Source organism: Poromitra crassiceps (assembly GCF_964638095.1).
Source record: "Poromitra crassiceps genome assembly, chromosome: 4".
NCBI classification, from domain to species: Eukaryota; Metazoa; Chordata; class Actinopteri; order Beryciformes; family Melamphaidae; genus Poromitra; species Poromitra crassiceps.
The window spans coordinates 46,248,831-46,320,919 of record NC_139626.1 but is presented as its reverse complement, the minus strand read 5'-3'; the positions used below and the strand labels follow the sequence as shown (position 1 = coordinate 46,320,919).

At 43.8% G+C, this 72,089-nt stretch overlaps 4 protein-coding genes across 4 annotated transcripts; 2 read left to right on the top strand and 2 right to left on the bottom strand.

Annotated features, from left to right (window-relative positions):
* Window positions 1-18,848: 18,848 nt before the first annotated feature.
* On the bottom strand, window positions 18,849-30,088 carry dnaja1 (DnaJ heat shock protein family (Hsp40) member A1). Its single transcript, XM_083635513.1, has 9 exons — window positions 29,977-30,088; window positions 29,346-29,496; window positions 27,690-27,879; window positions 26,664-26,768; window positions 25,449-25,676; window positions 25,207-25,321; window positions 24,608-24,723; window positions 23,808-23,908; window positions 18,849-22,604 (listed from the first exon to the last, which is right to left on the bottom strand). Exons 2-9 carry the CDS (start codon window positions 29,475-29,477, stop codon window positions 22,368-22,370), a joined length of 1,224 nt encoding a protein of 407 aa, XP_083491639.1. The 5' UTR covers window positions 29,478-29,496; window positions 29,977-30,088; the 3' UTR covers window positions 18,849-22,367.
* Window positions 30,089-30,148: 60 nt separating this feature from the next.
* Window positions 30,149-32,836, top strand: aptx (aprataxin). The gene is made up of 7 exons (XM_083635516.1): window positions 30,149-30,324; window positions 30,446-30,492; window positions 30,610-30,873; window positions 31,059-31,118; window positions 31,267-31,493; window positions 32,074-32,177; window positions 32,260-32,836. Exons 1-7 carry the CDS (start codon window positions 30,195-30,197, stop codon window positions 32,412-32,414), a joined length of 987 nt encoding a protein of 328 aa, XP_083491642.1. The 5' UTR covers window positions 30,149-30,194; the 3' UTR covers window positions 32,415-32,836.
* Window positions 32,837-39,639: 6,803 nt separating this feature from the next.
* Window positions 39,640-69,435, bottom strand: LOC310775361 (sodium/hydrogen exchanger 9B2-like). The gene is made up of 12 exons (XM_083635512.1): window positions 69,297-69,435; window positions 60,731-60,938; window positions 59,638-59,808; window positions 57,305-57,447; window positions 55,378-55,505; window positions 53,446-53,621; window positions 50,495-50,601; window positions 47,889-48,038; window positions 42,495-42,603; window positions 42,014-42,150; window positions 41,005-41,188; window positions 39,640-39,778 (listed from the first exon to the last, which is right to left on the bottom strand). The coding sequence occupies exons 1-12, from the start codon at window positions 69,417-69,419 to the stop codon at window positions 39,717-39,719; spliced, it is 1,698 nt and encodes a 565-aa protein (XP_083491638.1). The 5' UTR covers window positions 69,420-69,435; the 3' UTR covers window positions 39,640-39,716.
* On the top strand, window positions 44,683-46,431 carry LOC310774917 (kelch-like protein 10; the record flags this gene model as incomplete). Its single annotated transcript, XM_083635012.1, has 1 exon — window positions 44,683-46,431. The coding sequence occupies one exon, from the start codon at window positions 44,683-44,685 to the stop codon at window positions 46,429-46,431; it is 1,749 nt and encodes a 582-aa protein (XP_083491138.1).
* Window positions 69,436-72,089: the final 2,654 nt, after the last annotated feature.

Sequence of the window (72,089 nt, the reverse complement as noted above, 5' to 3'; positions counted from 1 at the left end):
TGAGTGTTAATGTCTTTTTTCTTACACTAATTGGCCTAATGGGGGCGCTGTAATTGAATGTTGAAATGTCAAACTTTGACACTTTGAAAAGCCATCATTCATGGAGGATGTTTAAATAGGCAAGACACACAATTTATTGACACTTTATCTTATGTGTTGTTGTTTTGTTTTCAGGCTCAGTGGCTAGGCAGTGCATCCCTACAGCTACAAACCCCAGAGTCTGAAGGCCGTGAACTCACACTCTGTGCTGTAGGCCTACAACACAACCTTTCAACTTCACACTCTGTGCTGTATACAACACAACCTTTCAACTTCACACTCTGTGCTGTACAACACAACCTTTCAACTTTGAGGAAACTCTTCCATTATTGTTTATTGTTTATTACAGGATCCCCATTAGCTGCTGCCTAGACGACCGCTAGTCTTCCTGGGGTCCAAGAACAATGCATGACAAGCAATAAGTAAAATACAAGAACACAAAGGAAAAGAACAGAGAGAAAAAATAAAAAGCAACTCTAAGCCAAGACGGACAAAAGGATATTCAGATTGCCCTCCAGCTGGCCAATGGCACAAATTCAAATATGGCCAGTACATCAGCACATCACACACACCTTACCCACACCCGCGACCATATCACCCCCGCCCTTCAGAACCTCCACTGGCTCCCTGTCACAGAACGAATCCAGTTCAAAGTCCTTCTCCTCACTCATAAAGCCCTGCACAACCAGGCCCCCTCCTACCTCACCGACCTGCTGCACCACCACACTCCTCCGTTCCTCTGATGCTAACCTCCTATATCCCCACCACTCAGGACCAAGCGCTGGACCTGGGGTGACAGAGCCTTCTCAATAGCTGCCCCCTCCCTCTGGAACTCACTCCCAAAACACATCCGTGACTGCACCACTCTGCCCCAGTTCAAATCCTTAGTCAAAACCCACCTATCCAAAACTGCTTTTAATGTTTGATTACTTATGTCATGTGTAATTTTATGCTATGAAATTCTTGTTATTTTTAAAGTGTTTTATTGTTTTAAACCTATGTACTGTAAAGTGTCTTTGAGTTTTTAGAAAAGCGCTCTATAAATTAAATGTATTATTATTATTATACTTTGGAAAACAAACATAGCAAGGAAAAGTGATGTATACTGGATACATACTGTGAATGATCAGGAAGGATCTATATTGTGAAGATGAATCAATGGATTGGATTGGGAACAGGAAGGGATTCTTTATCATGCGGCGTGTTTCTATGTTAATGATAAATTCACTGGTGTGTTTTAATATTTCTATGTGTCGTAAAGCTGCTGTGTATAAACGCTTGAAATAAAAAGGTAAAAATAATCAGTTTTTTTCCATTTTATGTAAAGTGACAAAGATGAATGCCCTCTACTAGTCAAATGGGGTTAATTCAAACCACCATAAAGTACCTAACACAGCAAAAAAGTACCACAAAATACCATAAACCTTAAAGCCCCATTCAGCAACTTTTCCAAGTTTTGCTATTGGAGAAACGGCGCCCTCTGGGTGCAATAGTATCGATATCGATATCGCCGTTCAAAGTCAACAAAACACAGCGCCAGAAAGCTCTATGTACATGTTACTCACCACGTGATCAAATAATAATCCATAGTTACGTGAAACGTCATTTTCGTAGCAAATCCGCATAGAGTTACTTCCTTGTTTCTAGGAACACAACGCTCCCGCTGTAGAGCGCATGCGCGCATCTTGCCTCCGGGACGCAGGCATCCAAACTGCTTAGTCCCAGGAGAGGCCTTTGGAGGGCGGTGTGTGACCAATAGAGGTGACATTCTCCCTGTTACAAGTCACTACCATCCTCAATGACTAAAAATCTGTTATATTAAGGTGAAAAAGTTACTGATTGGGGCTTTAAGTACTACACAAAGCCATCCATTGATCGATGTGCTGAAATTCAATGTAGAGTGTAAAACCAACCAGCAGGTGTCAGTGTCAGGATACGGGCCTTGTGTGTACTTGTGCGTGCGTGTGTGTGTGTGTGTGTGCGTGCGCACGCGAGTGCGTGGGTGCGTGGGAGGGATAGAGTGTACGTGGTGTCTACACAGCTCATCCACACCTGTGTCCATGTTGACCTTTGTGCTGGTGAAGTTGGTTTAGGTTTGTCTGGAGGTGTTCATAGGAACACAGCTATACACTTCTATATTTAGATTGGTCCTACTCATTCTGCACTTTGAGGCATGTTGTGTGGTATGTTGGGTTTAGAGACAGATACTTTATGGTCCTGCAACAAAGGTTAGATGAAGTTCCCACTAGCCTGGGACATGGAAACACTAGATCAGTGACAGACAGAAGACTGACACTTCACAGCACACACAGACATATCGTCATTGGGTTATGTATATCAAATTAATTCGAACTTGATTTTTGGAAAAAGTGATGGCCCTGCCTCTGACTGATGCTAAGTTTGTTTCCACCATCAGCCAACCACAGACCACGTGATCACCACCAACAGCTTCACATCTCTCTCCCCTCACTCTGACAACTTTCACACCTTTGTGATATGAACACACACTGCTTAACTGTCACATGTTACATGAGGAGACAGCAGACTATAAAAATGGCTAAAACAGATTAATTCTGCATTATGATAGAAATTAGTAAAGGGTTTCAAGTACTGATGTTCTGCAGCGACAATAGCACCTTGTATGTCATCGGTTGAGAGAGAGTTACTTTCACAGCTACGTAGATTCTTGATTGAGGTAATTTTTTTCTAAGAATAGAGAAAGGAAGTTTGCTATGCCAGAGCTGTGTGGTTTGTGCAAACCGCCCACCACACTGACCAAGATTGTATTCTGCCCAAAGGCAGCACTTCTTACCTGCTCCCCCTTCACTCTGTCAGTAGAGTGCTGTGGATTTTGACAAATGGGTTCCATGCTTGCTTGCCTGGATGGGATTTCATGAATGCAGCATTTGTGATCCAGCTGCCTCAAGTATTGTTCATCAGTCATCTTTGTGGAAGTTGAAGGATACTGCAGCCATGTTGTTGGCAGAAGCTGGATGTGTGTTTGTGGCTTTGCTCCTCTACCTCTCAGGTATGAAGTGATTGTGTTTATCTGATAACCCTTTAATGGTCACTAAATTAAGTGTTAGTTAATGTGTATTGCATTAAAGGCCGGCTTTACCGTGGGGAATATGAATATATATTAATTCTTAAAAAATCTTAAATTTCGAATCCGTTGAAATTTTTGAAATTGCTTGTTCACAGCCAGAGGAAAAAAAAAATGAAAAAAAAAAAAAAAATTGGGCCAGGTGACGCGTTTCGCGTCGAAACGCGTCACCTGGCCCATTTTTTTTTTTTTTTTTTTTTTTTTTTTTTTTCATTTTTTTTTCTCTGGCTGTGAACAAGCAATTTCAAAAATTTCAACGGATTCGAAATTTAAGATTTTTTAAGAATTAATATATATTCATATTCCCCACGGTAAAGCCGGCCTTTAATTAACCCTTGATTAACAGTTAATGTCTAGTAATAATGTACTAAAGGTGTTCATGTTAAATGGGTATTCTTGTATGCATTATTTCATAGTTTAGGATTATGTAATGGTTAGGGTGAGGGTGGTTAAGGTTAGACATTAACTATGTATTAACGAGCATTAACTAATGCTTATTAAACATTAACTAACCGCTAATTTAGTGACCCTTATTGTAAAGTGTTACCATACATATATTGGCCCATCATCTCCAGAGTCTCCACAGCTACACAAGCTCGATTCCTAGTTACACAAAATTCTGCACTGAACTCCGTCTAGTCCCCCTAAGCGCAGAGTTTGAATTCGATCCGACGGTTCTCAAGATAAACCACTTTTGGTGTTACTGGTAGGTGGCGGTATGCCACCCCACCCAGTATGCCACCTTCAGCGGTATGCTGAATTGCAGGAAATTTGGCACTGCACTCTATCACAGGGGTGGGCAATTATTTTTCATGGTGGGCCACATGAGAAACCCAGATTGTTGCCGAGGGCCGAACAAATATTGTCATGCCGTTACCCAGGGATGGGCAACTTTGATGATAGAGAGGGCCACAAAAAAATGTCCTCGCTACCAAAGCGCCAGATTTTGCTGGGGGCTGAATGGAGGCGGCGCAAAAAATGTGTGGCATTTGAAGGCAGGTTTAGAGGAATAACTAATTTTAAATTAACAGTTGTGATGTCATTATTCAGTCTTAACCACCAATATTTGATCCTTTTCTCACTCACTCCTATGTCACCCCCTGCTCTCCATGCAGGGGTTGAAATTAACTTTTTTGACCACCTGCCAATACGGCTGCTAGATTTTAAAATTACCAGCCAATTAGAATTTCCACTAGCCAAAATGTATTTCTTGAAATAAACCAGAATATGAGTGGGTTAATTTAAGCATACAGTAAGTATCAGTAAGTGGCCCGGGATTCTCAAAGACTGTGTTGAGGGTCACATGAACAAAAATGCACTCTTGAAGCTAAATAAATCCAAAACCAATGAGTTAGCCTAATTATTATTATTATTTATTTTTATTTTTATTTTACTTAAATGTAGAACAGTCATTTCTTACACATGAGATTAGTTTTAGCCTTTTAGCAGTAAAGAGTATTGAAAGATATTCTATATTCCAGACTGAAATGTTATAACAGAAGTGGAGTATTGGCCAGAATGACATGAACATTTGGACACTTATTCAGCGGGTATCTTGCATGTTGCGTTCAGGTGCACTGTAAAAATATATATATATATATATATTTTTTTGTTTTGTTTTTTGCAATTCCAGCACGGGCCACACAACGCGGTGGGGTGGAGTTGTCTGTGTGTGTGTGTGTGTGTGTGTGTGTGTGTGTGTGTGTGTGTGTGTGTGTGTGTGTGTGTGTGTGTGTGTGTGTGTGTGTGTGTGTGTGTGTGTGTGTGTGTGTGTGTGTGTGGGAAGGTGGCATGGTATTGGTCGGCCGGGACGGATGTCACGACTTTCCTGACACAAAGTCGTGACTTACACTGCCTGCCTGTCCACCTAGGCAATTTTATTATAGGATAATCTGAGGATTTTGCTATTAAAGTATCAACGTTGCCACTTTCTGTATTAGAATGAACTTTTCAAAGGCAGAATCATATCAATGATTCGTGTACCGTTAGAGATGTGATTTTAGAGGGAGAATTGTGTCCACATTTTTCATTTTTGATAATGTACGCTTCTGTTTCAGAATTTCTGGGTATGGGACAAGCAAACAGCATCTGTGCCTTGAAGGGCTCATCAGTGGATCTGTTCTGCTCACATCCCATTTCAAGCAAGAAATGGTATACTGTAGAATGGAATGACCAAAAGAGGAAGTATGTTCTGAAGGACATCTCTACAGACAGAAATCATGTGTATGATAAGTCTAAAGAGAGTAACTCCACTCTAACAATCAATGATCTAAGAGAGACTGATGCAAATACATACGGCTGCAGAGACGTTACTGACAACTCAGAAGAAATTTATCTCAGTGTTACAGGTACAGTGGTTCTTTGTTAGTGATTCATCAAATTATAATAATATCAGTATGAACATTTTAACAGTCATTTTCTACACATCATTCCAGACCTCCAGGTAAAGGTGTTTCCTGTCACAGTGACAGAGGGACAGAGAGTAACACTGATATGTAGCACCAGCTGTGATCTGACTGAAAAGCCTTCAGCCTACATCTGGTACAAGAATGGAGTGTTTCTCTATCAGGACTGGTCTCCCTGGTACCAACACCTGGTCAGCAGTGAGGAAGCAGTCAGCTACTCCTGTGCTGTCAAAGGCTACGAGCATCTCAGAGCCCCTCAAGTCTCAGTGGGTGAGTGCTGACATTTAGCCCCTCGTCATATTATATACCTCTAATAAATATATTTTACATTCTTAATAAATTAAATGTGAGAAATTATGTTAATCGATAAAAGACTGAGATTTATGTTCCTTGTATAGACTGCCAGTCAAGTGAAGTGGTGATAGTGTGTGGTCTTTTCATTTACTGTAAAAAGTAAAATCCTGCATGGAATGACTTTAAATATTGTGACTAATTATTGTGATGAAGTTCATTAATATTAGACTGCATGTCATTTATTTTCCTCCAGATTCTGTCACATCGACCTGCTTTAGTGTGACATATGCTGAAGGGAGGATGTGTTCTTCTGAGCAGCCCTGCTCCATCACATATCCCACAGGTTAAACATATTAGCTGTTATCCATCCTTTTCTCAATCACTGACAATTAGGTGACAAAAAAGTTACATTGGCTTCATTAATGTAAAATGACAATTAAATCAGCCTCTATTGGCAAACAGTAAGAACTGCTAATTACATAATTTTCCTTTTGTTACTGGCACAGTGACTTCAATCTGTTTTTTCTTTAATACGCATGCTTTGTTATTTCACATTAAACCGTATCAAATCTAGGAATTTCCATGTCATTCACTAACTGCTGAGTGTGTATTTATCATCTCCCAAAAGAAATACATGTTGATGTGAAGCCGGAAGGTGGACAGTTGCTCAGACTGACCTGTAACATCAGCTGTACTCTGACTGACCCCAAACCCACTTGGTTCAAGAATGGAAACATTATGTCGTCCAATCACAAAGTCTCAGTGTACGGCTCCTCTGGTGACAGCTACTCCTGTGCTGTGCCAGACCGTATAGATCTCCGCTCTCCAGCAGTGTGTGAGTATGAAGCAACTCATGGTACTATACTGTATAACTTAAGGTATGAAACATTTGTTTTGTTCGTCTACAATGTTTGAAATGCAGTAAGAAACAATGTGAATGGGGGCTACGGTGGTGCTGTGGTAAGCGCTGTCGCCTCACAGCTCAAAGGTACTGGGTTCGAGTCCCACCTGGGACGCTGTGAACGCTGAAGGAATGCGTGCCCGTCCGCATGTCCTCGAGTGCCCACCGCCGGGGTGGGGTCGTCAAAAGGGCCTTTCTGTGTGGAGTTTGCATGTTCTCCCCGTGCCTCCCGGGGGTTTCCTTCATATAGGAACCCCCTTCACCAAAAACATGCAATATCCTGGTTGCTAATGTGGTTCCTCCTCTGGTCGTTAAGGGCGCCTGTTCAGAGGGACGGGAACTTGGAATAGCGTGAACCTCCCACGTGCTATGTCCTACCGGTGAAGCTTCCCCTGTCAGGTGAAAAGAAGTGGCTGGCTAACTGCCCATGTCTCGGAGGAAGCATGGAGTCAGTTTTGGCTCTCCCCAGATCGGCATAGGGTGGAGCAGCAACCAGGATAAATAAATTAAATTAGCACTAAAGGGGGATAAAAATGGGATAAAAAAATCGGGGGGGGGGAACAAAAACAACAACAATGTGAATAACAACACGCAAACATTATATTAGTAATACACCATATTTATTAGATTCATATCATTGGTTAACTATTGCCTAACTAATTGTGCATACTCTTAATTTTTTATTTTGTGTTGAACTTGTTTACAATTCTGAAGATATTAGTTAATTATGATAATTTTCACTTTGTACAAACATAGACATAGTATACATGCATCACTATTTGATACTGGCTGCTCTGGGGACCTGTAGTCACCACCACCACATATTCATTATGATTGTATGTATGAATGTAGTCAAAGAATCATTATTTCAGCTTCAACATAGACTCAAGAAATGTTGTATCATTTGCTGTGCCATAGCCATACTGTACATTTTGAGCTTTCAGATTTTGAGTTTGACTGATTCTGAGTCAAAACACTTGATTGTTGAAAACAGGGTTCACAGGCCAACAAAAGTGTGAGATTCACAGCTCCTGAACTTTACTATCCACCTTATTTTTGGCGCCTTTTTTGCCTGATCTGCATGATGGGTGCTTCTTCCGGTGTGATCCTCCCAGCCTTGTTGCTGACAGCTTGACACCCGTCTGGGCGAACGGAGCAAATCACTAATCAGGTCCAGCTTGGCAGAAATCTCGTCGATAAATATCCCTTTAAGAGCGCAGTGCATTCATGGGTAATCGCCTGCTGTGGCTAATATTAACCATTTCGAGTAACACTGTTTCCATACGGATCACCAGCGTTAGTTTGTTGTTTATAACGTGGCTATATTCATAACGTTTTCTATCTCGGATGCGTTATTTCGAATCGCACATAGGTTACGCCTGGCGCAACCTATGTGGGTTTCAGGACGAAACGGACTCGAGCCACTAACGTCATCTTAAGAGCACAATATTCCTGGAATGCAAGTTTAACTAAACAGTTACATGTCCTCTGCATTCTACATAAAATTAAGATATTACGGGTTGTTTTATTTTGTATGTTACATACTTATTGACCAATTTATGTTCAATTCAGCCAGGGTACAAGAGACTGAGTGTAGGTGGCCATCTTTTCAAATCAAGTAGAATACATTAGGAAATGGCAAGCTGCAACAATGAGTCATGTTAAACCGGAACTTGTACGCACAATTATTTTTTACAGTGGGGCATTCAAAAATAAGGTGGATAGGACATGGACCATGAGCATGCGACAACAGAATTAGGAGGTCCTGGTGGCTCTATGGTTGAATACTAACAAATGGGGCTACTACTACCCCTAGGGGTATTTTGAAGGACTGCAGGGGGTTACTCGGAAATTTCAGGGAAAAAGGAAGAGAAGAAAGTTTCCTCCCTGCCACCCAGAATGACAAAAATCATAAGTGGAGCACAAAGCGACATGTAAAATTTCTTGCTAAATGAATTACAGAATCAATTAACCAATCCATTTCATGTTCATATTACTCTGGCAAATACATTATTTATAATAATTTCTTTTTTTTCCTTCCCCAAAATGTTTTGTGCTGGTGAAAACATGTCTGACAGGGGTACATTCATGAAAATAGTTTGAGAACCAGTGCGATACATACCATGTAGCCGACTGTAACTGTGACATCCTGGGTTCAAGCCTAGGGGCTTTGTCGCATCTCATCGCTCCAATCCTTCCTGTACACACACACCCACGCGCACGCATGCATGCACACACACACACACACACACACACACACACACACACACACACACACACACACACACACACACACACACACACACACACACACACACTTTTTTTTTCAATATTCGATTTTCAAATTTTGTGAACAATACACGAACAAGACAAACAGGCTCAGACACAGGAAAAGGAAAAAATATAAAAAAGGCATACATATTATTGTCATTCAATATTACAACATGGTGCTACCAGCCGCATAAGGTGCTCATGTGCTCGTAAGAGATATCGTGCATCCCACGCAAAGGGTCCATGAGAGACCAGCCATGCAGGCGAGTCACCCGTCGCTCCTAACCTCATTGATGTATAGGCTAGGTATAGGCTTGTGAGTTGGTCCTAAGGCTACGTTCACACAGCCATCCTTAGTGCTTGAATCTAATCTTTTTCCCCCTAAGTGACTCAGGTCAGTCTTTTTCATGACTGTGTGAACAGTACAAGTCACATTGAAAGTGACTTTTTTAAAGATGACCTGGGCTGCTTTCAAATGTGGAAAAACATCAGATTCGAATCTGATGTTTTGGAATGTGACTCCGGTGTGAACAGACATCTGGTCCATATCTGACTTAATGCGTCATTCCAGAGCAACATTCGTCACTATTCTGCACTGGCGGGAGGAGGGAGGACAAAGCAGGCAGATTGTGATTACAAACATGGAGAACAGCTGCGAGGGAGCTAATCAGTGGAGGGACAGTGAGGTTTTAGACCTTATAAGTATTAGCAAGAAGTAGCAGTATTGCTCCACAGAAAGCCATTATTAAAATTTTGGCTCTCTTTCTCCTCTTCCTCGCTATCATCTGCTCTCGTATTCGCTGGCTTCCACTGCACAATAACTTGTAAATTAAACCGTAAACAACAGATGAAACAACATCGTCAGCTACCACCATGTTTACTGCTGTCTTCTTCCAGGTTTATGTAGAACAGCAGTGTGCTGCGTGTGACGTTATTGTTGTTCTTCTGCGCATGCGGGTCACTTCATGTCCGTGATCTGTTCACACTGGAGTCTGATATGGGCCACTTTTAAACAGTGTGTGAACAGCCACACAAAAAATCTGATGTGAGCAACAAATGAGATTCAAGCACTAAGGTTTGCTGTGTGAACGTAGCCTAAGTCTCTCCATCCGTATAACAGATGTCATGTCCGTCGGCCACAATTGAAAAGAGGGTGAAGAGGGGGACTTCCATTCCTTCAGGATGAATTTCTTGGCAACAGTTGTCCCATGTCAGAGACTGTTGCACAGCTATAGGGAAGTTCAAAGAAGACTCTGAGCAGCCGAAGATGGCGAGTTCTGCCTCCGGCTGACGCTTTATTTTGTAGGCCTTAGCCAATCAAATAATTTGGCCCAGAATCCCGTTAGAGAAGGGCAGACCCAAAAGGCATGATATAGTGTGCCCTCTGTCACTTGACACCTGTCACACAGTGGTGAGACAGAATATGGGAAGATCTTGTGTAATTTATGCTTGGAATAGTGAATACAGTGAGCAACTTTAAATTGAATCAGCTGGTATCTGCTATTAACTGAGCAGAGTTGTACCACCAACAGACTCCTTTCCCACATGTCAGATAAATCAATACCAAGTTCCCCCTGCCATGCTTCTCTAATCCTCTCAGTAGAGGCCATGGTGCAGTTGTCAAACAGACAAACAAATCTAGAGATGAGATGCTTGGAGAGTGGAGGGCTCAACACACACACACACACACACACACACACACACACACACACACACACACACACTGTAAGTTGAATTCTTCTATCAAGAACTTTAAAGTCTTTTCATCTATATTTCAGGTATTGAGGGTAAGAACTGCTGGAGTCTGAATTATGTCAGCAGGAGAATCTGTGCCCTGGAAGGCTCTTCAGTGGACATTTCCTGTGATTACTCATATCCCAGTAACCAGCAGTCCAAGCCTCAATTTGAGTATACTATATGGAAACCTGACATGGTGTATCCTGAAAGTCTGATTGAAGATGCACGTCATCATGTGTATCATGAAAACATGAAGAACCAGCACATCCTGAGAATCACAAACCTGACAAAAAGTGACTCAGCAGAATACGCATTCAGATTCCTAATAGATGACCCAGAACGGCAATATCCTGGTTCTCCTGAAGTGGCTTTAATTGTGACAGGTAATCCTTCATTTTTGTTCTTCCACACAGAACCTGAGTATGTTTCTTCTTCACCATGCTGTAGCTAACCTGAATCCAGCTGCATCGTAAGATATGCTCTAGCAGCAATCAACTTCCTACACTGTCAGCTGTCAATTCCTCCTTCTGCTAAATATCTTTGACCAATCAGATCACTCCATGGGTTATGAAAACCAATCATCATGCTGCTGCCAGAAATGTAATTTGTTCTGCTGTCAGCTGTCATCTTCCACCCCAAGATAATGTCCTGATGGGGACTATTCATGAGAGCATTTCTTTAAATTTTAGACTCACCTGTAATTTCAATAATGAAATAAAAACTTCCTACACTAAGTCTGTCCTGACTGAAATATATGTGTTTTACATTGACTGATCAGTCTAACCCTCTCTCAGCCCTGACAGTGCAGGTGACTCCTTCTGCTGTGGTGACAGAGGGCCAGAGAGTAACACTGACCTGTAGCACCAGCTGTCCTCTGACTGACAACACCACCTACATCTGGTACCACAACAGACGAGCTCTGAGCCCACCAGAGAGCCAGCACAAACACCTGGTTCTAGACCCAGAGAGCCAGCACAAACACCTGGTTCTAGACCCAGCCAGCAGTCAGCATGCAGGAAACTACTCCTGTGCTGTCACAAGCCTCCAACACATCAACTCCCCTGAAGAGACTCTTACTGTGACTGTCAGAGGTGAGCATTTCTTTAACATATCTTGAAATCTCTTCTAAGTTTTTGCTTTTTGCGGTATCACATTATGCATAATGTTCTGCATTGTTAAGAATCCCAAACATATTACATCATTTACACAATATCTAGGCCGTCATTTTATTTGACATTTGAATTAAGCTAATATCAACCCAGACCCTCCAAAAAGACTCCTTCAGTGTGAGTGACTCCTTCTGGCGTAACAGTGTGTAGGTCAGTGACATTGGCTTGCAACAAAGATGCTATAGTAATACATGCTATAGTAATACAGTACATCTGGTTTAAGACGACTGGAAATCACGGGCTTAACCCTGTTATTACATTTGCTGAAGAGGAATGCAGGCAGGTAGATGCTCCACTGTTTGACTAATCTGAGAATTAATTGGGATAGATTTAGTATATCGGGATCGGGAGTGATTTGTCCGTCAGGTGATGCAAGCATCTACAGTCTTTCTGGAGTCCAGACATAAATCTATGATGGACAACTTTACTTGTTAATAATTTAACTACAAAACACTGTTTCCTCGTAATTCACATTGGATTTGATCACAGAGACATGGGCATGGACATCAGTAGCAGCTGCAGGAACCACTGCTGTTCTCCTGGCTGTCATACTCCTCTCTGTCTTCCTGTGGATTAGGTGAACAATACTGTGCTCTGTTTATACAAAACAATGGCATTCAATATCTTCTCTAAAATCCCTTAATTCATTTGTTCATTAATTTCACTATTCAGAACAAAGAGGGCCTTCACTCAACCCTCTGGACCTGGGACACCAGCCAACATCATGGTGCAGGTGAAGTACAGCATTTAAACAATTCCACGGCCAAATAAAAACATTCCTCTCTCGCCCCCTGGCTGCCTTGAGGTGGAATGACCTTCTCACAGTCAGAGCAGCAGCCTCCCTCTCCTCCAGCTCATCTATTCAGGAAGAGCTTCATGTTCCTCTGTCCTCTTTTCTGTCCCACCTAAATCATACCCTCCTTTCCTCGACCCCTCTCCTGTATCATCCTCCTCTAGCTGCACCTTTTCTCCCTTGCTCATATTTCTATTTATTTTTGTCTCCCCATCAGTTAAGCCACCCTGGTCCTGTGTATGGCAACATCTCCGCTGTGTGCCAGAGCCGCATCCCTGCAGCACAGAGCACATCAACAGAGCAGCTTAACCATCACCACTGCAACATCCACTTCTCTAACAACCAGGATGTTCCTCTCTACTGCAATGTCCAACCAGCTCAGCGACAGAGACACAGGGAGGTTCCTCTCTACTCCAACATCCAAACGGCTCAGCCCCAGAGACAGGGGGAGGTTCCTCTCTACATCACCGTCTTACCAGCTCAGCCCTAGAGACAGGAGGAGGTCCAGTCTGCTGCTGTCAGACCCAACAGTGATGCTGGGTGAGCGTCTCTTGTCATTACACCTGCACCTGCTGGGTAACTCTGCTTACCAGGAAGAGAATCAGGCTCATATTGTTCCCCCGTGCAATGAAGTCATGAGGAACAATATCTATCAGTTGTTTTAATCAAACTAGAAATCTGCTTTGCTCACACATTTCTAGGGTGGCGACTCTGGAGAGGATGTGCCATGGTCGCACCTTTTTGGGTGTGACCCAATCTGCGAATCCAGAGTCTATATCAGCACGCATATACTCTGGAACTCTGGAACGCCACGGCAGAGGGGCTGGGCACGAAGCTCCATCGTACAACGGTGTACCACCCACCGGCTAATGGATTGAGTGAGCGGTTTCATCGTTCCATGAAGGCCGCCCTTCGGGCCGGCCTCACAGGCAGTGGCTGGGTTGACCGGCTTCCGCGGGTCATGACCGCCGCCAAGGAGGATCTTCAGTCTTCATCTGCTGAGTTGGTCTTAGGGCCAGGCAATGCGGGTTCCGAGGGACTTAAAGGAGAATTTCGTTTTTTTTTAACCTGGAGCCCTCTCCACTCAATTATTATCTGAAAAAAGCGAGACCAACTCTCGTCAAGTCCCGCGAGACTTTCCTGCCGCTGGCCTGTGGACTGACTTGACGAGAGTAGGTCTCACTGACCCGACAGGAGGAAATGGGATGCCTGTAACTACCGCTGAAAAGAGCCCGGGGGAAAATAGCAGTCTGATGGTTCTTTAGGGAGCAGATTATGACGATATGGGTCAAAAACGGGAATAAAACTGTCTATTTACATGGATGAAAAGCACGCTGCCACGTGGCCCCCACGGAGCTCCATTCTAGGACTGGCTTGCACACTATTGATCTCAAAACAACGCCTAAGACGGACAAAAATGCTGCGGAGAACACTGGGTGAGTCGTCAGATAATAATTAATGTGAGGAGAGGGCTCCAGGTTAAAAAAAAACGAAATTCTCCTTTAATTCATTCCTAACGCCGCGAGTCCCTGGACCGCCAGTGGGCTGCACTTCTGGACGTGATCAAGGCCTTTGCCCCCCCGACCGTCCCTACTTCGAGGCACGATTTGCCTCAGGTCCACGTCAGCGGGTTTAACTCTTAACTCTCGTAACGGGACAAGCCCCGTCTTTTATTGTCACACGAACACCACAACACATGCATGCGGCCACAACACACTCATGCTGACGGTGGCCGGTGAAAAGTGTCCTCTGCATTTAACCCATCCAGGCATGTCCTTTCCTCCGGGGGGCAGGCCAGGAGCAGTGGTCGCTTTCTCGTACAGCGCCCGGGGACCAACTTCGGATGTTGTCGTCACTGGTCGGATGACGATGACGATCTGATCTTCTGCATGTTTTTAGTGGGGGGGTTATATACGGAGGAACCCCCTGTGGGGGCACTGGGAGAACATGCAAACTCCACACAGAGAGAAAGGCCCTTACGACGAGATACCCCACCTGGGCAGTAGGCACTGAAGATATGGGGGGGAACACAACCACAGCGCCCACAGTGTCCCAGGCGAGAATCGATCTCAGGACCTTCTGACTGTGAGGCGACAGCTCTACCACTGAGCCACCGTGCCCCGTGGGTTATGTTTTCATCCGCACATCAGCAGCCGCCGGGGTACTTCGTGGTGGGGAAATCAGAGCCTCAAGTCGGCCCGCCTCAAGTCGGCCCAGTTGGACTTGGACAAACCGGTGGAGGTGGCGCTGCCCCCAGGTCGTAGACGGCCTCCCAAACGGCCCTTTACCCCCCTTCAGCTCCTGGTCCCCCAGCTCCTCAGTTTGTAATCCATATGACGTTATTCCAGTTCAAATAAATAAGAGCAAATGCATCGTCCATAATTTCGAATTCAGATCAATATCAGCAGTGTTTACCAGGCTATGCTGCAGATCAATTGCTCTGAGCGCTCAAGTCGCCCTGCAAGTCGCCAGATGTGCTTTCAACTGTTCAGAGACACATCATCCGGGGACTTGCACTCAGCAAGTGACTGAGGTCTGCTACCCGATCTGACTGTTGTCACCCCATTCACTCAGTAGGCTTGACATCAGCCCCATTCCTATGGCTGATAACGACCTACTGGACCTGCTAGTAGGTCGGAATGGCTGTTATCAAACAACTTTATATTTAGGCAAATAAAACAATTTAGGGTTAGGTTTAGGATTAAATAACAAAAAGCATTCAAATATGATTTACACGTGAAATGTAAACCTATGGCTGATAACGAATCTCTGATAACGACCTTCTGTGCCTACTAGCAGCTAAGTAGGGCCCTACTTAAGGCCCTCAACCCTGCGAAGGCAACAGGACAGGACAAGATTCCCGCCAGATTCTTGAGGGATGCAGCGGAGACAATTGCTCCATGTATAACATTTATTCTAAACAAGTCCATTGAAAAGGGGCATTTTCCCACTGATCTTAAATCAGCCAGAGTTATTCCTATCTATAAAAAAGGAAATAAATTAGACCCGGGGAATTACCGTCCTGTCTCGATCCTCAGCACGGTGTCAAAGGTAATGGAAAGAATCATCTTTGAGCAAATAAATGAATACCTGTCAACAAACAACATCCTGTATGAGTATCAGTCGGGGTTCAGAATATCTCACTCCACAGACACATGTTTGCTGTACCTGACAGACCAAATCAGAACAGAAGTAGACAAAGGTAAATATTGTGGAATGGTTTTATTAGATTTACAAAAAGCCTTTGACACTGTGAACCATGATATACTGTTATTCAAAATGAAGGCTATGGGTTTTAACAGTGCTTCGCTAAGGTGGGTAGAGTCATACCTAAGGGGGAGGAAGCAAGTGGTGGAAGTGAATGGCACCATGTCATCTTCACTAGAGCCAACTTGCGGGGTGCCTCAAGGGAGCATTTTAGGTCCAGTCTTATTTCTTCTATATGTCAACGACATGAAATCTGCCTGTGATTGTGATCTGCTTCTTTTTGCGGACGATGCTGCTCTACTGGTCTCACACCAAGAAAAAGGGGAGGTAGAAATGATCCTCAGCCGAGAACTACTCAGGATCAGTTGCTGGCTGGTTGATAACAGGTTGTCCCTCCACTTAGGTAAGACAGAAGCCATTCTCTTTGGTTCTACCATCAAATTGAGGAGGTCTCCGGGGTTTAGGGTAGTGGTGGGAGAAGTTGAGGTCTCAGCCAGAGAGGAGGTTACATACTTGGGCTGTGTGTTGGACAACACCTTATCAGGAGAGAGCATGGCGCAGAGGGTAGCCAAAAAGGTTAACCAGAGAGTGAAGTTCCTCACCAGGATTTCAACCTCTGTTAACAGATATGCTTTGGAAATTCTAGCGGGGGCCCTGGTTCAGTGTCAATATGATTACGCATGTTCATCATGGTACACCAGCATCACATTGTCACTGAAAAACAGGCTCCAGACAGCGCAAAATAGATTAGTTAGACTCATTTTACAATTGAACCCCAGGACTCACCTACTACAGTCTCATTTCGACAGCCTCAAGTGGCTCAGAGTAGATGAAAGAGTAACACAAATCAAACTCGGCATGGTCCACAGGATAGTCAATAATGTAGTCCCAAAATACCTCATAAATTACTTCACCAAGGTCAGCGACGTACATAGTCACGGCACTAGAGGGAGCCCGACAGACTTGGTCCCAGTAAAATGCAAAAGATGCATTGGCCAGAATTCATTTCTATACTCAGCGGCAGTAGCCTGGAACAGTCTCCCAGCTGAGATTAAGACAATCAGCCCATATCCCTCTTTCAAAATAAAAGTCAAGAATTGGATCATGAGAAGCAGAACCTGGATTTAATGTATTGTGTTATATTGTGGTATTATATTATTATATTATATATTATATTATATCTATATTATTATATAGTATATAATGTTGTATGGTAATGATATGTAATGTTATAGTATCTTATAATATATTGTCCAGTATAGGTACATGTAGGCTGGATTTGATGGTAGCCAAGGTGTTTGAGGTGGGGGGCGACCTGTTGTCAGCCAGCCAGTAACTGAGCCGGTGTTTCACTCGACCCTGTATTTTATTAGATCTTATTTTATTTGATTTATTTTACTTGATTATATTTTAATGTATGTTTTTATTAGGATTTGATGGGTTTATTTTTTAATAGCACAAATTGTCTTTTATTTTATTTTATGCTTATTTTTATTGGTTATTCACTGTGCCCCACTTTCCCATATCATTCTCCCCCCTGCGTGGCAGGCACACCCACGCGTTACCCTCAGACTCTGACAAGTGCTTGTGGCACTCACACTGTTATACACTTACACACATCCAGACATACACACTAGGGATGGGCATTTCTAGCAAAAACACTATTCGAAATTCGCTGGCCAAATTCGAATTTAATTCGAAATTCGAAAATAAAAATAAAAATGTAAAAAAAATAAAAAATGTATTTTTTTTTTTTTTTTGTGAGTGAAATGTTGCATTGTCTCCCCTGATTCTAAGTCTACGGCTTTATTAATTAATATAAAAAGCTTCTGCTGTGGATTTTTAGCTCAAACAAGCATTGCACCACTGAAGTAAAGAACATGTTACATGACATTGACATTTTCGAAAATAAAAAACAGTTTTGACAATCATGAGTGGTTCATTAAATATTTAGTAGGCTCAGGTCTGAGTGCCAAAGGGGTGCCAAAGTCACCCCCTCTCCCTCTTCATGGGATTTCATCCGCCATTCATTTTTCCATAAACCTTGCTTAAAATGCTTATAAAAATTGTTTTACTTGCTCAAACCAAGCGATTTGACTATACTTAGAATCAGGGGAGACAATGCAACATTTCACTCAAAAAAAAAAAAAAAAAAAAAAAAAAATCCGAATTTCGAATTTCAATAATAAAAGTCGACCTTGATAATAACAACGATTATTCGAAAATTCGAAATTCGATGCCCATCCCTAATACACACAACAGTACACATTTTATAACAGTCATCATGAGGACCGCAATGGAAATAAGCTGTTAGCTTTATTGCGTTTTTATCCTTTTGATAATGGTGGGCCTGTGTATGTATATAGTATATACTGTGTATTCATTATCAATAAAGAACTCAATCAATCAATCAAAAAACTGGCTGATATGAATGGAGTGATAAGACAAACTGCACAAAATAATGGACAACTAATCACTTATGTTGTATTATGTTGATATGTTGTATATACGGCAGACTGGTAAAAGATATGCAACATCTTGCTGCACGCATTGAAGGATCTGAGCTTCCTCAAAAACTAGTCTGCTCTGCCCCCTCTTGTTTACAGCCTCGGTGTTGCGTTTTGTGTTATTGGTGTATTTATGCATTACAATAAACGTGCCTGCAACTTTGCAAGGTATCAGGGTACTAACCTGACACTGCCAGAGGGTTTGTTTAAAAAAAAACTGTTTAAAAGGGGCAGGCACTTTCAAAAAGTATTTGGCAGGTGATTGGATGAACCATCTGTCTATCACCTACATGCTTATAATTTCATTTCAGCCATGCCATACAGCCTTTTACAGTAGCCTAGAGTAAAATTCAAACCATTTAGAGAAATGAATGTTATACTCTCACAAAACATTCCAATACGAAAATAGCATCAAACTGGATTTACTTTAATTATAAATTATGAGCATAAACAAGTTGTTGATTGGTCCATATTATGCATACAATTAAGACAACACATTTGAGTTTTCTTTTCATTCAAATGTTGAGCTACCCCGACAAGCCATTATCATCAGCAGCACTGATAAATGTTCATCTGTTTACAAGAACAATATAAATGGATCTGATTAGTCCCTCTTCTGGTGAGCAATGAGCATAGCTGTTAATTTTCAAAATATCCAAAGTAAAGTCACAAGTAAACCAACTGCATAAGTTTGCTCTCAAGTTATGTTAAGGATAAGGCTTAAGAACAGGCAGACACTTCAATGAGGTGTCAGGTGTGCAAATTTCCGGTCCCTCCCACGGTCCACCTCAACCCCTTTGGCATATACAAATTAGGACTAGAAACACACAAAACATGTTTTTGTTTAGCCTGTATCAGTACACAAACACAGTTTAAATGGCTACTTTGATTAGTCAGAAATTCCAGATGGAGCTTCTAAAACACACCACAGAGATAATTGCTGAAGTGATATTTCCACTTAATAGAACATAATTTCATTTGGTAATTAATTAATTGACACATACCATACATGAGCTCATGAACAGTCAACCTTTAACGAAAACCTAGGTATTATCTACTCTTCATACAGTCGGGAGAGCAACTCAGACACAGGGAAACGTTTTACCACCAAGGCAGGCAGTCAATCTGTTAAGTCACCCTTTTTCCCACGGACGCTGGGCCAGCGGACCTGCCGGGGTGAGGGCATGGAAAAGTCAGGACAGTCAGTCCGTCATGGACGTTTAGTGATTTTAGTGGGAAAAGGATCATAGCTAGGGATAGGAAGGTGGTAGAGAGTCAGGATTCGGGGAGTGGGTAGAGTTTGTGGCTAGGGCAGGGGTGGGCAATTTTTTCCCCAGAGGGCCATACTGAGCGAAGGGACACACATTGGCCATCATACCCGCAAACACTCCTGATTTTTGTGGGAGTCTCCTTATTTTGAACCCTCTCTCCCGCTGTGATTGGTCATTTCTCCTGTTAATCCCCAGATATTAATTATATATAAATATATATAGTTATACAAATCCAATGGCTGTAGCAGATGAGATTTATTAACATAATTCTGCCTTTTATTGAGTTTTTGGGAGTTGTTTTCTTTTCTTTTGAGGACCGGATTGAGATGGTCCAGGGGCCGGGTGCCAGCCTGGGTAAACCCAGCCTCCACGTGACCTCTATGTACCATCAGTCAGTCACGCTACAGGCATAGCCTGTGACATCAGGTTGAAGGCTGGGTTTACCCAGGCTAGCCGGGTGCGGCCCTGGGGCCGCATTTTGCCCATATGTGGGTTAGGGGGATATGGGTGGTGTTGGGGGGGCAATAGGATAGGAATGTGGTAGTGTCGGGAATCACGGGGTGGGTAGGTGGAGTGGCTAGCCAGGAGGATACGGGAAGTGGGATGGGGTGACAAGGGGGATGGGGGGGGGGGGCTGTGCGCTTAAAGGTATGTGCTTATTTTCCTGATTATCTACCCAGACATAAATCGAACATGATTTGGCTCATATCAAAGTGGGCTGTACATACACACATTAGATCAGGGGAGCCAACACTTTTTTTTAGGATGAGCGCTATTTACAAAAAATAAAACTAGTCACAGGCTGCTTCTTTTCCCCTTGTCCCCCCAAAAGTACATATTGAGCACATGTTAACAGTATTATTTATTTAACATGATTTTATAATCTTATGTTAAATACTGTAGACACAGATTTAGCTATACATGAGTGGAATTTAATTTATGCATTCAAAATCAAATAAAACTAATACATCTTGGATTTCTTTGGCGAGCTACTTATTGATGGCCCGAGATCGACCGGTAGATCACGACCTACCTACCTATTGGGCACCCCCTGCATTAGATGTATCAAAGTGGCCTGTACATACACACAACTTTTTCGACAAGGTTTTCAACAAAAGCAATTGTGTGACATCACAAACACCACAAGGCAGGAGCTCAAAAGTGAAACTGTTTGTCTGAACTGAGACATGACTTGCGAATACTTGACTTGAACCTCAATACTCTGCCGCTTGAATCATTACGACCTTAAATTGGATACTTTTGGGTCTTCTGGTCTCATACTCAACACTGTTTCGAAATAGCCCTTAAAGACGACCTGAACCCATGTGGCGCGAGGCTCGGAGACGTATCGGACTGAAAACCATCTGAAAACAAATCTGAGATCAGAGGCGGGCCATAGTGTGTTGATGATTTGATTTGACAATTCTGGGGACTGGATTTGGCGTTGGCCAATCCTGGCGTGTTACGACCCCAAATCGAGTGGGATTCAGCTCAGCATGTTGTGGCGCTACGCGGGTGGGATCCGCAGAGAACCGGGAGGCCAGCTGCTTCCCTGTGGACCGGAGCGGAGAATCCGATGCATGAGTGCTGCCTGCCCACCTCGAATCTCCGGGGGGCCGGGGTAAGACCCGCGTACGTTAATGTTATTCCTGGAATGCAAGTTTAATGAACCTGTTATGCCTTTGCATTCTACATCAGGACATTGCAGTTTGTTTTATTTTGTATGTTACATACGTATTGGCCAAGTTATTAATTCGTTTATGGGCTAGAAATTCTGCCAGATTACAGCCATTTTGCCTGCAGAATTTTCACCTAGAAATGACGATTGATTGACAGCTGCCATGTCATGATAGGTTGAAATTTGATAGTACTATGTGACGTCAGCAAACCGTAGATTACTGTTATGAATGAAATCTTAAAAAATGAACTTTTGATGTGAAAAAGTGTGAAAAACTAAATATATTTGATTTCTGTGATTGTTTTGCATACATTATTAAATACTAAAATGAACTAATAAAATAGTCATTTTGGGGTTCAGCTCGTCTTTAAAGGGTACCGGCGTACAATAGCTTAATTATTATCACTCAATGCACATCAAGACCAGCAGATGATGGGGTCTTCACAAAACAATTGAACCAATCAACAGCTGATTTCGCAACACTATAAAAAGTTATTTTATTGGCATCGGTTTTAGTGTAACTGTCTAAAGCAGGCAGTTTTTGATTAGGCAAAAAAGTTCTTCCTTCTTCTGAATGTCATAGCAGAAGCCCTTGCCTTTAAAACAGAGTGTTTCAGCCAGTTGATAGATGTCGAAAAGCAAAAAAGGAAAAACAGAACGAAAAAAAAGGGCAGAAAGAATAAAGGTCCCAGAGATGACAGGCGAGTCCCATGCATTTGGGTCCAAAGCTGGTTCAGTTCTGGAACTTTAACAGGATCGCTTCAATCCACCAATAGGCTTAATAACGATTGTAAAAAAGAAAAAAAAATCAGGAGGGTCTTGGGTCACAGCTTCGATATTCAGCTTGAAAGAACACTTCAACGCGTGAACAGTTACGATTTTAAGAGACGTAATAAAATAAAAAGTGCACAGAATTCCAAAAAAAGGTGCTTTTCTGTAGACGAGGGTTAGGCCTTAAAGGATTTGGAATGAGGAAGGGGCCGGGTGTGTGTTCAAGAGGTCTGGCACTGGACGCCCCCGGCGGTAGCGTAGTCGTCTTCCTCCATGTAGTAGTGGTGACGTCCGCCGCGTCTTCTCCTGCTCTCCACGTCGCAGTCCTCCAGGTCGGCGTAGATGTAGAGGTCGTCGTCCATGCTCTCCGGCTGGTCTGCCTCCAGCTTCTCGGGCAGGTAGCGCTCCAGCTCTTGCAGCTTGTGCTTGGGGAGGAAGTTGGCTTGTGGGAACACCACCTGATGGAAACAAACACGTTCACTATCAGGGTTCCCACACCTTCTTAAAGAGGAACACCGCCTGATGGAAACAAACACCTTCACTATCAGGGTTCCCACACCTTCTTAAAGATCAAATTCAAGCTCTTTTCGAGGACTTTCCAGCAACCAAATTCCTCAAAATCAAGGACCCCCCAACAGAGCATAGTTTGAGACACGGATCAAGGTTAATTACCGTTACAATACTCAGAATGTTTATAGACGGTTTTAACTCAACAGCATAAACATTCTAAATCCCCCCCCAGCTAACTTCCTGTTGCAGTGTTTGCTAGTACAATAACTGACAGGACATAAGGTAGGTTCCAAACTGTTCCCTAGCAACACAATTCTGTCAAATCCATCTATAATGAGAACTAGCAGGCTTGACAGAAGCTTACAGACAACAATTAAAAAAAGAGAGAGGCTTGAATGTGTGAACACTCTGCTGTGTTTACCTATCTATTAAAGAAAACATCAAAATCACTTTCATTTAGATTCTGGCACAAAATATATGAATCCAAGCACTTTCAATGACCGATGTATATTTATGTATATTTTCAAAAACCTCCAAGGCTTTGATTTTTTTTTCTTTCTTTCTCAAATTCACAAAGTTTCAATTATTTCAAGGACCCGTGGGAACCCTGCATTATGATAGATGGACAGGTCAGGTCAGCAGAACAATTTGGTGAATGCAGGAAGAGTGTGTGTGTGTGTGTGTGTGTGTGTTGTGGGACATTGTTTGCAGTAACAGATTAATCCACTGGGTGGCGCTTCTTGTTTTATAATGAAACCGGAGTTACAGAAACAGGTTGACTCACTGCCACTCCCAGTGCATCTCCAGACAAGTAGCTTGTCTCTTCAGTACCAACTTTGCTACGTGTTCATTTAAACTATATCCATCTGCATGCATGTTGAGAGATTATAGTGCTGTAGAGAACAGGCACTGTATGGTTGACAAGTATAGGTGAATAAAGTGGTGTGTGTGTGTGTGTGTGTGTGTGTGTGTGTGTGTGTGTGTGTGTGTGAAATCCCAATACAGACATCGTCTGAGTCTGTCATGCTATGCTGATGCTATCCAGGAACAACCTAAAGTTAATGTAAGCCAATACATGACCGAACTCGTTATGGTGTGTGTGTGTGTGTGCGTGTGTGTGTGTGTGTGTAAGATAAAGATAAACTTCATACTGAAAAGTGAATAATAAGGCGTCCCTTCTCAAAGGGCCTGCGGTGCATGGGCATCCCCTCATTCTGGACGCACTTCTTGTCTCCAGGCTTGATCAAATCCCCTGTGGTAAACAGAAAAGGGTCACCTTAACCATGACATTAGCCTTTTTCACCTGTGTCGAAAAGGCAGTAAGTAACACGGGTGCAAGCAAAACATTAACAAGGGCCTCGGCACTGGAACACCTCAATGGATTGGAAGTTGGAAACCCTCCTTAATGTTTGCTTGCACCTGTGTTACTTTCTGCCTTTTCGAAACAAAATGGCTGCTGGTGAAAAAGTCCATTAACAGACGTTATTAATTATTAACCTTTATTAATCCAGCGAGGACCATTGAGAGCAAGGTCTCATTTTCAAGGACGCCCTGATTACAGCATATACAATAATACAATTACAAAATTGCAGTACATAAAAAAACATAAAAATCACAGATGCATAGAATTAAAAGGGCTACGCAAAGCAGGTGCCGTTCCTAACGCATTCTCAAATAGTGCCCTGAACGTCTCTACGGAGACCAGTCGGTCCAGTTTAATAGTCCTGAAGCTTGTTCCATCTATCAGGAGCATAGTAAAGCAGCGCTGTCACCAACTCATGTCATTTGCATGTACTGTATATGATACTGTATATTTAACCATAACCATCAACCTTATGAATAATATAAATCAAAGAACTTCTCAGGCAAACGGTTGGCAGCATGTCGGCTCATCAGTTGAACATCTGACGAGTCAGAGCCAGCTGTGCAGTTCAGAGAAGGTCTGATTTACCTGGATGGGAGGTGATGAGGATGGTTCTACTGTCCAGTGTCTGAACGGGCTTCTGGAAACCGCACAAGGCCTCGACCAGCTGTAAGTCCATGGTCATGAGCAGGTCCTCCCTGCGCCTGGTGCCAACACCAAGGACAAGAGTGAAAATAAAGCAGAGGCTATTTCACTGCATGCCAATCAGACTGGAGGTTTTGAAAAAGCCAGTTGGGCTGCTACATAGCACAGGGCAACATAAAGACTACCTAACGGTAGATTGACTAACATAGAGAACGTAATAACTTCATGCTGCCAGATGAAGTTGAACCAAAAAGGCTGCAAAGTTAAAGGAAGTAAACTACAACAACCTTTACTTGTCAGAACACGGGGACATTAAGTTACTCTCCCTTGTGCCTTAATTCAAGGTGAGCATTCATAAGAGCCCAATTCAGGCTGTTGCAATGTCCAATTTTCTCCTTTAGGGATCATTCATGTTAATCGACGATTATTTACCCAATCCACCTGACCTGGCCCACCAGCCTACATACCCTTCTTGCAGTGGAAAGGAATCTTTCATTAATTCACCCAGCATTGATGACGTCACGATCAAATGAATCCGTTACCTGGTGAAACGTGGATGTTCTCGCTGATCCAACACAATGATGATATCACCTGGCTCAAGCCCCGGCTCCTGGTCTCCCTCTCCATGGAAAACAATCTTCTGCCCATCCTTCATTCCTGTGCCAATGGGTCAAATATTAGATTTGTGACTATCTGCAGGGTCGCAGTGCCCTAACATCGAGGTCACTTTGATCTTCCAGCAGTCGTGGGTGCATTTAGATTTTGGTTCTTCTTGCACTCTTACCCTTATCAATGTGGACCTCCAAGATCTTCTTCTGCCGCATGATCTTCCGACCACCACATGTTTTACAGCGGTCCTTGTGGCTGATGCGCTGTCCTTGCCCCTGGCAGCTGTGGCACACAGTGGACAGTTGCTGGACCATACCTGGTACTAGTTGGTGCAAGCGGACCTGCACGCCGGCGCCGTGGCAGGACATGCACACCTCCACCGCTCCTTTCCGACCTCCGCGACCTAACGAGGAAAAACTGTTAGCGCTCAGCATAGTCTCATGTGGTCAGACCCGGTCAGCACACTTCCAGTGACACGGGGTCTGAATCACAAGTCAGTAGGGGTGTCACGATACACTCAGTTCACGATACGATACGATACATGATATTGGGTTCACGATAACGATACGATACTTTGACAATATTTTTTTGCGATCGGTTTGTAAGTTGAGGGGACATCCTCCACACTAATTTGAGTAATTTCACCATTTTCATCCTCTGTGTCTGTAACGTCCCTCGTCTGTTCAAACAAAGCAATGAAAAGGAGAGGGAGCATGCAATCAGATGCAGATCAGTGCCACCATGTTCAGCTTCTTTTTCTCGCGATATGAGATTTCATCTCAACGATACATATTGTCACGTTTTGATATCGCGATATATTGTGGGACGATATATTGTGACATCCCTACAAGTCAGCATTTCCGGGTTGTGCCGGGGGGAAATCCCCTGGCTCCAATAGCATCACGGTGGAAGTCTGACTCTCTGCGTGCATTGGTGTATCGTTCAAAATGTACCGCCCACAAGTTGTGTCACGCAAATAAGGTGGTCTGTGGTTGGTCAATTCATATGCCCGTCATGCATTTTGTTCTGGTCTTAGGGCTTAGGGGCTGGTCATAAATCACTTGTTCGAGAGTTGTGCAGCAGACATAGTTATCTATGGCTGGATACTGCGAGACTACACTCAGCCTAACAAAGTTGAAAGCTGCTTTTGCTTTAGGTTGTTTATTACCAAGGTATAAACTGTGGTGAACGTGGATTGGAGATCATTTACAAACGTGAGTGAGTGATGCTTTCTGAAATGGGACAAAGAGCTTTTTCTACTGCTCTTCCTGGATCTGCACACACTGAAAAGCCTGCCTGAGCGACCAAATCCAATCCGGGACTAATACCGTCTGTGGGCATGCGTGTTCTGCATGTAAACGTATCTCACATTGTATGGCAAAGGGCATACCTTCACATCTTTCACAAATAGCATTCTTCTGGACAGCAAGTTTTCTTGTAGCTCCATTATAAAGCTCTTCCAAAGATACTGTGAGCTGATGAACAACATTCTTCCCTGTGGTTGGACAAAATAAGACAAATCACAGACTTTTAGTAATACTGTTGCAAGGAATAAGGTTGAAGGACAATTTGATCAAAGTCAATTCTTTAATGTTTCTTTCAAAATAGATTCCTTAATTCTCTTATCAATCCCTTTGTTCTTGTTCTTATTGTTCGTACCGTATATACGGTAGATTACTTTTAGAGCACCCAAAAATAGGGCTGTTCCTGATCTGATTGAAACGCTTTAATGCAAAGCTGATACACAGGCATCACACAACAATCTATGCATGCTGAGGTTGTGGCATGTCGGCTGTCACTTTTTCCCAAAATAAAGTTCGAACAAACTTCAAATTGCCCGCAAAATGTTCGAATATATTCAGTTTTTTGGGGGTTTTTTTTTATTATTTTTTTGCAGGCCAGGCCACCGGGCATCGGCACGACGTGCTCGATTATGCAATCCGCGCCTGCCGGTTACATCGTATAAATAATATAAAATATTAAAAGAATATACAAAAAAAATGGTCCAGTCAGTCAGCTCCTCTCCGCTGCTGTGTTAGCTTGGACGCTCACAGTCACAACACTGCCTCACAAACTTGGCTGCATCCAACTCAAGACAACTTTTCAGACCCTGGAGACAATCTTTCTCAGAAGAGACTAACGCGACAAGACTTTTTCTGACATGGGATTAACATTACCAGCAAGCAGCAGTTGGTTAATTTTGGTTAATTAAAATAAATAAATAATAATAATTAATTAATTAATTAATAAAAATAAATAAATAATAATAATACGAAGTTCGAACATGGCAAATTACATTCGAACATGCCCCGCCTCCTCCCCCACATTCGAAGTTAAATTCGAATTTCGAATAAAAAGTGACAGCCCTATGGCATGATGTACAATAGTAGGGGATTATTTGATCATCTTACTGTACCTCTTCTCTCCCGGTGCATCCGTCCACCTCCTCCAAAAAACATGTCAAAGATGTCCATGGGGGATGCAAAACCCCCCCCACCACCGCCGCCATTTCCTCCTTCCTTTATAGCCTTCTCACCGCCACGGTCATACACCTCTCTCTTCTTGGCATCTGACAATATCTCATATGCCTGAGAGATCTGCTTGAACTACAAGAAAAGACAACAAATATATCACTTGTGGCAAGATATTATCTATTCTATTATTATATTCTAATATCTATCATCTAACTGCTCGAAAGGTAGTACTCTCAGTGAGTGTGTTTGTATGTCTGAGCTCTAGAAATTAAGAGTTTGTTTGCAAAACAGATCATCATCATCATCATCATCTATAAAAGGGAGCAAGTGGGCTGTCTGTTTAAAGTTTTGTCCCACTGATGATGTCACAATGTCTATGACATTATCAGTGATGTCTATGACATCATTGATGTCATCAGTGATGGTCACTCACTGATGACACACACTGATGATCACACACATGGAGCAATTGTGATGTCACTGGATGATGTCACAATGTGAGATTGCTAGTTCCTGTAAAATAGCACAAACACTTCACAGGCCTTCTGAATCAAAACTAGTTTGATTTTTTTGATTGATATTACTTATGCATTTATAGAAATGCATACAAATGAAGTTTTCTGTTTTTGCAAAAGAACTCTTCAAATTGCGTGTCCCTCGTTGGGATAGTGCCAGTCAGCTGTTAGTCACTATAGGTATACCCACACTAAATGCACTTTTGAGAAATCTCATGTACAGATTTATGTCGATTAGATGCCTCTGTGAACAGGGTTATTGTGGCCTTAACCAATCCTGCCTTAAGCGCCCGGCATGGTTTTGCGCAGCCACGACTTGGAGCCTTGCCGCCGCCGAGTGGCGACAGTGAGACTGTGCATACTCAAACGTAACTTGTCGTTTACCAATAACTTGCAATCATGTCGGTGGGGGAACATTTTATTGTCCCTCCATTTCAAAACTCATTCCGGTGAGCCTGCAGAAGGCTTTGCTAGATGAGGGACAAGCACGTTAAATGAGGAAATGGCATTTCCTCATTCCTCACAACAATGAATTGACGGCGCAGAGTCACATTTTCGACGTGCTGCATGCCCCCTACGCCGAGATGCGCCGAGAGGACGCCCAGCTGCGGCGACCCCCTCGGCGCAGTCAGCGCCTCCGATTTCGCTCGAGCATAATTTGCGCTTTAAGCAACACCAGGTTCTATTCTCCTTTGTGGCGACATTGGAGAAAGAGCCTCTATGTTTTATGATGCCTTGTATTTATTTTAGTGTTGTCCTTATGCATTTATAATGTATCTTTATGTATTTTATGTCTTGTATTGTTTTATATGGACCTGCGCTTGTGTCTGAAATAAAGTTTGAATTGAAATGTTCCTTTTATATTGTCTCTAAAGCAAAAAGAAAACCTACCAACGATACGAAATGCAGCATAATAAGTATTCACACACTATTTATTCGATATTTGTGTTGTTTGACAAGTACATTTCAAGAATTAGCTCTACATTGTGTTTTAAGCCCATTTCAATTGTTAATGAGGAAATGAAATATCTAACGGTACAAATAGTAAGCTAACGTTAGCAAGGCCAACATCATCCAACGTACCTTCTCTCCCTCTGTGGGGTTTTTGTCCGGGTGGTATTTCAGGGCTAGTTTGCGATAGGCCTTTTTCAGTTCATCTGGTGTGGCATTGGGCTTCACACCCAACATGTCATAAAAGCCTGTTTCTTTCACCATCCTGCCTTACAGAGCTGACCTGAGGAGAGCAGAAGAATACAATTAAATACAGGTTTATCCTGTCCCCCCAATCCCCTAGGGGCACATGTTGGTCCTGGACAAAAACGCAGATCCTGACTGAGGCACTGAGCTAACGCAACTTGGAAGACTAGCTAACCGTTACCAGGATATGATTCCCCTTTGTAAATAGGCCAACGTTACGCGTAACCTAGCTAACTGTAACGTCATCAATGTTCACAATAACAACCGCCTAACTAGAACTTAAGCCATGATATGTTCTCGACGAAAACAAACCCCATAACCTTCGTAGCATTTTCCTCAACGCTGGGCAACGTAGAACGTCTTCGTTAGCACGCTAACATTAGCCCCTTTAGCTAGTTACAGTTAGCCCATTTTGCTAGCTAGGCTAACGTTTTCCCCACGAATAAGTTCATTCAACAACGGAAGTGTGACATCGGTATAAACAATACATTGGACATTAGAATGTTCTGCGGCCTACCTGTTTAAAGACAACAGTTTAAATGAAGAATTGATCAATTCAGCTGAAAGGCGTGTTCCAGAATCTTCGAACTAGAGGCAAAACCAAAGTCTAAACCAATGACGTCACTTTTATGCGCCAGACGGCAGACGACAACAAAACAAACGTGACTGATGTGCGCCGCGTTGCGTTCTGTTCTGTGCGTGTTTCTGTCAAACACAAACAAATAGGATGATAAAATGCCTATTTGCTGGCTTATTAGCAAGGAGGGGAATCACAAACCCATTCAACTTCCTCACCTCCAACCAGTTCTCTTGGGTCGAGGTCCAGAAACGACTATTAAAGACAAAAAATGCTCTAGACAGCAAGGTAATATGACACATTGCTACGTTAGCTAGCTAATTAACTAACTCATAAACCTAAATTTAAATATGGAAAGTGTTTGATAACAAGCTTTGATCAAAAGTAAATGTTATTCCTTCTCTACTAGTTGAGTTGAAAGCAGAATGCAACAAAGGGTATGTCAAAGTGAAACAGGTAAGACAAAATGTGCAATGTGGTGCAAGCTGGGTTAAATGAACAATGCTATATTCTTATGTTAAGGCCGTAATGGTGCTGTTATTCACCGTCTCATTTCCCATCCTTATTTCAAAGCTGGGGCTGAACCCCACCTATGTGGAGTCTGTAGTGGTGGGTAAAGACAAGGAGGTGAAAATGAAACCTGGACAGCAGCTGCAGATTGTCAATCAGCTCTACCCATACACTGTGCAGTTCAAGGAGGATTCCACTGGGGACCATGTGGGCAGCAAGAGACCATGTGAGCCTGCTTCAGAGGAGGGGGCGTCAAATATGAAGGTAGCTAGACCGGCAGAAAAGGTCTCCTCTTCAGTCAGCCCTGGAAAGTCGACATCAACTAATGTAAGCTAAACTAGAAGTTCGGTGTGAGTTGTAAATAAAGTATGTGGAGGTGTGTGCATACTTGAAATGTGTAAAAGTTTTTGGTGTCTGCTGCTGTGTTTTCCTTGCATGATATGACACCAATGGGCTGCATTAGTATATTTTGTTATATTATATACAAGCAAGTTCCTCCAAATCTATTGCAGGAAGCAGCTGGACATTGGAGCCAAGGCCTGAAGTCCTCAATGCAAGACCCTAAGATGCAGGTAGTTATTGGAATACAGATTCACTATTTGTGTGATGCCAGTTCATGCATACTTTCTATGTCAGAAGATAGCTGGAGTTTTGGCTGGATGGTTTTCTCACTGAGACTGCCTGTGAATATTAAATATGACTCATGTTTGCATCTTTTAGGTCTATAAGGATGAGAGAGTAGTGGTAATCAAAGACAAATACCCCAAGGCTCGCTACCACTGGCTGGTGCTCCCTTGGGAACCCATTGCCAGTCTCAAGGCCCTGCATAGGGACCACTGTGATCTGCTGAAGCACATGCAGCAAGTTGCTGACCAAATGGTTCAGCAGTGCCCGGATGGTAGCTCACTGCGCTTCCGCACAGGATACCATGCCATCCCCAGTATGAGGTAAGGGCTAGCTGTTTCCGCACAAGATACCATGCCGTCCCCAGTATGAGGTTTGGGTGCATTTAGATTAAATGCAAAAAGCTCTTTGAGAAGAAGGTTCCTTGCTCTTCTACCACTTCACAAAGAACACTGCGCTCAGTAGGACAATTTTCAGCTAATATTTATCTATTTTTGGTCAGCCGTCGTCAAACAATATTGGCATTCCCTCAGTTGTTTGGGTGGTTTAATTGGCTTGATTGCAAAACACTCTTTCTCTGGCAGCTGTAATGCTCATTCAAACATGAAGTTCACTTATCAGCTGTGAATGAGTAATACATCAAAAGTTACCAGCGATATTGCCACAGTTATGGGACTATATTTCCACCTACTGACCCCGCACTGAACAAATCACACCAGAGATTGCCACAGTTATGGGACTATATTTCCACCTACTGACCCCGCACTGAACAAATCACACCAGAGCCTTTACTAGGCTATCCAGTGTTAACTCTGTAGCTCATACTGTCTCAATATATGAAAACACTAAGGAGAATGGTCAACCATGGTCAATAGCTAATTTTATATTCATGCTCATTTCCAGTCACGTGCACCTCCATGTGGTCAGCCAAGACTTTGATTCTCCCTGTTTAAAGAACAAGAAGCACTGGAATTCATTCACAACCGACTACTTCATAGACTCTCAAGGTGAGGGCCAATCTTCATCTTTTTTGTTTAGTTTTTGGTTGTTGGGTACAATTACACCTACATTGCTTTATTTTATTCACAGATGTCATTCGGATGCTTGAAAAAAGCGGAAGGGTCACAGTGAAAGAAGGGACCAGTGAGTTGTTGAAACTACCTCTCCGCTGCCATGTGTGCCACAAAGAACTCCCCACCATACCCAGTCTAAAGGAACACCTGAAATCTCACTTTAACATCTAAGGATGTGACCTCCAAACAAAATGCAATGCCTCAGATGTTCTAGTTTGTTGGGCGCTATGGTTTCATTTAATTTCCTTTCATATCCGTTTTCTACCGTTTATACAAAAACATTTGCAATTGTACGTATACTGGCACATTATTTTTGATGGTAGCGCAACAGTCAAAAGGCCTTACCTGTTCCACCATCTTTATATTAGCATTATTTGCATTTTCAAACATCATTGATCTGTACATTTGGGCAGAATATCATGAATTTGCAGGCAAGTTATGTTGCATAGTGAACAAACAGTACATTGATTGCTGACTTTTCTATAGCATTATGTCATGACAGGCAGTGCTCAGATTAGTTATTGTTCCTACGTACACTTTCAAACATGTTTGAATATTATGTTAAACTTTTCTAAGAACTGAATACTACCAAAACAGACATGTTTTTTTCTGTAAGTCTATTTGATATAAAATGCTTTTGATAAATAAAATGCAAATCAGAGATTCCGAGATTTTTTTTAATAATGCGTATATGACTCACAAATTATGTTAATGCATTCAACAAATCCTTGTATAGAATGATGTGTGCATCATGCTCGATATTAGATATGGTTGCACGTTTCACATGTTTGTCGCAGTAGCCAAGTAAACCATTTTTGGGAGCTCTATCCTGTAATTTGTGTGCATTTCTTTGTTTTCAGGAAGGAGAAAGAAAAATGTCTGACAATGACAAAATATTTTTAAAGCCTACTGCAAACTTAGGTCCAGCTACACGACATAGTTGCATTCCTCCATTGCCATACTGTCAGGAGTGTTAATTTGTAGGTGCTGTTCCGTTTTCTGCCACCAGAAGTCGCAAATGTTCAGTGGCATGCCTCACCCTCACTACATTAACCTGCTTCAAAATCACTTGTTTGTCCAAAGAGAAGACACTTGATCAAAAGCTTAAAAGTAAAAACACAAACTTGCTTCATGGCAAAAATGGTTTACTGGTTAGGTATGTAATGTGTCGTGTTTTATTTAGTAAGCAGAATGATGTCATCCTGGTGCAGACAAGTGAGGCGACTGAGTGGGATGCTTTGGAGAAGGATCTTACACATCTTATACTCCACAAAGGTGCCTTTGGAGGAGCATGCAGTCTGTCAGATCCACTGCCAAGCCCTGAAACCAAAATATTGTTTATGTCTCAAACATTTGCACGACTTAAATCAACTCATTAACTGTCAAACTAAATGAATGCCTGCAAAACTTTTTCCAGTTGTCTGATATACTATGTTGTAATGATACAAAACTGGTTGAAAGTCGGTGGAGTGTCCCTTTAAGAATGACAGTAAAACAAGCAGGACTGGTTCTAGCTTGTTGGGGGCTCTATGCAAAATCTTGTCCCCCCCCCCCCCCTCTCAACACAAATTCCATAATGCATATAAAGACACATTTTTTTCACATAAAAAAACGTTTAATCCCAGAAATTTAGTTGCATTATGACATCAAAATCAAAACAAACAATTGTAAATGCTGAAGAAATAAAATTATAAAAAAAACAATGCTTTGAATAAATTATAAATTTCTGAACAGGAATACATAAATGCTTCAACTGTCTTTGCGCTAACAAGTCAAGCAGTGCCCCTAATGGCAGCTAAAGTCAGTCTCTGTTGCTTTTGTCGATAACCCTCCTCCGTAGACATCTACGGCTGGCTACTGCGAGACTAGACTCTCCCCAGACTCAAATATTATGTTGAATTGCTGCGCTCCACATAGGCTACTACATGAGTCTGTGCCACTTCACAGCCACTGCTGGTTTTTGAAGGCGGGTCTAGGGGGGTTGAGTGACAGGTCGTAGCACCGATGAGAGCGCGGTTCGAAAAATGGGCTGCGCCTCCCGAGTCGTCTGATCGCAAAGTCGTTACTGATTGGGGAAGACTGAATCTATCACTGGCCAAGTGAACGGTTCCCTCCCATAACCCTCCTATGGAGCGAAGCACCTTCCTATTTGTAGGTTCTCCGGGCTGCAGATATACCCTACTGATAGTATTGGTGAGATATTGTGGAATAGCAACCTGTCCCAAGGCCATCAACAACGTAATGTGTCAACACGTGAGAGTCTGATGCTCACTTTAAAAAATTGGTTTGCTTGTAAGGCAGAGCTCTTGAAGGAATAGCTGCTTTTTGAGCTATCTAGCATACCGGAGTCAAATTCCTTGTATGTCTACACACAATAAAGCTGATTCTGATAATAAATGCATTTGATTTTCGCTATTAAGCAAGGCAAATTTATTTGTATAGCACATTTCAGCAACAAGGCAATTCAAAGTGCTTTACACATAAAACATTAAAAGCATTGAGACAAAGTGAAAAAGAAAATTCATATAAAATAAGCAAAATGCAATTCAAGTGCTTACAGTGTAATAAAAACACAGTCAAAGATTGACAATTAAAAGGTGCAAAAGTTCAGACAAGATACAAAAGATAAAATACTTAAAAAGTAAACAAGTGCAGTTCAAATCAAGTGAAATAGAAAGATAAAAGAACACAACTTGTATGAGCACATTGTGAGTGAACCCCTTTGTTTTTAATCATACAGGGTAAAGATAAAGCTGTCATCCAGCTGTTTTGCCTCCTGTCTATATCCATTCTTAATAATTATAATAATTGATTGCATTTATATAGCGCTTTTCTAAGTAATAAAAGGGCTTCACATAAGGGGGGGGGGGACTCATCCACCACAGATGTGTAGCAGCCACCTGGGTGATGCACGGCAGTCAGTTTGCACCAGAACGCTCACCACACATCAGCCTATCACAGTGGAGAGTTGAGGACTGAATGTGCAAATTAGATAATGAGGGATGATTAGGTGGCCATGATGGAAGGAAGGCCTCTGTGGGAATTTAGCCAGGGCACCGGGGGTTACACCCCCCAGGGCACCGGGGTTACATCCCCCAGGGCACTGGGGTTACATCCCCCAGGGCACCGGGGTTACACCCCTACTCTTGTGAAGAGTACCGATGGGATCTTTAATGACCACAGAGAGTCAGCACCTCAGGTTTAACGTCTCAATTGAAGGACGGTGCTCACTCACAGAACAGAGTCCCTGTCTCTGCCCTGGGGCATCGGGGATATTAGTCATGAGACCAGAGGGAAGAGCACCTCCTACTGGTCCTCCAACACCACTTCCGGCACCACGGTTTCCCATCCAAGGACTAACCAGAGTCAGCCCTGCTTAGCTTCCCCCCCCAGCAAGCCAGCGATGTAATGCGGTGCAGGCTCCCTTCCCTCAATCCTGTCTGCTCTTAATCAGATCAGATAGTGTCAGATCTCACGACCTCTTCCAGATGCAGTCTAGGATTTTGGGGTCAAAGCCTCTTCCATCCATTGATGGAAAACATATCAGACAAGGTTAAGAGTTCCTAGATAAAGCTGTCATCTAGCTCAGTGGTTCCCAACATTTTCTGTCTTATGTACCCCTTGAGCTGTTTTGCCATGCCAATAGTACCTCCTCACTCATGCATGTCAATGATTCTCCTAAATGTGTTCTATTAAACTCATATTAACCTTTTAGTATCTAACACAACTGATTACAAAATTAAAATCATTTGAATTCGCCTGAAGATGCCTCCAGATCGACAATCGATTAATCGATCAATAAGAATTTGATCGATCAAACTATGTGTTAACTGATTAATCGACAATATGGGCTATGTGCTATTTTCTCTTTGCTGAAATTATTTAACACCACGAGGGCAAAATGTATCTTTCACTGCTCATACAGAGGAAGAAGAAAGCCAAGCTAGCAGGCAGAAAGTCCAGTGTGGGAGAATTACACCCAAAAACACAACAGTGTTCAATGTAAACAATGTTGAAATACAGTATAGTCTACAAGCACAATGACAGCTAATGCAGGAAGTTTAGTTGGTTGATCAACATGTTGGGTAGGCCTAAAGACAGGTGCAAAACCCTGCATTTTTTATTTTCTATGTCAAAAGCCATTTTTCTAAAATATAATGATTTATTGGTCGTTAACGTGACCAATTAATCAATTAAGGAAATTGATAAAAATTTGCATCCCTACTGACTTGACTTGAATTCTGACAGTTTTCGATTAAAAGTTGTCAGTTTTACCAAGACTTTCTGACTGTTTATTGCTCTGCTGCTGCTGTAGATGGGCTGGCTTCATTCATTTCATCAATTGTCAGGAGTTTGCCATAAAGAAAACACTGTGGCTGCGGTGGATCGGCGGACGTACAAGTCCATTTATGCAAAATATATAATATTATATTTCTTCACTGAACTGCCGTTGTTGGGGCATGGCCTCTTTTTTCCTATTGTCACAGGCCCCCCTAAACCTGAATCCAGAGCCACAACAGCTGGACGTTTTGTCCATGTTTGCTAGCTAGTTGGTTTGCGCAGTTTTGACATGCGTGAACGTGACCTCCTCATAGAGTTGTCATGTAACGACACCTGCCGCGGGCGTGCACGTACCATTTTAGTAATGGGCTTATGAAATGACTTTGATTGATTTTTTTTCCATTTTGAAAATAAATTCCCCCCGCAAGCTGCTCAAGTATCCTAGGGGTAGGCTACGCGTAACCCTGGTTGCGAATCACTGTTCTCGCTTTTGAGTTTCGTGAGTAAACAAGCTCTGCACTCAGCTCTGGGTGTGTGAAGAGGACAAAAATACAGTGGCACAACGGGGACCCCTGGCCGTTGTGGGGACCTGACGTGGCTGCGTAGTCTGCTCCTGATACAAAACCCGCTTCACATCAAGACAACTGACTAATACATAGGGGGGAAATCATTTAAATATACACGGAAACATGCCCATAGCTGTTTAATACAGGGCTAAGTGTAGAATGCCTAAAGACTACCATATTATATTAGCTGTGTAATCTAGTTGAGCAGGGGTCTTCAACTTTTTTCAGCCCAAGGGCCCCTCGGTTGATAGAGAAATACAGAAGGGACCTCGTACGATAAAAGAAAAATGTGTTGCATTGTAAGTGTGGCCTATAATAACATTTATAATCTAGCGCACACCAGCATATCAGGATTGACACTTCTTTTCGTTAATAGATTAAAAGACCAAGAAGGAACGAACAACGCATTTTGCATATTGCTTCCTCAGATTCATTGTGTAAATCATTTTAGTCAAAAGTAGCTTATTATCGCCTATTAATGCTTGGACTTATACTCAATATTGTTATTTTTTGTCTATCCCCCCCCTTTCCCCACAAACTACTTTGTGCAGTACCTCTGTGGGCCCCCTAAGGGTCAAGGCCCTCCCGGTTGAAGACCACTGGTTTAGAATAATAAACATGGCTATAGTAAATAAAATAATGTATGTAACCCTCCAAAGGCAAACCGCTTACCAGTAGTGCTACCATCTCACAGTACACCGAAATGTACAGTAGTCATTAAAAAAAAAACGGGCAAGTCGGGGATTCAGAAAACAAGACCGGTGCCACGGCAACACAAGCTCCCTATTGGCTGTCAGCTTAAGGGGGTGGGCTTACCTAATTACGCCAGTGTGGGAGTTTTGAAGAAGGCAGATTCCGAACAGGTGTGTGCGCTTCGGGCTGGCGAAAGGCAATTGTGAAGTGTCGTGACAGAGACGAAGGGCTTTCAAGTTTTCCCCTCTGATGACGGAGTTTTTGTTTCAAGTATTGTCCATGTGTTAACTTATATGTCTACAAATGAACATGTGCTAACTTATATGTCTACAAATGAACATGTGCTAACTTATATGTCTACAAATGAACATGTGCTAACTTATATGTCTACAAATGAACACCGACAAAGAAGCACCGAAGCGAAGCGCTGGTGAACCACGAAGAACGAGAGACAAGCATCGGATCGGCGCCAGGGCTGCGAGGGAACAGGTAAGCCCACACATATGACCCTAGCTGGGCAGCCAAACACTCCGCTCCTCAAACTATATGCACAGGCGACTAAGCCCTGGACGCCCTAGACACGAGAGAATATCAGGACAACAACAGTATGTTCCCAGGGTTGTGTTTGCTTTGCCATAACACAGGCAACATCATCCACTCAGAAATGTTAACGTGTATACATCATACTACATCTCTGAATTAATTTCGGACCTACAATAAATATATTGCTCGTATATTGTTCATAACAGTATGATAGTACAGACGCATGATAGTGCAGATGCATGGATGTGGGTCATTTGTTTTGGAACCTGAGGCCCTGGAAAGCACCAAAGGCTATAAATAGAGTGAATCAAGTGTTCCTGTGTAGGATGTCAAACACACAGAGCTGATGGAGCAGACAGAGAAAGAGACAAAGAGGGCGACTTAAAGGGATACGCCAACATTTTGGGAGTTTAGGCCATTTGTCATATTGTCGATATCAAAACTAGAATATACAGTACATGGTTTTATTTTCAATCTGCGTGCGCTACAAAGAGCGGTACAGCCATCGCTGCTACTTAGCTAGCGTTACAATGCTAGTAGGGATGGGCATTTCTAGCAAAAACACTATTCGAAATTCGCTGGCCAAATTCGAATTTAATTCGAATTTCGAAAAAAAAAAAAAAAAATGTAAAAAAAAAAAAAAAATTTTTTTTTTTTTACATTTTTAATTTTTTTTACATTGACATTTTCGAAAATAAAAAACAGTTTTGACAATCATGAGTGGTTGTGGTTCATTAAATATTTAGTAGGCTCAGGTCTGAGTGCCAAAGGGGTGCCAAAGTCACCCCCTCTCCCTCTTCATGGGATTTCATCCGCCATTCATTTTTCCATAAACCTTGCTTAAAATGCTTATAGCGATTTGACTATACTTAGAATCAGGGGAGACAATGCAACATTTCACTCAAAAAAAAAAAAAAAATTTTTTTTTTTTTTTTCGAATTTCGAATTTCAATAATAAAAGTCGACCTTGATAATAACAACGATTATTCGAAAATTCGAAATTCGATGCCCATCCCTAAATGCTAGTGACCGGTACAGCCGCTCGGTCGCCCAAAATACACATTGCAACAGCGCCACAAACACTCACATGTGCGTGGGGTGAGTCGTGTACTCACCACGCGATGAAATAATAATCCATAGTTACGTGAAACGTCATTTTCGTAGGAAATCCACACGCCGAGAACTAAACAAAGAGTAACCGGACTAACAAGACTATAACCGATGTTACTTCCTCGTTTGCCACGAGGCGCATGCGCTGTGTGTAGCGCATGTTGGCGTATCCCTTTAAGCTCAAATATACAAGGAGTTCTGTGGTGGTCTGTGGTGTACGTCAGTCTCTGTGTTAATGTCCTTGGTCAATACGTGAAGGTCACGTGAAGATACTTTGGTGTCACAGCGTACTTTCGTAGGTGACAGGAGTGTCACTGTCACCTTCGGCTCCTGCTGCAGTGCCTAGAGTTGAAGGAGAGATGGGGCCAGAACAAAGACTGATTACATTCATTGGTTAATTTGAGCTATGTGAATGAGTACATCCATCAGGTGCACATTTTGCAAATGAACTGCAGTAAACTAAAAGCACTAGTAGCACCGATGTGAGATGTGATGTGTGGATATCCGTTCATTGAACAAGCTCATATTTTGGTGAACGGGTGAGCTGAGCGCAGCCATTTGCTAATACATGAACGTGAGCATCGTTAACACCTCCGGGAGTGAACGGCGCTCTTATTGTTCTCGCTTTCTTATCTCGATAATTGCCCATTGTGTTTACATGCATGTGGTGATTTACAGAAGAAAAAATAAAAGCGGTTTTGCTGTCATTTCGCTGCGCTGCTCTTCTCTCTCTTGAATCCCTCCTCTCCTCTGCCTATGGGGGCGGGGCCTCAGATCAGACACACAAGCTGACTGACACAGGTTTTTGGGCTGCGTCAAGACAGCAACAGTTTACCCAGACTAGCAACGGAGAAATGCCGCAATTTTACTTTCAGAAGAAAAGGTTTTCAAATTCTTACCTTTTGGAGAAGAAAAAGGTATTTCAATGAACGAAACAGCACATCTTGTATCAAAATACTGATGTTAAGATTACATATGGAGTGAAACTGTGGCTGTAAATCACTACTAAAAATTAATATTAAGGTTAACATTACAACGAGTTTTATTTTGAAATCCCTAAAGCGAAGACCTACTTTTACATTCTGGCTGACTTGACGCTCATGCACTAAATGATTGGGTTCAGTTCACTGCTCATGAACTGAACGGCTCATTTTTTGGGACTGTGAACTTAGTTTAAAATTCAAAATTGTGAAGTATGAATGTGAACTAGTTCATTTTAATCTGTGTGAGCTGAACTTTGAGCGAGCTCTTGTGAAGTGTGAACTTGCACAACACTGGTGGATCTACAAGATACTGAAACAATATGCTGAGTGACGGGCTAAATACAACAAGGAGCCTACAGCTACTGTATGTAAATCCCCACGTTAACTTGTTATGAAGATAAAGGGGCACTATTTTCCATTCATGGTTCATAGTGTGCAGAGAGAGCGTAGAATAATAAGAGCACAGAGCAGACATTGCCATCAAAGCTGGAGGAGTTTTGCTGTATTGTGTTGTGTTGAATTGTGGCATGTAGGACTTTTACCTACCTAAGTAAAAAGAGCATAAATTGTGTTTGACTGGCTCACCCCAGGCGGTGTTCTTGGATTTCTGCAGGAGGTGAGGTCCAGAAATACCTATGATAAGGGCTCCTACGGGGGCTGTAAGGAGGATGGCCAGTACAGCCACTGTCAGCACATCCATGCCGTACTTCTCCAGCTCCTTGTTGCCCTTCGACCTGGCCATGTCCAAAGCTGTGGAGCCTATAGCTGCCTGAGGGGGGGCGACAGGGAAAGACCAGCGTTTCATCTCAATTAATTCAGCAGTGGAGTGTTACGTTACCACAGAGAGAAATTCACCACTGGGGGGCGGGACCATGAGACCAGCGGGATGGATAGGCTACTACTACAGCACAGAGCCAGGCAACTGAAGCAGTGGCTGTCATTACCTAGCAGCAATATTGAATGGCGCAAAACAGATAGCGTTAACGTTACAGATCTTGACCAACAACGTTTGTGTGTTAGATAGAAACACAGCAGCAGCAGCAGCCTTCAGTATGTAATGGAGCGACTTCACGGAAACAGGCGCGTTTAATTCACAGTTGAAGACTTGTACTCACTTTGGGTTGAAAACAGGAAAGAACGTGAAGTTTCTTCTTTGTCTTTCCACAACACCACAACCGACTAATGCTTAGCCTCCCCTCCCAACACAGTCTCACAGAAAATTGTATAATACCAACGATATGGACCAACGTTGCTATTTTACAATTTCGGCTCGAAAATTGTAAAATAGTAACGTTCTGAGATTTTAGGGTTAGGATTAGAGTAGGGGGAGGGGTTAGAAACAGAAAATCTCCGTAAAACACGCCCAAACCACGCCCACCGCTGTAGACGCATACGTTCCCATTTTACAATTTCTTAGCCGACATTGTAAAATACCAACGTTTGTCCACAAACGTTGCTATTTTACAATTTTTTTTGGAGATCGGGTTGCCCCTCCCCCTCCTCCTCCGCTCTACCTTCTCTGAATTGGGTGCGCTTGTTTAATTCCGCCCGCGTGTCCCCAGCGCTCCAGACGAGCCTTTCAGCGTTGACTTACCTGCACAGTGGCTTTGGGCAGCCATGCCAGGGCAATGAAAAGCTTTTCCTTAAAGTTGAAGCCGGCGCACAACACACAGACAAAGGTGAAGAGAACTCGAACCACCAGGGCGATGAGCAGAGACGCGATACCCAGACCTGGACAGAACATACAGACAAGAACAATGTGTTCACAATGTGGATGAACACACACACACACACACAGTAAAAACCAAGTTTTACACATATAGCTCACAATGTGGGTGAAAGAACACACACACACACACACACACACACACACACAGTTTACACAGATACTGTAGCTCACAATGTGGGTGAATGCAAATCAGCTTTCGTTTTGATTCTCTTCTCTGTGTGTGTGTGTGTGTGTGTGTGTGTGTGTGTGTGTGTGTGTGTGTGTGTGTGTGTGTGTGTGTGTGTGTGTGTGTGTGTGTGTGTGTGTGTGTGTGTGTGTGTGTGTGTGTGTGTGTGTGTGGTCTCACCAACTGTGAGTCCGTCCAACTCTGAGATTCGGACCTCCGCTCCTATTAGACCGAAGAGCAGAGGCTGGAACACCTCCCATGCAATCCCCACCACTTCCTCCACACGCTCCTAAAGACATGCACCCGTGGACACACTGTAAGTCAAACTAAACAGTTTGCCTATGTAATAAAATGTGTCCATGTAAGAATGTAAGAAAAAAGGATACATGTGTATAAAGGTTAAACACACAAATATAAAACAGTAATAAGTACATACAACTTAATATACTTCTGCCACGATGTCCAAATTCAGCTCTGAATATAAGCTCTAATTAGAGATAAGTCTAAGAGCTTGTTTTCAGAGGGATGGGGAGCACAGGAAACCACTCTAAAAGGAAGAAGGGGAAAAATGGTGTGCTCCTATATAGCGTGATATCTCACTAGTATTCCGTGGCGCACAATTGTTCTGTTGCTCAACTGCACATGTGCATGCCAGTTGGGCAGGCGAGCACACGAAGCGCGCGAGCTACAGGCGAGCGTGCGAAACACACTTGATGTTTCTAGTCAGAATCAGTTGTCAACTCGTCTGCATATCCATCTTCTAGTCTGAGATTGCCCCCTGTTGGAGCGATTTCCATGAGGGGGGAATCCCCCAGGAAGATTCCAGCAATAGACCAACGTAGCCGCCTGGATCTAACGTTAGTTAATCCAGTGGGGTGAACGCAAAAAAGAACATCTCCCCTTTGAATAAATGCTTTCAAAGCAAAGCGCTTGTTCAGATTACAAATGGTACTTTTAATCGATTTAAAACAGCCTTGATAGCAGCATCCATCTCATCTATGGCCCGCCATTGTTGTTATTACTCTTCGGCGCACTTGACAACGACATTAGTCCCATTCGTTGCACCGTTGGCTAATCGTGATTCACCCCGGACCCGTATAGAACGACCCGGCCCCGTACGGGTCTCGGGTCGGGTCCGAGTAGACCCGTGATGACGTCTAGTCTTAGTAGAGGGGCCTTTTTTTTTTAGGCCGATTGCAGTTGGGAAGAAGTTCTCGTGATGAGAGGTTTTGGTGTTGACAGACCTCAGTCTCTTGTCCAAACACACAGTGTTTGTGTCCGGGGTGAGAGGGGTCGGCCATGATTTTACAAGACCGCTTCAGCGTCCTGGTGGTGTGTAGGTCACAATGTCAACAATGACATCACAATGTGACATAAGTGCATAAGTGCTCTCTGAATCCATTTATCTCTGCAACGAGTTGGCCGATCTGAAACTGCACATGGCCATTAAGCATTGGAATAGCCCTTCAGAATAAAAGTCCAAAATGGGTATGGACGATGTGACCATGATGATGGGACGCGTCGCATAATTGCTCAACTGAGCATGCTCGGCCAGAGTTGATCATTTGAGCAACCGATGACATCATTGATGTAATCACTCACGGATGTCATCAGTTTCATCAGTGAATGACATCACGGCTCGGCCTGGTTGCCAGGTCACGTCTATAGTGATGTCATAATCACTGATGACGTCACAGACCCTCCTGATAAGGTCAAAAATCACAGATAGATGGCTGGCTGGCCTGGTGGCCAGGTCACTACTATGATGTCACAATGGCTCTGTATGTAAGTGATTTGTGAGAGACACTGAAGATGTCAGACATTGTGAGATCATCAGTGATGTCATAGATCACGATCAGCCACGCCGTTATTAGACTCCGTAGTTCAGGCGTTGCCAACCTTTTTTGCCTTATGATGATCCCACTTTGACGTCACAAAAATCTAGGGACCCCAGACATTCAAATTCCAGTACAACATCGGTAATATCATCACTCAGTGATGTCACATGTAACAGTATGTAGACTTTTTTCTCAGAATTCAGTCTTTTTTCCTCAGAATTGTTCTCCTTTCAGAATTCTGACATTAAACTCAGAATTCTAAGTATCTTGTCTTATCTAATTAAAAAAAAAAGCTAAATGCATGGCGGCCAACTTAAAAACGGGCAGTGGGCCGCAGTTGTCCTGCAGGCCGTAGTTTTGCCACCCCCGGTTTAGTCCCTGATCTCAGATTTATGACAGACCCTGATGTCATAGACATTGTGACATCTTTCAGTGATGTCAAAAATCCTTCCCTGCAGAGTCTATAACTAGGACTGTAAGCTGATGAGACCTCTAGGACAAAATCAACTAGTCGAAAAAAGTTATTGAACATGTTGAACAAAATCAATGAACAAGCAGAAAGGTCAATCTGGTCAGTGCTTAATGAGCAGCGTCTGGAACTGTCACCACTGTGTGATGCGGTGATCAGAGTCGATGGCGTCAAATTCAACGCCCACAAGAATATTCTCTGCACCTGCAGTGAATCCTTCCGCACTCTCTTCACCCATGGCCGGAACGACGACAACATCTATGATATCCCCGGCCCCGTGTCGGCCGACATGATGCGGCTCATCCTAGAGTACATCTACACCCGCTCTGTCCCGGTCACCGAAGAAAACGTGCGTGAGCTCTTGATAGCAGCGCACTACCTCGGTGTCATGTGCGTCGTACACTTCTGCTGTGAGTTCCTGGAGGCGCAGCTCTGCCCAGAGACCTGCATCAGCATCTTTAAATTCGTGGACTTTTACAACTGCCAAGATCTGAGGCGCAAGGCCTTTTGCTTCATCCTGGCCCACTTTGAGCAGATCGCCGCAGCCTCCGAAGAGTTCCTGGGACTCTCTCTGGAGCAGCTGACGGACATCCTGGGGCGGGACGATCTGAACGTGAGGCGGGAGAGCACGGCGTTCGAGGTCGTACTCCGCTGGATCGCCCACTCGCCCGAGGAGCGTGAAGGTGACATCTCGGTGCTGCTGCCCAAGATCCGCCTGGGCTTGATGACCACCGACTACTTCATCAACCAGGTGAAGGACAACAGTCTGGTTAAGGACAACGCGGAGTGCCATCCCGTCATCATCGACGCCGAGAGGGCCATGGATGTAGGCACTGTCAACAGAGCCTCCAAACCTCTGACCCGCCCGCGCCTGCCTCATGCCGTCCTGTTGGTCGTCGGAGACTTGAGTGACGATGTGTGTCCATCCAATGCCATTGAGGCATATGATTCCTGTGCAGAGCTCTGGGTCAATGTTACAAACCATGACGAGCGTCCCCGGGCTTTCCTGTCCCCCACTGCTTTCCTAAATGGCATCCTCTACTGTGCTGGCGGCTTCGATGAAATAGAGTTAAGCACTGTGCGGAAGTTTGACCTCCGTACCCACACCTGGCACGAGGTGGGGCCTATGCATGATCGCCGCTGCTATGTCAGCATGGCAGTACTGAATGGCAAGATCTATGCCATGGGAGGCTACAACGGAAATAGCCGGCTCCAGAGTGCTGAGACCTATGATCCTCAGACCAACCAGTGGACTCTGCTCTCGCCCATGAATGAGCGGAGGAGCGACGCCAGCGCCACAGTACTCAATGGCAAAGTGTACATCTGCGGTGGTTTTAATGGGACGGACTTCCTGGAAACAGCTGAGTGCTACAACCCAGACACCAACCAGTGGACGCTGATCGCCAACATGAGCAGCAGACGCGGCGGCTTGGGCGTCATCGCCTATGGAGAGCTCATCTATGCAGTGGGCGGCTTCGACGGCACTGAGCGATTGCGCAGCGCCGAGGCCTACGACCCACTGACCGACACATGGAGCGCCGTGCCCGAAATGCCTAATCCACGCAGCAACTATGGCATCGAGGTGTTGGACGACCAGCTGTTTGTGTGTGGAGGCTTCAACGGCAACATGGTCTGCTCCAACGTGGAGCGTTATGACAGGAACACCAACAAGTGGCACAAGGTCAAAAATATGGAGATCGCACGCAGAGCGGTCAGCTGCTGCGTGGCACATGGGCTGCCCAACATGGCCGATTACGCTGCGCCTCGCCCGGCCCTGCCCACCCCCGGCACTGAGCAGCCCACCCCATGACCTACTTGTCTACACAGTTTTCAATCAGAGACTCATTCTTTGGTGAACTATTTGTTTACATGTGCTAAAGAACAATTTACATGTGCACAATGATTATTATAGAAATCTGAAGTCTTTTAGCGTTTAGACTCCATCGTGACATCATAAAATATGTAGTAAATGGGGTCACGGTAAACCGTGAGTGGTGGTCAAGTGGGACGTGATGTGAGATTTGAGATGCAGACACAGAGCATGGTGTAGGTTAGACACCACTTTGCATTAATATGTGGGACCTTTATGTAACAATTAGGATTCTCTTTTGTTTTTTGTTTTTCCCCACACATAGCTGCATCTAGACTGGTTTTTGTGAAGCATCTGGCACGCGCACATAAAAACCCTCAAATCTAGCAATAACACCTGTGACGATTTTAATACACAATAATCAATAAATGTTCCCTCGGAACTTTACCTCCGTACGCCCCGGTACGTCTGTCCCGCTCTGTTCGCCCGTCGAGAGGCCGCTCACTATAGTACATCACCAACATCACCTCCACTCTGCAGCTAAAACTCCTCCCCTCTGTAGGTGAAACTGCTCTCTTGAGCTCCAGCGAGTGCCACTTGCGTCCATCTCTGACGATGAAGTTATCCGCCTCAGACCATTCTGCAGCCGGCTTAGACGAGCTGAGATGGTTGGCCCCAAAATTATCTTTTCAAATAGGCGTTATTTTGAAAAACCGATTGCATATTGGGGGTCAACTAGTTTTTACTACTAGTTACGTTTGACTGCTGAAACGTGCCATATTAACCATAGATAGAGCCCAACCTAAACGGAAAGTAAAAAGTTGCCTTTGGGGGGTAAATGGAGCTGAGTTTTCTTTTTCTCCCGTCAATGCCGAAATGCATTCTGGGCACTGTCAAACTATCGTACCAGACAGAGGGTCAAAATGCTATTGGTTTTGGTGGTAAATTATCGTACAAATATGATAATTATCGTACATCTGGTGTTTTGGAAAGTTTCCTGCTGTCCACATTGACTGTATATTATTATTATTACAGTAAGTACAGTAGGCCAAGTGTTGTCACAGGTGTTATCTGCACAGATAGCTTTTTTTTAACATGTGCATTATAATGCCACCTTTTTCCTCCACATTTCTGCCCTGGGCGCATGTTTTAATTTTGTTTTTGTTTTTGGGGGGTATTTTCATAAGAATCTTGAGTCCTAACTCTAAATGTTTTTTTTTTACCTGCTCCACGCTCTTTAAACAGGATGAAATATGAAACATTTGCTGTTACAAATAGTAACTGAGGTCACGATAGACCATGTGCAGAGACATGAATGAGGTGGCGATGACAGTGGGATGATGTGTGAGGTGACGTGGCCCCGGTGGACCTGATGACAGTGAGATGATGTGTGAGGTGACGTGGCCCATGAACTTACCTCCGTATGTTCTACAGATATTACATGCAAATGTTTTTACCTTGTCCGTCCCCCAGCCCAGGCCGGCCAGGAAAGCCAGCACTAAGGTGCAGAGGCCTCCAGAGCCAGGAAAGCCTGCCACCCCACTGCCAAACACAGCAAAGACAGACAGGCCCAGCACCAAGAAAGACCGCTTCACCACAAGGTGTTTCTAGGAGAAAAAGATGATTAACAATTAAATATAGAATATATATATATACGGAAAGACATTCACAAGAGTCTGTCAGTATAGGCTAATCCACGGCCACAACGTGGCCTCCCACCGGGTAATAAACACGTGACAACACCGGTGTTACCGGTGACACCGTCAAAATAAAGGGGAAAAAAAACTAAAAAGCGCCTCCACTGTCCAGTCAAAGTCAGCCCCTCCCTGCTGCTGTGCAACGTTAGCTTGGACGCTCACAGTCACAACACTGGCTGCCTCACAACTCATGGCTGCATCCGACTCGAGACAACGCCCGTGGAGACAATCTTTCTCAAAAGAACCTAACGTTAGCGACACACCTGGAGACTTTCTGACATGGGATTAACATTACCAGCAGGCAGCAGTAAGCAGGCAATGACTGTGAATGCTGGGTAAGTCCTCCCTCCCGCTAGCAATGATGCTAAGATAGCATTGACTTTTAGCTGCGCTAAAAAAGCACATTTCCAGAGATGGCCCGCAGTGACAACAGAATGCTCATGCAGGCTTAGCTAAGGGTCTTACCTACATGTGTATGAGGAGGGCATACTTTGTGTTGTATAACGTTAACTAACGTTAGTTGCTGGTCTCATCAGAACAGTGCAGCCACACTGCAGCCCAGAGGGAGCGCTTGTAATTTACCCCGGCGCATGCTGGAACTGGCATGAGCGGGTGGGAGTTTTTCTTTCATTTCTTCCTCCATAAAAACAAACCGTGTTACCAGTGGGCATGTTATGTAATCGGCGTATGCCCCACTACCATGTAACACCGGTAACACGACTACTGCAGCAAGCCTAGTGTAAGCACTAGGTAGTTGACATTTTACATAGTACTGTTTGACAGTGGTGTACTGTCGTGGTCCCTGGAGAAGTCCCTGGGACTCTTCACTTCGTAGTGGGGTGTAGTGTTTGAATGATACTGTAGGCTATAAATGTAACAATGGAAACTGGAAACACTACCATAACCTGCAGAACATTACTGTATTAGTTCATTGACGCAAGAATTTCAAACAGTTATTTGGAACCTATAGCTGCCAAAATAATGGAAGCATTGTAAAGTAAAGTAATTGAGGGATGCATATTATATTGAAAGCAGGCTCTTGTGGTGCCCTGCTAACAAATTGGTCCCCCCTCAATGTGACTGTTTGTCCCATGACATATACAGTAACGGATTTTATTTTGAAAATTGACAGGATGCTTTATTTTGCTACTCGGTCGTGAATTCCTGCCCAGCTCGATCTGCACTGTGCTGCTTGGCGCAACTCGAAGCGGGAAGCTCAAAAATAGTCTGTTGGCGCATATTATTAGTGGAGCAGAGGGGAGAGCCGCATCGGGGGTGCTTTAGGACCACGGCTAGCCCCTTTCGCCACTGTGTTGTCACTGTGTTGTGAAAGGGGGTATACGCTGTATACCCACGTATAACCTGCACTACATCACTGCTGTTTGAGGACAAACCATTTTGGTTAAAGGTACATTCAGCAATGTTTTTTGTTAAATGGCTCTATATTCTGACAGCAATCACTGAAATAGAGTGTTTGGTCAGTGACTTGAAACCCCCAACCGCCCGCTGTCCTCTATCTCTCTCCTGTAGCCCTGTATGCAGGGTGGACGTATCTCCACAACCGTAACTCGTAGAGACTCAGGCTCTGCGTTGGATTTGGGGTGAAAAAATACATATAGTCCTTTAGACGCATCGCGATCTGACCTTCCGTTTCCCAGAAAATGTCAACAATTCTCTGATTGGATAAAAATTGGCGTCGACCTCCCACTATCCAATCAGAGAAATGTTTACATTTTCTGGTAAACGGAAGGACAGATCGCGATGCTTTTAAATGACTATATGTATTTTTTCACCCCGAATCCAACGCTGCCATCTGTGAGTCTCTACGCGTTACGGTTGTGGAGATACGTCCATCCTGCATGCAGGACTACAGGACAGAGATAGAGGACAGCGGGGGGTTGGGGGTTCCAAGTTACTGACCAAACACGAAACACTCTATTTCAGTGATTGCTGTCAGAATATAGAGCCATTTAACACTTATTTTAACACAAACACATGGCTGAATGCAGCAGATTGTGTTTTATGTTCTTACATTGATTCACATTAAAGGATTTCTTTCCCAGCCTGGGGCCTGTGGTGGGCTGTGAATACACAGTACTGTGGCAGCGCTGCTACAGTCATTTCTATTACGTAAGGAAATTCTTATCCGACAAAAAATGTCTCCGCATTATTCTGAGATGAAGCCAAAGTGCTCTCTTGATATAAGTCCTCAAGTGGAACACACACTTGAGTAATGTCTCTCAGTGTCTGGCAAGTTGTTTTGTTGGCTGTTCTCAAGATGTTTTACACGTACAGGCTTTGGTCTTTAGATGTTCTAAATATTGAAGCCAGCTAATGTCATGGCAGTGCCACGGGAGCTTGCCTACCTGGTCAACACTCGGAAAGTACTGGATGAGGAAGCCCAGAAGAATCCCGGCAACCATGCCACCTCCCACCTCCAATAAACCTCTCAGCAGGTTGTACCAAGTGGAGCCTGGAAGGTTCAGAAGATCCATCAAATGCAGCGTTAAAACACAACAATTAAACCACTTCATGTCCTGATGATGTGAAGACAAGGACAAATGTAGCCACAAGCGACCATGAGAGGGGTTCAAGCCTCCAACACTAGGGGTTCTCCCATCCGAGGACTAACCACAGCCAAACATGCTTAGCTTCCCAGACAAACTAGTGATGTGATCAGGGGTGCAAAACTCATGGAGAGGGATAAAGGTGACAGTACTAGGGCAGACGCACACATATTTGGCTACACAATCCAAACCAATAGGGGGCAGCATTTCACCTCCTACCACCCTCCACATAGGAAAGCAATGCACCGCATTTTTCTCTGCTTTGAGAAGCTGGAAAGCACTGCATGCTAACTTAATTAAATGTAGTTTACCACTGAAGGACACAAGTGAGGCTTGGCACAAGAGAAGGTCACTGTATTTCAAAGTCAGCATATTAACACCCTCTGCTGAGCTCCTGACAAACTAGAAGTTAGTTTTAGTACGTACTTCTCAGTGGTGTTGACCTACACTTAGGGTCACAGCCCTGGATGCCACTCCCCTGGTATGGAGATAAGTTGGTATCGTATTCCAGGAAAGGAAAATGTAATTCAGCACTTCTCATTGTCCTTACCCCCCCTCTCTCTCTCTCTTCACACACTTCCCTCCCTCCCTGGCTCTCTCCCTCTCTCTCTCTCTCTTCACACACTTCCCTCCCTCCCTCCCTCTCTCTCTCCCTCTCCCTCTCTCTCTTCACACACTTCCCTCCCTGGCTCTCTCCCTCTCTCTCTTCACACACTTCCCTCCCTCCCTCTCTCTCTTCACACACTTCCCTCCCTCTCTCTCCCTCTCCCTCTCTCTCTTCACACACTTCCCTCCCTCCCTCCCTCTCTCTCCCTCTTCACACACTTCCCTCCCTCCCTCTCTCTCCCTCTCTCTCTCTTCACACACTTCCCTCCCTCCCTCTCTCTCTCTTCACACACTTCCCTCCCTCTCTCTCTCTCTTCACACACTTCCCTCCCTCCCTCTCTCTCTCTTCACACACTTCCCTCCCTCCCTCCCTCTCTCTTCACACACTTCCCTCCCTCCCTCCCTCTCTCTCTTCACACACTTCCCTCCCTCCCTCTCTCTCTCTTCACACACTTCCCTCCCTCCCTCCCTCTCTCTCACACACTTCCCTCCCTCCCTCTCTTCACACACTTCCCTCCCTCCCTCCCTCCCTCTCTCTCTCTCTCTTCACACACTTCCCTCCCTCTCTCCCTCTCTCTCTTCACACACTTCCCTCCCTCCCTCTCTCTCTTCACACACTTCCCTCCCTCCCTCGCTCTCTCTTCACACACTTCCCTCCCTCCCTCTCTCTCTTCACACACTTCCCTCCCTCTCTCTCCTTCTCCCTCTCTCTCTTCACACACTTCCCTCCCTCCCTCCCTCTCTCTCTCTCTCTTCACACACTTCCCTCCCTCCCTCTCTCTCCCTCTCTCTCTCTTCACACACTTCCCTCCCTCCCTGGCTCTCTCCCTCTCTCTCTCTCTTCACACACTTCCCTCCCTCCCTCTCTCTCTCTTCACACACTTCCCTCCCTCCCTCCCTCCCTCTCTCTCCCTCTCTCTCTCTTCACACACTTCCTTCCCTCCCTCCCTCTCTCTCCCTCTTCACACACTTCCCTCCCTCCCTCTCTCTCTCTTCACATACTTCCCTCCCTCTCTCTCTCTTCACACACTTCCCTCCCTCCCTCTCCTTCTCTCTCTCTTCACACACTTCCATCCCTCCCTGGCTCTCTCCCTCTCTCTTCACACACTTCCCTCCCTCCCTCTCTCTCTCTCTTCACACACTTCCCTCCCTCCCTCTCCTTCTCTCTCTCTTCACACACTTCCATCCCTCCCTGGCTCTCTCTCTCTTCACACACTTCCCTCCCTCCCTCTCTCTCTCTCTCTCTTCACACACTTCCCTCCCTCCCTCTCCCTCTCTCTCTTCACACACTTCCCTCTCTCCCTCTCTTCACACACTTCCCTCCCTCCCTCCCTCCCTCTCTCTCTCTCTCTTCACACACTTCCCTCCCTCTCTCCCTCTCTCTCTTCACACACTTCCCTCCCTCCCTCTCTCTCTTCACACACTTCCCTCCCTCCCTCGCTCTCTCTTCACACACTTCCCTCCCTCCCTCTCTCTCTTCACACACTTCCCTCCCTCTCTCTCCTTCTCCCTCTCTCTCTTCACACACTTCCCTCCCTCCCTCCCTCTCTCTCTCTCTCTTCACACACTTCCCTCCCTCCCTCTCTCTCCCTCTCTCTCTCTTCACACACTTCCCTCCCTCCCTGGCTCTCTCCCTCTCTCTCTCTCTTCACACACTTCCCTCCCTCCCTCTCTCTCTCTTCACACACTTCCCTCCCTCCCTCCCTCCCTCTCTCTCCCTCTCTCTCTCTTCACACACTTCCTTCCCTCCCTCCCTCTCTCTCCCTCTTCACACACTTCCCTCCCTCCCTCTCTCTCTCTTCACATACTTCCCTCCCTCTCTCTCTCTTCACACACTTCCCTCCCTCCCTCTCCTTCTCTCTCTCTTCACACACTTCCATCCCTCCCTGGCTCTCTCCCTCTCTCTTCACACACTTCCCTCCCTCCCTCTCTCTCTCTCTTCACACACTTCCCTCCCTCCCTCTCCTTCTCTCTCTCTTCACACACTTCCATCCCTCCCTGGCTCTCTCTCTCTTCACACACTTCCCTCCCTCCCTCTCTCTCTCTCTCTCTTCACACACTTCCCTCCCTCCCTCTCCCCCTCTCTCTCTTCACACACTTCCCTCTCTCCCTCTCTTCACACACTTCCCTCCCTCCCTGGCTACCTTCGGCGAAGGCCATGCTCAAGCACGTGGTGAAGCCAGTGATGGCCACGATGTCGTCAAAGCTGCCTGCGGCCATCAGCAGGGTGGGGATGCCCTGCTCCACGCCGTAACCGTCCTTCTGTAGCAGCAGCATGGAGGGAACCACCACTGCTGGAGTCACAGCTCCCAGCACAAAGCTACAGGGGGCGACAGAGAGTTTATTTATTCATTGACTTATCCCTGGGAAGTGGGGTTAGGCCGGGGTTAAGGCCTTGCATGCACGTGCAGAGACAGATGGTGGAAGGTTTCCAGCACCATGAGGCACAGATACTGAGCTCAACATTTGATAAGATTGTATCTGCCATGACTCCTTAAATGATTTTTGAAGTCGGGGCTGCTGAGGCTCCTACGAGTTTTTGGGGAGAAAATACGAGCACTGTCAACGTTCATGACCTTTGAACCGTCAGATTCCCATTTCCCAGTTTTAAAGGAATGCCCCAATAGAGACACAGCAGCTCTGCAGCCAGCGGGGAGGGGCCGAGGGACTCTGTGTGTGTGTGTGTGTGTGTGTGTGTGTGTGTGTGTGTGTGTGTGTGTGTGTGTGTGTGTGTGTGTGTGTGTGTGTTTGTTTCTGGGTGGCTTGGGGTTTGGGTTGCAGACCTCTATTACACAGATTACTAACTGGATGCGTCGATGCGAACGAACATCAGATTGTTTCCGTTTTTCCAATAAAAGATGTTTGAGCCATCTTTGGTTGCTGTCCGATCGATGGGTGCAGAAAAGCAAGCAAGTCAATTCCTAAATCATAGGTTCAAAAGCTGTACGTGATGACAGTATTTAAGTCATACTATGCAGGTCTTCCTGTGCGCGGACTTCAGCTTGCTGTTTAGGCCCACTGGCTGACTTTCTGCACACGGCCCCTCCCCCCTCCCCAATGCGAGATAGTGTTTGTGTGGTCGAGCGAGGTTGACAGTGAATGGGGAGAGCGAGCGGCGCACAACGGTGAAATGTAGGGATTAAAAGTTTTTTTCTAATTTCACAGCAATTATCTTTTTTTAATTATATAAAAGGGAGCAAATGGGCAATCTCTGTCTGTTCTCTGTCTGTTCTGTTTCAGTTTCTGTCCCACTGATGATGCCACAATGTCTATGGCATCATCGACCAAAATAATCTTATGACATGACTGATGATGTCATAGGCACTGATGACGTAATAGGTATTATGACATCATCAGTGATGTCACTCGAGCACTGTGGTTTTTGGTTACACTCGGGCAATTGTGACATCACCGATGATGTCATAGACATTGTGACATCATTGTGATGTCATCAGTGAGTGATGTCAAGTTCAGTGACATCAGTGATGCAAAGTTGCGCTGTGCATGCCAATAGAGCAGGCGAGGCCACGCAACAGCCGAGCTGTGGGCGAGGCCGCGCAGTGGCTGAGCTGCAGGGCCAGCTTGGCGAGCTGCAGGGCGGGGCCAAGCCTAGGAATCGCGTGCGAGATGCCTAGTGTTCTAAAAGCACAAATAAACACACACACATCCAAACCATGGAGGAAGCTCCAAACACCTCGCAAAACGCTGGCAATCGGTTGATGGGCTGAACAACTTGACATATACCCCAACCCTAGTATGGGAGCGGTTTCCTTTTAGGTACAGCATGTAGTATGTGTGTAGTATTAGTCTAATGTGCCCTCCTTATCAAAGTGTAGTCCCCCACCCCCCCCCCCACACACACACACACAAAAGAAGAGCAAGGACAAAGTGGGAATTAACAATGGGAAATTGAAATAGCAACGTGTTTCATTCCCATCAGTTCTGACAACAATGGATCTAGCTCCTCAATGGAACTGTGTCTATGCTTCCTAACGCTGGATGTGAGGCAGAGCATGTCATGAAATAGAAAATGGGGAGCTGGAGCAGTGAGGGTGAAACAGTAGTGGTGTTTTTACCCAAGGATGAAGCCCCACACCCAGGGCAAGCCCATGAGGAAGTGAGAGACCAGGGCCACGGTGCTAGCCTCTATCAAGCAGGGCCCCATCGCCACACGCAGACACACGGTCTTCACTTTCTTCAGAGCCTGACAGCAGAGACACAGACATTATATATGGACAGTTTCAACTCTACAACATAAACATTCTAAATTGCCCCCAGCTTACTTCCTGCTGCAGTGTTTGCTTGTACAATAACTGACAGGACATAAGCTAGGTTCCAAACTGTTCCCTAGCAACAGCAAGTCCGTGAAAACCGTCCATAGTAGGGATGCACCGATATGAAGATTTTGGCCGACACCGATAACCGATATTAACATTGCTCTTGTGGCCGATAACCGATATTTACTGATGTCGATATGATCTGTATAAAAACACATTTCTATGATAATAAAAAATCTGAATCTGTAAAGACTGAATTTGAAAAAGTAATACATTTCTTTATTTCCAAAACATTTGGAAAAGCCCATAAATCATAGATCTACCACATTGTTTCCTCTCAATGTGTACATTTTGGCCAATACCGATAACCGATATTACCATTGCAACATCGGACCGATGCCGATATATTAAAAAATGACTAACATCGGCCGATACCGATATGATTGCCGATAGATATATCGTGCATCCCTACTAGTCTATACAAGCAACTAGTAAACATGTTGTCACCACCAGTGATGTAGTTCCAACCTTGGGTCAGTCCTATTCATGCCAATGCTGCTCCCTAGCGGCCATGGACCAATCCATGTTGTCCCCTTTGAGGGGGGACAACTTAAATAAGACAGCTCTTCCTTAGAGGCATCGACCGATCCCGAGTTGAGAACCATGCAAGAGAAACAGGAGCCCAGGTGGCTGCAAAAGCTCCAGTATTTATAAGTGTGAGGCGGGCAGGGGGTTGGGAATCTCAAGATGCATTGTGGCTTTTTGTCTTGGTGCATTCCAGCATGGGATGCTGGAATGCTGGCCCACCAGCTTCACGGTCCTGACCTCTGCAGCTCGATTGGCTGCGATCGTCACATTTAATACAACTCCATACTCTATTACTCAGTTAAAGTTTGTGTTTAGTAGGTGCAGTTCTAAATGTCTGGCTCTCTGATCCTGTGATTGAGTCCACAAGGTTCTCAGGTTCTGGCACAGAGTCAACATTTCAGTTTGACTAATGAACGAACAGGTGGACGGACGGACAGAGGCTGATCCATAGCGCCCCCCCGGGGGGGGGGGGGATAATAACAGCGTTTACTTTCATTGTCCCCCACCAAAGGGGAGACTATGGATCCGTCTCCCTTCGTTTGTTAGTCACACTCACTGTAACATTGACTCGTGCCACTGCCACTAAGTGGTGACATTGACAACGAATGGGTCTGACCAGAGCAATTTAGAGAGAGTGTTATCAGCGGAGGACCAAAAGGGGTGACTCATTAGGCAATGAACAGCCAGGAAGGAGTCTCGTGCTACTTTTGAATGCTAAAATAAAGCTGATAATGTACAATTTGATTCAAAAAAAAAAAAAAAAAAAAAAAAAATGTTGTTCTAGAACCTTACTTCCTGGAACTCTTGAGAGTAAAAAACTGGTCGATTGGAGTGAATGGAGATGTCGCGACTCTTCTATATACACGGCTCTGGGAGTGACCGCATGGCTGGATCTACCACCGGTGGTGGGGGACAACATGTTTACTATTCACTTGTTTAGCTGTGGGAGATCCCCTTACAGCTGGGACATTACTGATGTGAAATTCACGATATGGCCTCATTTTCTCAACCCACTCCCCAAAAACAATGACAAGCTCTCCACGTCATCTACAAGAACATTCCCCATGATATAAACAGTCTATCTCTTCAAATGTTGGAGGGCAGAAACCAAACTTCCCCAGTGGGGTGAGCGACGTACCGAGGGGTCCAACCCCAGACCGGCTCTGGCCAGAATAACAGCCAGCGCAATGTTCCTCAGGGACGCAGACCACTTGTTCTCAATATACACCGCCTCTGTTATCTTAGGGACGTTCCTCAGCAGGAAGCCCACCAGCAGCATGCCTGCAGCAACACCACAGAGGGGGAGACAGAGGAAAGGTGAGATGTTATTACAGTACAATCGTGTGTATTCTTTAGAGCTGTCTCTCACGCAGCTACAGAACAAGAATCACTTTCATGACCTGTTGTTCAGCTGCTCCGAGCGGACGCCTGACTGAGAAGAACACCGTCTTGACATTTCAAGAAAAATATCTGGTCCTGCTTGAACAAAAGCTCTCTACTGGTTAGTTTTTTAATCAAAACCTGCAATAGGAATTTGTTGAAGTCTAATGAAAACTGGAGGTAAATCTTTAGAGAGTTTTGATGCATTCTCAAGCTATCAAAGAGTATTGGCTAAAAGATCCAAAAAGGAACAAACTATGACAAATTGTAATATTAGAAGGAATAAAAGACAGAGCAAGAGTTTAAAACTGTTAATGAGCAGAGAGAGAGAGACAGAGAAGGAGAGAGAGATAACTTCTTATTAGTCTTCAGACTGATGAAATGAAAACCTTCCTTGTTGTGTTATAGTACACCGATCCTCTCAGCAGTACTCTCAGAGTACCGGGTACTCCCCTCTCACCCTACTGTACCAATTACTTTGATCAAGGACAAAGGGGTGGAATGAATCGGTCAGTATATTCCGTATCTCTAAATATCACCAAATGGAGCAATAAATAGCTTAAGACAAATAATACTCTGCTGTGGGCAGATCATCTCTGTATGCCAGATGAGTGGAACATTTCTTGCAGTGTTTCCTATCATATTTGGATGGCCCAGCCCGGTAAATGAACAGCTGCCCAAGTACATCTTTGTTTGAGGCCTTTTGGGTGCTGTGCTGCACAAAGCTGGTGGTCAAACGAGGCGTTTCTTGGCGATGTAGCTCAGGCACTGAACGCATACAGTATTGGTGAACTACAATGACCATAATTCATCGCCCTTAAAGCTGCATTCAGGACTACAGGAGAGAGATAGAGGACAGTGGGGGGTTCCAAGTTACTGACCACTCACTCTATTTCAGTGATTGCTGTCAGAGTATAGAGCAATTTAACACTTATTTTAACACAAAAACATCGATGAATGCAGCTTTAAGACGCAGTGAAGGGAACATCTGTTGTACTTCACTAAAGTAGCGATAATCACATGGGCGGATACAGTAATAGTCAGCTAATGATACAGTAGCGAGTTAGTTAGCTAATGCCAGTCAGTGTCAGTGGCGTATTCACCTTATTCACCACGCCCACCTTTTCTCTCTTCCGCGTTACCCCCGCAATTGTATTTGTTCTTCCGGTTCAGCGCTAGTTGGCGGCCAATTTCAAAACAAAATGTCACTATGAATGACGTTTGGCAACATTCAGCAGCTACACTGCGGCCAACTTCAGTTACATGTTCATAGCATTACGGCTGCGAGGAGCCGATGGCTGTACCCGGTCGGCATTTAACGTTAGTTACAAAAGCACGTCGACAGTGTTTTCTCACTGCCAGTAGCCTACAGTAGGGTTTGACAGATACTAGCGTCAGCTAGTCCGACACGGTGTCAGCACAGCCAGCGCTCCCAATCCTCGCTGCTCGTTAAATATTTCCAAATAGGCGTTATTCTGATGAACTAACTGGTCACATATTTGGAATGTTCTCATCCGAAAAAATATATTAGAACTTTATAACAGTTTTTTGTTGTTGCAAACAGCTTTTTGGCAAGTCTAAAAATGACTACGGTAGGCGTCATCTACTTCAGTGTCTAAAAAGGAAAGTCGATTACAAAATGACGCCAAGCGTCCTTGTATGGGCAAAGAATAAGGTGAATACCAGAGAGAGACATGCCTGAAATACTGAGATACTGCCTGGGTTCACTAAATGAAATGTCAACAGCAGAACAGCTCCACTTCAGCCCCCCCATCACCATCACCACCTCCACCTCCACCTCCACCTCCACCTCCAAAGTAAACTGCCCACCTGTGGGAAACGCTGTCTACAGAAAGGTTCCTGTGACCCATGGGAGAGAACATTTAGATTGCTGCCATAGTTGAGTCTGCCTCATTGTTTTGAAGAAAAAGTAGCTAGTCTTTTCCCTTTTGATAGCATAAGCAAAAACAATTTCAACAACAGCACACACACACACACACACACACACACACGCACACGCAGACAGACACACACACACACACACACACACACACACACACGCACACGCACACACAGCATCCTCAGTCTTACCGAGGAGTGGGGGGAAGGGGGGAAGTTTGGGCAGGCGTATGAGGGCCACTAGTTTGCCTCCGGTGACTGCACAGATGAAGAGCACAGTGATGCCAAACAGGTTGCCTCCTGGGAGACACTCCTTCTCTGTGATGGACCACACCACTCCAAACAGCACCACCGCCAACAGGACTGGAGGAGACAGGTCAGATGTCCATGGGACTTATGTCACTGCCAACAATGATGTCAAGCACTGTAGTGATTTATGAAAAAACAATTGCCCCCCTTTGTAAACTGCTAAGTTCAACATCGATGGATAGCTTATGTGTCCTTATTCACTGCCAAGCTTGTTACATTCCACTAGGTTGCCAGAGGTGGAAAGTACTCAAGTACAAGTACTTGAATAGGTTGTTTCTTTAATTTGTACTTTAAATAATGGTATAAATAATGGTATACTTTTACTCTTAATCGAGTAATTTAAATGATAAGATATTCTACTTGATTACTTTTAAATATACATGGAATAAATGAGTAATTCAGATTTTTGTTTTACACATCGCACTTTGAAAAAAATGGTAGCATTGGGACTGCTCACGAACAGGTCCAGAATCACTTCCACATTTAGGGCGCCCAAACTGCTGGCTCGTTAGTGCAGTGACCAATTAAATGGAATCACGCTCAACACTGGCCAATTGAATTAGACGGGTGTAGACGATGCACAAAATTGTAATGATCCCCATCATCACATTAGTCCATACATCTGTTTCATTGGACACTGCTGATAGCCATAGCTAAATGGATGTATCTGACTATGATATTGCAGCTTTCAATTCATACATGTCATACTGAATTTTCCAAGACTACCTGGGGGCACCAGACAAAACCTCCACCTGGCACCCAGGTCCCTCAGCAGCGGAAGGTGGTTTTCTTCCTTCTTGGGTTAGGCTTAAATAAGGAAAATGTTATGTGACTTTGCACATGGTCCACGAAGAAGACCAACTTCCGCTGCTGAGGGATCTCTGTGTCGAGGTCCCGCCCTTTTGTCTGCGCCCAGGTCCCTCTCGAATTTTCCACTAAAAAGGTGACTCAGACCACAGCCCCTCCCTCCGCCTACCTTTGGTGATGACAGAGGCCAGGAGGCCGCTTGGTGGGCAACACCATGGGCAGAACCTGTGGAGCGAGGGGCAGCAGACAGCTGGCGGGTCTGTGTCGCTGCCCGTATCCCCTGCAGGCTTGTGGGGGATGAAGTTGGTGGTCTCCTCTGTGACATTTGGACTGGAGCAGCGCCGGCCCACCACCTGGATCTGGGTCTCATTGCGGTGCTGGAGAAAGGAGATAATGATTCTTCAGTCGTGCGGCCTATGTGCTGCATGTTCTGACACAGTTAAGACAGCAATCAAACAAACATGTAAACGGTGATGATGTTATTAGTTCAGTGGTGGTTAAGAGCTGAATACACCTGTATAGCATGGAAAAGAGGGCACGAAGAAAAATAAAGTTTCAGTCATGGTGGGAGAAGAATTCACCTTTCACATTTAAAGTTTTAAAGGCTTTGATTTGTGTGTGGAGCATAGAGGGGATTAAAAGATGCAGATGCACGTTGTTATATATTATATAAAAAGTCACCCGAATGCAGGAAATTAGCTCTCTGAATCTGAATCTTTTCTGAAGTACAACCCGCAGACTCCTCGCTTTGCTTTTGAAAATCTCCACAATTCTGAAACCTTGTTACAGTTACAGTACATGGAACTTTGGTCCTGTAGAAAATAGAAATAGGAGTATGCACGCATATCCAAACCAAAGAGGGCAGGTGCTGATCCAAAGGTGAACAAATCATGAAACAAATGAACCAAATGAACCACTGCAGGGCTCCAATGTCCACTTACTGCTATTTATTGCACCAAGGAAACTTTGGCCCTCTAGCAATGGAGGGAGTTGCATATCTTCGTAAACAGTGACTGGACTGTTCCAGGCCCTAAACATGATATATATCAAACCTCTTTGTTCCAGGCTCTAAACATGATATATCAAACCTCTCTGTTCAAGACCCTAAACATGATATATCAAACCTCTCTGTTCAAGACCCTAAACATGATATATCAAACCTCTCTGTTCAAGGCCCTAAACATGATATATCAAATCTCTCTGTTCCAGGCTCTAAACATGATATATCAAACCTCTCTGTTCAAGGCCCTAAACATGATATATATCAAACCTCTTTGTTCCAGGCTCTAAACATGATATATCAAACCTCTCTGTTCAAGACCCTAAACATGATATATCAAACCTCTCTGTTCAAGACCCTAAACATGATATATCAAACCTCTCTGTTCAAGGCCCTAAACATGATATATCAAATCTCTCTGTTCCAGGCTCTAAACATGATATATCAAACCTCTCTGTTCAAGGCCCTAAACATGATATATCAAACCTCTCTGTTCAAAGCCCTAAACATGATATATCAAACCTCTCTGTTCAAAGCCCTAAACATGATATATCAAACCTCTCTGTTCAAGGCCCTAAACATGATATATCAAACCTCTCTGTTCAAGGCCCTAAACATGATATATCAAACCTCTCTGTTCAAAGCCCTAAACATGATATATCAAACCTCTCTGTTCAAGACCCTAAACATGATATATCAAACCTCTCTGTTCAAGGCCCTAAACATGATATATCAAACCTCTCTGTTCAAGACCCTAAACATGATATATCAAACCTCTCTGTTCCAGGCCCTAAACATGATATATCAAACCTCTCTGTTCCAGGCCCTAAACATGATATATCAAACCTCTCTGTTCAAGGCCCTAAACATGATATATCAAACCTCTCTGTTCCAGGCCCTAAACATGATATATCAAACCTCTCTGTTCAAGACCCTAAACATGATATATCAAACCTCTCTGTTCAAGACCCTAAACATGATATATCAAACCTCTCTGTTCAAGGCCCTAAACATGATATATCAAACCTCTCTGTTCAAGACCCTAAACATGATATATCAAACCTCTCTGTTCAAGACCCTAAACATGATATATCAAACCTCTCTGTTCAAGACCCTAAACATGATATATCAAACCTCTCTGTTCAAGGCTCTAAACATGATATATCAAACCTCTCTGTTCAAGGCCCTAAACATGATATATCAAACCTCTCTGTTCAAAGCCCTAAACATGATATATCAAACCTCTCTGTTCAAGGCCCTAAACATGATATATCAAACCTCTCTGTTCAAGGCTCTAAACATGATATATCAAACCTCTCTGTTCAAGGCTCTAAACATGATATATCAAATCTCTCTGTTCAAGGCTCTAAACATGATATATCAAATCTCTCTGTTCAAGGCTCCAAACATGATATATCAAACCTCTCTGTTCAAGGCTCTAAACATGATATATCAAATCTCTCTGTTCAAGGCTCTAAACATGATATATCAAACCTCTCTGTTCAAGGCCCTAAACATGATATATCAAACCTCTCTGTTCAAAGCCCTAAACATGATATATCAAACCTCTCTGTTCAAGGCCCTAAACATGATATATCAAACCTCTCTGTTCAAGGCTCTAAACATGATATATCAAACCTCTCTGTTCAAGGCTCTAAACATGATATATCAAACCTCTCTGTTCAAAGCCCTTTAACATGATATATCAAACCTCTCTGTTCAAGGCCCTAAACATGATATATCAAACCTCTCTGTTCAAGGCCCTAAACATGATATATCAAACATCTCTGTTCAAGGCTCTAAACATGATATATCAAACCTCTCTGCTCAAGGCCATAAACATGATATATCAAACCTCTCTGCTCAAGGCCATAAACATGATATATCAAACCTCTCTGTTCAAGGCCCTAAACATGATATATCAAACCTCTCTGCTCAAGGCCATAAACATGATATATCAAACCTCTCTGTTCAAGGTCCTAAACATGATATATCAAACCTCTCTGTTCAAAGCCCTAAACATGATATATCAAACCTCTCTGTTCAAGGCCCTAAACATGATATATCAAACCTCTCTGTTCAAGGCTCTAAACATGATATATCAAACATCTCTGTTCAAAGCCCTAAACATGATATATCAAACCTCTCTGTTCAAGGCTCTAAACATGATATATCAAACCTCTCTGTTCAAGGCTCTAAACATGATATATCAAACCTCTCTGTTCAAGGCCCTAAACATGATATATCAAACCTCTCTGTTCAAAGCCCTAAACATGATATATCAAACCTCTCTGTTCAAGGCTCTAAACATGATATATCAAACCTCTCTGTTCAAGGCTCTAAACATGATATATCAAACCTCTCTGTTCAAGGCCCTAAACATGATATATCAAACCTCTCTGTTCAAAGCCCTAAACATGATATATCAAACCTCTCTGTTCAAAGCCCTAAACATGATATATCAAACCTCTCTGTTCAAGGCCCTAAACATGATATATCAAACCTCTCTGTTCAAGGCCCTAAACATGATATATCAAACCTCTCTGTTCAAGGCCCTAAACATGATATATCAAACCTCTCTGTTCCATGCCCTAAACATGATATATCAAACCTCTCTGTTCAAGACCCTAAACATGATATATCAAACCTCTCTGTTCAAGACCCTAAACATGATATATCAAACCTCTCTGTTCAAGGCCCTAAACATGATATATCAAACCTCTCTGTTCAAGGCTCTAAACATGATATATCAAACCTCTCTGTTCAAGGCTCTAAACATGATATATCAAACCTCTCTGTTCAAAGCCCTAAACATGATATATCAAACCTCTCTGTTCAAGGCTCTAAACATGATATATCAAAACTCTCTGTTCAAGGCCCTAAACATGATATATCAAACCTCTCTGTTCAAGGCCCTAAACATGATATATCAAACCTCTCTGTTCAAGGCTCTAAACATGATATATCAAACCTCTCTGTTCAAGGCTCTAAACATGATATATCAAACCTCTCTGTTCAAAGCCCTAAACATGATATATCAAACCTCTCTGTTCAAGGCTCTAAACATGATATATCAAAACTCTCTGTTCAAGGCCCTAAACATGATATATCAAACCTCTCTGTTCAAGGTCCTAAACATGATATATCAAACCTCTCTGTTCAAAGCCCTAAACATGATATATCAAACCTCTCTGTTCAAGGCCCTAAACATGATATATCAAACATCTCTGTTCAAGGCCCTAAACATGATATATCAAACCTCTCTGTTCAAGGTCCTAAACATGATATATCAAACCTCTCTGTTCAAAGCCCTAAACATGATATATCAAACCTCTCTGTTCAAGGCCCTAAACATGATATATCAAACATCTCTGTTCAAAGCCCTAAACATGATATATCAAACCTCTCTGTTCAAGGCCCTAATCAAACCTCTCTGTTCAAAGCCCTAAACATGATATATCAAACCTCTCTGTTCCAGGCCTTAAACATGATATATCAAACCTCTCTGTTCAAGGCCCTAAACATGATATATCAAACCTCTCTGTTCAAGGCTCTAAACATGATATATCAAACCTCTCTGTTCAAGGCCCTAAACATGATATATCAAACATCTCTGTTCAAAGCCCTAAACATGATATATCAAACCTCTCTGTTCAAGGCCCTAATCAAACCTCTCTGTTCAAAGCCCTAAACATGATATATCAAACCTCTCTGTTCCAGGCCTTAAACATGATATATCAAACCTCTCTGTTCAAGGCCCTAAACATGATATATCAAACCTCTCTGTTCAAGGCTCTAAACATGATATATCAAACCTCTCTGTTCAAGGCTCTAAACATGATATATCAAACCTCTCTGTTCAAGGCTCTAAACATGATATATCAAACCTCTCTGTTCAAGGCCCTAAACATGATATATCAAACCTCTCTGTTCAAGGCTCTAAACATGATATATCAAACCTCTCTGTTCAAGGCCCTAAACATGATATATCAAACCTCTCTGTTCAAGACCCTAAACATGATATATCAAACCTCTCTGTTCAAGGCTCTAAACATGATATATCAAACCTCTCTGTTCAAGGCTCTAAACATGATATATCAAACCTCTCTGTTCAAGGCTCTAAACACGATTTATCAAACCTCTCTGTTCAAGGCTCTAAACATGATATATCAAACCTCTCTGTTCAAGGCTCTAAACACGATTTATCAAACCTCTCTGTTCAAGGCTCTAAACATGATATATCAAACCTCTCTGTTCAAAGCCCTAAACATGATATATCAAACCTCTGAATCTGAACAATATCCCTCATCAATGGGACATATTAATAGACAGAAAAATAATTATTGTTGCTTATATAGCTTTGATTTCGATTTTCGATACCAGTCCTACCAAATTAAACATTTAAGGTCATCCTGGGCCACATCAGCATTATGGCTGCCCTCAAAGGGCCGGTTGTAAATGTAAGACTATATAAATGTATCTACTTGTTATCATATTACTTAATTGCCTCTGCATTTGATTATTGGTTTTAGTCTTAGTCATAATAATAACTTAATCAATAACTAGCTCTGAAAGCAGATTTCTATGAAAAAGTCACACCCATGTGTTGAAGTAAGTGGTGCAGGTTAGTGCAGGTCGGACCCATAGACTTCTCCCCCACCCCCCTCTCCCCGGCACTGTGCGTGTGTGTGTGTGTGTGTGTGTGTGTGTGTGTGTGTGTGTGTGTGTGTGTGTGTGTGTGTGTGTGTGTGTGTGTGTGTGTGTCTGTGTGTGTGTGTGTCTTTGTGCCGCTGTCTGTCTGTCGACCTCCAGCCGCTCTGCTCTCCTTTCACCCCCCACCCCCCCCCCCCCCCCCCCCCCACCCCATGCCATTGTGGAGCGTGGAGTCGGGGGAGGGGCTTAGGCTACAGGGTTCACACACATCTCGGCACACTGCTCAAATCCCCTGCTCACATCTCGGCCATAACGCACGGACGGACAGACACACACGTCACTTATAGAAGTGGCTGCACTGCTTAATCATGGCAAATATACATTCAACTGTACAGCTATTATATAATTTATACAAAGTAGTATAAGTAATAAAGTCAAAATAACATTAACAATAAGGGTTGTTCCAGTTTGTGCAGCCTACAGGCAATATTTCAAATCCCAAATGCATCGGTTGGTTCAAATCCAAAAGGGTGAAGGTTTTGACAAAGATATGGTTCTTTGCTGTGATTTGAAGTCAGAGAAGCACCTGGGACTGATCGTGCGTTCCTTTATCGCAAAAGAACTGGGACGTGGAGGCTAAATGACGTCACATCCGTTTTGTTAGCATTCCATTTGCAGAAAAGTTGAGCTGGGGAAGTTCACTGTTCACTGGTCAGATCTCACTGTTCACTGGTCAGATCCATTCGCTAGCCAGGCTAGTCATTGTTAGCAATAACAGTTGATATAACAAGGCATTTCGTGGCATTTTGCGCATACAAACACTGCAGCCTCATGTCCACACAGATAGAAGTAGGCCGTGCTGTGTGTACAGCTGATTTAACCAGACACAAACAAGACAGAAGTGCTAAATAGCATTTATACGATTATAACTACCGGTACTATTGTTGCGCGGAGCAGCCATCTTGGATTTTTTTAGGTCGGGGCTGCTGAGACTCCTACGAGTTTGGAATGGGAAATACCAGCTCTAGTGATGTCACGTCCCAGCTCATGAACTTTGAACCGGTAAGATTACCAGTTCCCAGTTATAAAGGAATGCACGATGAGGCTGACATGCTCTGACAGACAAGAAGTGGGCAGACTGTCCTGTTGGAGTTGAGACTTCCATAGGAGCAGTTTCAGCTGGAGAGCTGTCATCGTGTCGTACAGTAGCCTACACCCCTGTTATAACATGTTTGCGGCCCTGCAGCCTCTGGTTCCGTTAGCCGAGATGCTCCGTCATGTCGCACAACATGGCGAAATCACACAGCCAGTTTGGATCTGACAGTTCGAGCAAAGGTTTTCATTTATTTTGCATGAAGAGAGCAATTTCTTCCAGAGGAAAATAATAAAAACAATCGCTTGAGGACTGCACACCATCAGGACACGGGGAGTAGGACTAAAGGCTGGCTTTACACGGTGAAACTTTCAGGCAACTAGTTGTAGGTTGCAAATTGCATGAAACATAATTTTCATCTGAATACATTTGTATTTTAATACACAAAGCAATTCAAAAATAATCAAGTCTCATGCAACACTTGTTTCACTAAGACAGCTAGCTAGATTGGTAATGTTTCATCTGTCATATTGTTTTTCCTTTTCTCTCTCTTGTAGTAGATTACTGTATCAAGTGGGGACTGTCATTCATTCATTGTAACTTGCATCTTTGTATCTTATTTTGTATCATTTTCTAGCTGGACATATCAATTCGGACGTGTTGTATCAGGTTTTCTTCTGCCACTCGCTGGCAACTTTCTTTCATTATGGCTATCCTGGAGAATAGGAAGAGAACCATCAGTGCATAGCCTACTTATCAGCGTTTTGCTTGGCTATTGCATGAAACTAGTTTCACAGAGTTGAGAGATTTGCAACTGTTGTGGCTGAGTTTCAGACAAGTTCCAAGTCTGTTGCAGCAGGCTTTAGACCATGCAAATCATTTCCAACTTGGTTTCACCTCAGTTTCAACCAACTAAAGTTGCATGGAAATTTCACCGTGTAAAGCCAACCTAAGCGTACGTATGTTTGGCTCAGAGGAAGAATGACAGATTTCTCTGACAAATCAATGTTGCAGAACATGAAGGCGTAACCACGTTCACTATGGAGCTTCTGAATGTCCAAGACATGATGTGATATATCACTGAAAAGCAGGGAAACTTAGCGGTTCAAAAGTCAGTAAACATTTTATAATAGCTATATTTTCGCCACGTGTGGCGGTCTTGGTCTTTGATGCAGCATAGAATTGTATTCTTGCAACATAAAATGAAGTGCCGGGCCGGATTTGGCCCGCGGGCCTTGAGTTTGACACATTAAGGGATCACTTTGCGGATTTGCAACCAGCTTTGTATCATTACAAAATCGGTAGAATATGCAAGTGAACCGTTTAACTTCCCTCCATCTTGCCTGCACCGAGAGCTCCCTGTTCACGGTAAGAACTTTGAATTACTTTTACAATTACAATGATAGATTGACATTGTTTATTCATATCCGGCTCTAACAGAAGTAGCTGGTCCATCACAATAATTGAGGCATCTATACAAAAACAACAGATCTAAAGTGTCCCACCCATACAAAAGAGAAAACAGTGTTTGGGGGGGATGACAATTGATAAGAGCTGCCCTGTAGCCTCTTAATTCCCATGCCCTTGTACGACCTTGTAGACTAGCAAAAACTAAAAGACGAAAATTGAAATGTAAAATGATTCCTATTGAAATGTAAAATGATTCCTAGCAAACTATTGCAAGGCAAGAGGACAGAATACTAAAACACAGCAGGCCAACAAGGAGAGTCATTACAGAGGAAAGAAGCTGAGAGCATCATGTTTAAATGTAGCCAATACTGTATTTCTTACCCGAATATGAATCACATAAAGGCAGCATCGTTTGTGTATGCTGTTGTACCAAAACAAAACGTCAAAAGCAACATCTGTAGCTAAATTTGCTTAAGCACACTTTTCAATCTCATTCTCAAAGCTCTCTAAGCAATTGAACAAAACTAAGTTAAGCAGAATAGATCACAGAAGAGTGTTAGTAAAATACCGTAACGTTACCTCCACATGGTTCACTGCAGGCACAGCACTTCTGTCCAGCGATGGGCTGGGAACCGGACTACGTGCTGGACTCGGTGCTGGATTTGGCTCGGGTGTAGTGGGTTTGGGCTGGGCGTCCTCCATGGCATTTAGCTACAGGATATCTGCTCCCCTCGCTTCTATCTCTAATCCAGCTGAGGGGTGGACAGCTGGCTATTCATGGGCTGTTCCTTCAGTTCTGCTTCTCCTGTACGTCTGCAAGCTCTCATTCATATGGCACCTTTTTATCAGTAGAAAAAAAAACAAAGTAATATAGTTTGGAGAATAGTAGTAGGCTACTGTTGGTTCAGCCAGGTGGGTAATTGGCAGTAGGCAAACATGGTATGAAATGGTGTGTTTCGCCTCATTGCAAAGGTAACGTTAACAGATAAATAATCAATAAATACATGCTAGACGCCCTTGATGCTATAAGTAACGTTGCAGACTCTCAGAGATCTGATCACGCCACGGTGCACTGTGCACAGAGAGACGGCATCATGTGGTCAGGTCAGATCAGGTCAGATGCTGCTGTTCATGTTAGCTACGTTAGCCTAGCCGGGGCTCTGAAAACCAATGCGTTTAGGGTTAACCTAGCAAGCTAACGTCAGGTCTTTAGGTAGCAGCCAGGTATGTTGGTTACCTACATAGCAAAGGCCCAGCCTGACGTACTTTATGTGTTCCGTGTCCCTGCTGACAGCTGCACGCACACGGTTCCATTCATAGCGGTTAATACGTGAAAGTTAGCGATCCAGTGGTTCGAGTAGGTTAACTTCAGTTCAGGTAGAAAATAAATACATTGCCCATTATTAAAACAGGTTATACCGGGTACGTATATTTCACAACGTCACGGCTTACCTCTGCGCTGCAAGCATTGCTTTCCTCTGCTTTCTTTTCTTAATTCCGTGAAGGACATGTCCTTCTGTTCTGGACGCCACAGTATCTGTGAGATACTGGAAATAGTCATTCATTTGTCTGAGGCCATCAATCAACAACCTAACGCTGCTAGTAACGTGCGTCAGAATCTGATGCTGACTTTGAAATGGGTTTGCTTGCTTGTAAGGCAAATAGCTCTCGAAAGAATAACGTTAAAGTTAGCTGCTTATCATCTAGCATACAATAAATTCATTTCATTTTCGCCATTGCTGATAATGTGTGGGGTTTTTTTTTTTGCAACACATGACGCTTGGTTACAAAAGTGGCGCAACGGCGCCCTCTAGCGGTCGCGTGGCGAGAAACACCACTTTACAGTTCTGTAATGACTGTAGAATGACTCGTCGTGTCTTCTACAATGTGGCCTACGTACTACGTGCTATTTAAAGTTTTGCTCTCATCCTAAATGTATTAGCCTAGTGAACTTATTTTTTCGTCATGGATGATTTTACAGCAACTTACCATTACCCATTTTGACAGGGCTCTTTCTCATTCTCTGAATCTTGACTAGCAAAAATGGACTCCAGGACTAGACTTCAAATTAGTTTGAGAGACTAGTATTGTATCACACAAAAATGAGAGATTTATAGTGGAACACCTTGTATCAAGCACTCCTACTTTAAAAGGCTTATGGCCAGTACGGGGATCGAACCCGCGACCTTGGCGTTATTAGCACCACGCTCTAACCAACTGAGCTAACCGGCCATGTGCATCGCCGACGTTTTACATAATGAAATCAGCAACTTTGAAAGAAGGACTAAATTGTTTCAAAACATAGACCCATATTAAAGTAGGACTTTAACATTACTTTAGTGCGTGCTTTACTAGTTTAGCCTATACTTTGCAATGTATATTTTGTAACTGCATGTAGGCCTAGGCTACTTTGACAAAGGGATAGGGAAACGACACAGACCCTCTAGTCACTAGTCACTCTAGTCACTAGATGAATCGGCTATCAGGGCTAGGACACTCAAAATCAGTGTTGGGCAAGTTAATGTATTAGCCTACTCAGCAAGTGTAATACATTTCTTACTAGGCTACTTTTATCACTCCCTTAAAAAGTAGTAAAATTACTTTACTTAGTATCAAAAGTAATTCGTTACTTTTTAACATGACCTTACATTACAATATTAGGCATACCCCCCCCCCCCCACACACACACACACACACACACACACACACACACACACACACACACACACACACACACACACACCCCTTCTGAAAAAGTGACATACAACTTGTTTAGCCAGTCGAATCCATTTATTGGCACAATAATCAAGTGTACAGGAGGAGTCAACAATGAGCCAAACTGCATACTTTTTTATTTATTTGCCTCTCTAGGACACCTGGTGGTGAAACATGTGGCGCTGGGCCCTTGAAGTAGACACCAAAAGGATGGGCTACAACGGAAGGCCCAGGACAGAGATGGCTGGAAAGCCCGTGTCGGCGGCCTATTCCCCAGGAGGGGTAGCAGGCATAGGTAAGTAACCTAGGACAAAAAAACGAATTGCGTTTTGGCAATCCTTTATCCTTTATCCTTCTTTATCTGTAGCGAATGTTCAAATTGTACCTGCCACTCAATAGATAACCACTGGGGAAGGGGCGGGGGGGATGGGGGGAGGGGGGGGGGTATCGTCCCACAATATATCGCGATATCAAAACGTGACAATATGTATCGTTGAGATGAAATCTCATATCGTGAGAAAAAGAAGCTGAACATGGTGGCAGTGATCTGCATCTGATTGCATGCTCGCTCTCCTTTTCATTGCTTTGTTTGAACAGACGAGGGACGTTACAGACACGGAGGATGAAAATGGTGAAATTATTCAAATTAGCGTGGAG

Excerpts from the sequence above, each read along its gene's own strand:
- dnaja1 (XM_083635513.1), bottom strand. The coding sequence starts at position 29,477 with ATGGTGAAAGAAACAGGCTTTTATGACATGTTGGGTGTGAAGCCCAAT. Across the intron at positions 25,322-25,448 it reads GGAGGTCCACATTGATAAGG|GAATGAAGGATGGGCAGAAG; the intron begins GTAAGAGTGCAA and ends CCATTGGCACAG. Across the intron at positions 24,724-25,206 it reads GAACATCCACGTTTCACCAG|GCGCAGGGAGGACCTGCTCA; the intron begins GTAACGGATTCA and ends TGTTGGCACCAG.
- LOC310775361 (XM_083635512.1), bottom strand. The coding sequence starts at position 69,419 with ATGGAGGACGCCCAGCCCAAACCCACTACACCCGAGCCAAATCCAGCA. Across the intron at positions 59,809-60,730 it reads GGCCTCTGTCATCACCAAAG|TCCTGTTGGCGGTGGTGCTG; the intron begins GTAGGCGGAGGG and ends TGTCTCCTCCAG. Across the intron at positions 42,604-47,888 it reads TGGGCTGGGGGACGGACAAG|GAGCGTGTGGAGGAAGTGGT; the intron begins GTAAAAACATTT and ends GCATGTCTTTAG.
- aptx (XM_083635516.1), top strand. The coding sequence starts at position 30,195 with ATGCCTATTTGCTGGCTTATTAGCAAGGAGGGGAATCACAAACCCATT. Across the intron at positions 30,874-31,058 it reads GAAAGTCGACATCAACTAAT|GAAGCAGCTGGACATTGGAG; the intron begins GTAAGCTAAACT and ends AATCTATTGCAG. Across the intron at positions 31,119-31,266 it reads TGCAAGACCCTAAGATGCAG|GTCTATAAGGATGAGAGAGT; the intron begins GTAGTTATTGGA and ends TGCATCTTTTAG.